Source organism: Salmo salar, unplaced genomic scaffold, assembly GCF_905237065.1.
Source record: "Salmo salar unplaced genomic scaffold, Ssal_v3.1, whole genome shotgun sequence".
NCBI classification, from domain to species: Eukaryota; Metazoa; Chordata; class Actinopteri; order Salmoniformes; family Salmonidae; genus Salmo; species Salmo salar.
The window spans coordinates 1-68,161 of NW_025549287.1; the positions used below are offsets into that span (position 1 = coordinate 1).

Sequence of the window (68,161 nt, forward strand, 5' to 3'; positions counted from 1 at the left end):
ACCTGTTAGGGCTACCCCCACTTCTCTTAATTTCCGCCTAAAGACATACCCAAATCTAACTGTCTGTAGCTCAGGCCCAGTAGCAAGGATATGCATGTTCTTGGTTTCATTTGAAAGGAAACACTCTGAAGTTTGTGGAAATGTGAATTGAATGTAGGAGAATATAACACAATAGATCTGGTAGAAGAAAATACAAGGAAACAAACATACGTTTTCTGTTTTTTATTGTTGCTGTATCATCTTTCAAATAAAGAAGAACAGACAAACATACAGATGGGATGCTGGGGATGGTTTGATTGCAGAAAATAAGATGGCAACAATAGCTGAGCAAAGTTTTGGAAAATTAACTCCAAAAATGAGCGAGCCACATGCCATTGATCATGAGGTCCCCAGGTGTCCCACACCAATGTACCCAAATGTACCCAAGTGGCCAAATTGGTACAGTGATACATATTGAAAGAAACAACTATATACAAAATACAAATGTCATTCTAACACTCCCCCCCCCCAAAAAAAGTAAAAAATCAACATTGGGAACTATTTACACTTTATATTTACAATACTGTGAAGACCCTCAGTCCACAATATTGTGCTGATGGTGCCATGGCACATAGCAGTTTCTTTCTGCAGTAAAGCAGAGGCTTACTGCGCAGGTGGTGCAGGTGATGGCACATTTTCTGTGACAAAGGGCACAGCGACGTCTCCCCACTGTGGCCTTTTTGCCCGGAGGCACATCCATGCCTGCAGAGATGTATCTGGGCAGGTGAACACCACAGTTTGGAGCAGAAGAGACAGAGGTAGAGGGGACAGAAGGTGCTTCAGTGGACTTGCTATAGGCAGCAAGCTCCTGGATGAGCACCTCTCTGAATGCAAGCTGAGAGATGGGGGGCTGTCCACAGCTCTTGGCCATTTCCTTCTGTAGAATGAAAGAATTAACCACACCAATATCAATAAAATGATAAAAAATGTTTTGTACCATTTCATGGTCTTGTGTAGCACATTGTAGTACCCTATCAGTGCATCTGACAGGTCCACACCCCCCATGCTCTTGTTGTAGTCTTTGACAGCTATTGGAATGGGGAAATTTTTGGTGTTCCATGCCCCGCTACCGTCCTTGACACGCCTGATGACCTGATCTCCACTGAAGGACTTGTGGATAGTGGAGCACATGACCACCTCCCTGGTATCCATCCACTTCACAAACAGCAGGCCATCTTCACGGATCCATCGCATGGTACCCCGCTCAGCCCGCTTAGGCATGTCGTTTTCCTTGGTTTTCGGAAAGCCCACCCTGTTGGTCCGAATGGTCCCACAAGCCCACACATCACGCTGCCTCAGGTCTCTGAACAGGGTAGGGCTTGTGTAGAAGTTGTCTACAAATAGTTTGTAGCCCTTCCCCAGCAGTTGAAAATCCAGTAATTCCATAACGGAATCATAACTCAGTCCATTACCGGTTGCAAAACTGCTCTTCCCCTCATAAACAAAAAAATTACAGGTGTAGGCACACACAGAATCAGCCAAAACAAACAGTTTGTAACCCCACTTGGTCGGCTTGTTACGCATGTATTGTTTTAGGCTGATTCGGGCCTTTGAGGCTACCATCCTCTCATCAATGGACAGGTTCTGGGCAGGCTGAAAATAGGTCTTGCAGGCCTCAACGATGTTGGGGTAGAGAGGTTTGATCTTACATAGTCTATCAAACCTTGGTGTGCCTCTCTGCTTGTCATTCTCCCCATCAACTTCTGGGTCACTGATGTGAAGTGCCCGTGAGATAGACAGAAACCGTTTGCAAGACATCACAGTCGAGGGGAAAGGCAGTTGGTAGAGGGCTGACGTCTTCCAGTAGTCCTTCAGAGTTTTCAACTTCACCAGCCCCATGTAAATGACCAGTGAAAGAAAGCAGAAAAGGTCTGAAATGGAAATGGGCTTCCATGCCTCTTTCTTTCCTGACTGCTTCTTAGCCCCATACTTATTGGTGTTTGACACCAGGGAATCTACAACTGACGAGGTGAAAAACAGTTGGAAAAGTTGAAGGGGGCTATACTTTGCAGTCATGTCAAGTTGAGGTCCTGGCTGCCTTTTGGGTCTGAAAACTGGTGGAATTGGTTCCACATCTTCTTCTGACACAGAGTGCCAACGACCCTCTGTCCCTTTGTTTGAAGGTTTCTCTCTGCCCCACCTCCGTTTCTTTGTCACTGACTTCACACCTCTAGATGGCCGGGTAGGTGTGGAGCCAGAGACAGCAGGGGTCCCGTCTGGATGAACCAGCTTCAGAGGGGGATGGGCACCTAGCCACTGGTGGCTCATTATCAGAATCACTCCCACTGTGAATGAAAGGCAAAACTCAGTAAGAATACTTTCACATATGAGCCCTGTATCAACATGTAAAATAAACATATGTGTATTATATAGAGTACAGGGAACATTATGGTGAATTGCTGTTCCATTCCACGTTTATGTAAATTCAATTAAAAAATATATATATATATATATAAACACACAGTACAGCCAAGGTGTACTTTATACATTTACATTTTAGTCATTTAGCAGATGCGCTTATCCAGAAGCGACGTACAGTAGTGAATGTATACATTTCACGCATTATTATTTTTTTTTGTATTGGTCCCCCGTGAGAATTGAACCCATAGCCATGGCATTATACACACCATGCGCTACCGACTGAGCCACAGGGAAGACATTGCGTTACTGATGGAATTTTTATATATTGCAAATAAAATAAAAAAATCTCAATAAAAAAATAATTATATTTCATATTATTCATTTCAAACAATAACATGACCACTTACTTATCCAGCACGGCGTCTTCACCATGTAGAAACATATCTTCAGTCCTGGAGTCAAAGCTATCTTCACTGAAAGAATCATCTTCCTCTAGAAATTCTGTCTCGCTTTCTCTATCAATTTCGTCTAAAATCTCGGTCAAATCTGTATACCTAGACTTTGTTTTAGACTTTCCTGATTTATTCGCCATAATTTCACTAAATAAACTTGCTGAAAACGCTATTGATTATGTACCGCTATGCGTAACACTCGTGGCTCCGTCAAGTAGAATTCGCAATGACTGGAGAACCTCTTTTACGCCAGAGTTTACGACGAAGGCTGGTCTTCAAACCTATAACCATTATACACCGTCATTTACCTTAGCTCATTGGCTATCTTCCAAGCTAGATTTCAAGATGATCAGTGGTCATTGGGCCAAAATACAGTCAATCAACGATAGACCGCTCCTTCCACTGGTGCGTAAAGCTGTCATTGATCGCTGTCTTCAAATCGGCTTCTTTCGGTCAATACGTCCCAGGAAAAAAACCATCAAGGTTGATGTGTCACTAACAATCAGAGGATTGCATTGAAGCCAACCTTGACTAGATACACGTTTGTTTTGTGAGTGTAATTACCACGAATGTCACGTCCAAAGTTGAAGGAGACGGAAATCACGACGCAAGCGGTTTACAAATGTTTCGTGTTAGGCTATAAAAATGGATTTGATCAAACATAATTGACATTCACTAAGTAGTTAGGACACTTGGCATTGCCACCAGAAGAAGATCTTCAAAGGTAATTGATTATTTTATTGCCATTTCTGACTTTAGTGACGCTAATGCTTGGTTGGAAAATGCCAGTAATGCTTGTGTGTGCGGGAGCTGTCCTCGGATTATTATAATGTATGCTTTCGCCGCAAAACATTTTTGATATCTGACATACTGGCTGGATTAACAAGATGTTAAGCTTTTAAAAACTGTAACCTACATGTATTTACATAAATGTTTAATATAACGATAGTGGATTTAGAATTGTGAAGCTATGCATTTTCACCGGATGTTAGCCAAGTGGGACGAAATCGTCCCACCTAGCCCAGACAGGTTAACGGAGCTTGCTCAGCCGGTACTACACCCGTCCGGTTACCTCCTGCGGGTGTTCTTCTCGTATCAGGCGAGAAGCGTAATGGTGTGGTCTAACACGGGTCCTCGGGCGGAACAGCTGCCGTGGCACTTTGGCCATGCGGCCAAGTGGCTGCGTGCGCACCCCGAGGTTGAAGTCGCCCGAGTAGGTTTAGATCACAGGCACCTGTACGAGGAGGTTAGACGGGCAGTAAGTCCGGCACCTGTAGTGGGCATCCCGGCGGCGGTCTGGGAGGGAGTGCAGGCGCGGGGCCTGGACAACAGGCTCAAGGACCTGAATTGGTTGAGCCTCCACAAGTGTTTGCCGGTACGCTCCACCATGTACCGGCATAGCTTGGCGCGATCCCCCACCTGCCCAAGACCTTCTTGTGGCAGGGGGAGACTGTGCGCCATGTCTTTTGGGACTGTGCCATTGCCGGAGTAGTATGGGCAAAGGCACGGGTGTTGTTAGGAAGGGTTAGAGGTGATTTTGTTTTGACGTGGGCTAGGTTAGAGAGAGGTGTAGGGAGAGCGAGGGGCACGGATAGGGATAGGTTTCTGCTCTGGCTTCTCATGAGCCTCTTTAAGCGAGGGCTGTGGGAAGCCAGGCAGAACATGGTCAAGACAGGGAGAGATTGGGGGGTGGAAGGAATAGTGAGGAGGGTGGAAGCAGATTTGAGGGGGAGGATGAAGAGGGAGGAGACGAAGTGGGGGCAGCACGCTGCACGGGAGAGATGGAAGGGGGGATTAGGGCTGGGGTTATTTTAGAATAGGGACGGGGAGATAGGGAAAGGTAGTGTGTAGGATGACGGGGAGGGACGATGCTCCCCTGAGTTTTGTTTTGGGGTTTTTGGTTTGTTTTGTTTTGTAAATTAAAATGCCATTCTATTGATTTTGTATGAAAGGTATGATTTTGTATTGAATGAATGGCATAGAACGTAATAAATTATTTTTTCTAAAAAAAAAAAAATCTGTTCTTATCAGTTTAATATCTGATACGTCCCCCATCGGGGGACTACATATTAAATGGATTTTTCGAACAGGGAGTCGGAAATGGGGCTTGCTCCGTCCGCTCCACGCATCGACCCGGTATTGCAGTACCTCCGGGAACGGTGCAACACTTTTCTCCCATTGTCAAGGAAAAGAAATACACCAAGCTATGTAAAACAGCTAGCAGAAGAAGAGAAGGAATGAAAAAGAAGAATCATCCAAACTGAAACAAGTGCGAAGCCCCTTCATGGGGTCCCCGTTTTCCGCCATTTTACTTAAAAAAAAACATTGGCCAGGAGTGTGTGTGTGTGTGTGTTTTGAGCCCCCCCAAAAAAATACAATCACTTCACCAGGATTGTGTGTGTGTGTGTGTGTGTGTTTTGAGCCCCCCCAAAAAAAATACAATCACTTCACCAGGATTGTGTGTGTGTGTGTGTGTGTGTTTTTGAGCCCCCCCCAAAAATACAATCACTTCACCAGGATTGTCTGTCTGTCTGTCTGTCTGTGACTTTTTACCCACAGCCCTCGAAAACTTGGAAGAGTGGGTTCGGGGACCACCCGCGGGGACCCGGCCTAGAGTGCACCGTGTGTGTCTCGGGCCCCGACCTCTGACTTCCATACGACTCTGGTTTCTCTTCATTACGCACAAGCCTTTCGCCTTTTACTAAAGACTTCCGTGGAGAGGAACACTTACGAGTTCAACGTATTTTTGGAAGGGCTTTGCTTCTGGCAGAGCCCGGTATCTTGTTTCAAGAGAAATTGACAGAGATGACGCCGAGACTTTTTGCTCAGGCGTTTGACTTGAAGCCGGCTGACCGACCGGCGTATTTTTTCCACTCAAAGTAGTCGCTCGGGCAATTGAGTTCAAGCCCGACGATGACTGGTGTATTTGCCGGGCATTGAACAAATAGTCGCACTAGGATTAAAGAGCTAGTGACCTAACGACGCATTAGCGACTTTTAAAAAAAAACACACCCGCCTGTCACCAGGGAAGCGTTGGGTGAGGAGGAGCCAACTTTTGCCAAACCGATGAGGTCTGCCGAGGCCCCGGGGCCCGGGCGGGTGCAGGGGTCAATTTGTGGGTTATCGCTTCTCGGCCTTTTGGCTCAGATCAAGCTTGGTACCGAGGTGCCCCAGAGCTCGCTGAGTCAAAAGGTCGGAGATAGGAGGGCGGTATTTTTTGTTTTTGAAGGATTTGGATTTCCACTATTTCCTTTTCTTTAACTAGTAGCTTCTTTTTTGTTGGAAGAGAGCTTTATACTGGACAAGATGGCGGAAAGTAGACCAAGAAGATCGGTTCCAGGGATTGGGCTTGCAAACACGGTGAGGTTTTCATGGAGCAACAAGGAAATGGAGCCAATCGGGAGAGAAAGTTTTGGGAGATCTGTTTTAATGGGGATCCTGAAGCTAATGGTGAAAGACGTGTTATGCCTTCAGGCTAACCCAATTGAAAAAGCCTATGATGTAACTTTCTATACAGAGGCAATGCATGATGATATCATGAAGAAGGCGAAGGCTGTGGGAGGTGTGAGGCCCATGAGTAATTATGAGGTCTCAAGTTTGGCAAAGAACAATTTCAGAGTTGTGACGGTGAATATCTATAACCCGCATGTAAAGGACGAGGAGGTAAGGGCATTTTTGGGGAGGTTTATGGACAACGTTTCATCAGCAAGGCTCCTCAGGGACTCCCTGGGGTTCTGGAACGGAAGGAGAGGGTTCCAGGCACTCCTCAGGGAGGACCCTGAGGGACTGGGTGGATTCCTCCATCCTCCTGCGATGTTCTCCCTGGGGGCTGACAGGGGGACGTTGTACTATGCACGTCAGCCCCCTTTCTGCAGGCGCTGTATGGCCTACGGCCACATCCTCGCCTCGTGCAGCACAAGAAAGTGCAGATTTTGTGGATCTGGAAAGCACGAGGCGAAGGATTGTGACGAGCCGAAGGCATGCCACGGGTGCGGTTCGTCAGCGCACCTGTGGCGGGAATGCCCGGCTCGTAAGGGGTCATACGCGTCTGCAGCTGGAGGGGGAGCAGGAGCGGGGGATGGGGGAAGAAGAGGAAGGGGAGAAGAACAGGGGAAAGAAGGGAACACAGGCCCTGAGAAGACGGCCGAACGAAAGGAGGAGGAGGAAGAGGTGGCATCAGGAGGCAAAGGAAACAGAGAAGGAACGGAAGAAGAAGGACCGGAAGGAGAAGGAGGAAAAGAGGTGGAAGGAAGAAAAGAAGTGGGGGAGCGAGAGAGAACGACAGTGGAGGGGGTGCCGGTGGCAGGGACTGTGGATGGGGAGGAGGGGGTGAGGGAGTGGGGGGACAGTGTGGCGAGTGCCCTCATTGAAGAGATGAGGGAAATGGTGCAAGAGATAGCAGGGAGGGGGGGTGATGTCTCTCCGTTACATACAACACCAAAGAAGAAAGGGAAGAGGAGGAGCGGCTCGGCGGGCTGTGGGGGGGAGGAGGGGGGCAAGCGAGTGATGGGGGGAGGGAAGAACGCCCTTGTCCTCGCTGTTCTCCTCAGCCCCTCAACATCTGGTGGAGGAAGACTCCCAGGGCGTGGCGCTGGGCTGGGTGTCTGAGGGGGATCTCAACTCCTGCTTGGGGAGTTGGGGTCCCCTGCTCTCGACCTCAGTCCAGAAGCCTCCAGGGAGAGAGGAACGGAGGGTGTTGGTGGGGAACCCAGGATGCAGGGCACTCCAAGGCCTAACACCATGCCTGCATCCTGGGTTGGAGAGATGGAGGAGGGACGGGGGGACGTCAGGAGAGAAGGCGTTCCCGCCGGATAGGCTGAAGCAGGGGAGCATCGGGTGAGTCTCCTGTTTTTGTTAATTTTGTTTTGAAGTTATTTTGTTGAAATTAGGGTTAGGATTTAATTTATAAATAAACTGTCTGTTAATATTTTTAGTTTAAATGTAAGGGGTTTGAGGGATTTTGTTAAGAGGAGGGCGGTTTTAGTTTTTTGGAAGGGGTGGGTTTTGATGTTTGTTTTGTACAGGAGGTTCACCTGAGGATGGAGGGATGTCATCAGGTTTAGTAGGGAGTGGGATAAGGGGGAGTCAATTTGGGGTATAGGTGGGGTTCACTCTACGGGGGTGGGTATTTTGTTTGGGAATAGGGAGGTTAGAGTAGAGAGCACTTTTGTTGTAATGCAGGGGAGGGTGTTGGGGGTGGATGTCACTTTTAGGGATAGTAGATATAGGTTAGTGGTGGTGTATGGGCCACAGGTGGCGGCAGACAGGAGGGAGATGGTGGACTGTCTGGCGCCCCTGTGTGTCACAAATAGGCACTTGGTGATAGGTGGGGATTTTAACATAGATTTAGGGTTAGCGGGGGATAGTAGTGCAGGCGCCATCAACGGGCTTATGGCTTGCCATGGTCTGGTTGATGGAGGCCTGCACACTACTCCGACAATGGCGGGTCCCACATGGCGTAACTCTCGGGGGTTGCGGAGGCTCGACTATATTTTTCTATCTAGGTCTTTGGGCCAGTTGTCTGGGCGGCTGTTGCCTGTGTTCTTCTCAGATCACGACGGGGTGCTCCTGCAGGTGGGGCCGCCAGTCTGCCTCTTCGGTAGGGGGGTACTGGAAATTAGATCGGGATGTGCTGGAGGAGCAAGCTTTCGTTGACACCTTTTTTGGTTTCTTTCGGGGGCTTGAAGGCCTCCGGTCCATGTGCGAGGGGGTGTTGGAGTGGTGGGATTTAGTTAAGGTAAGGATTAGGGCTTTTATAATAGGATATTGTAAGAGGAAAAAAAGGGAGGAAAGGAGGGAGGTGGATCGTATCCAAAGGTTGCTCGAACTCGAGTACGAGGCAGGCAACCTCGGCGGGTCGATTGACTGGGAGAGATCCACTGACCTGAAGGCGCAGCTCAGGGAGCTGCAGGAGCGGAAGGCTCGAGCTTTCCTGGAGCGTGCGCATAATGGCTTTCTAGAACATAATGAGACTTGTTCCGCTATGTTCTTTAAGTCGGTTAGGGGCAGACAGAGTAGGAAGATAATGCATGGGGTGAGGAAAGAAGATGGTAGCATAGTTAGAAAACCGGAGGAAATGGTCAGGGTAACAACTGATCATTTCCGAGGTTTATTTAAAGAGAGGGTAATAGATGTAGAGCAGGGAAATGTGTTTTTAGAACACTTGTCCCGGAGATGTGATGGAGGCTCAGATCTCCCTTGAGGAGGTTGAGAGCGCTCTCAGGAGGATGGGAAAAGGGAAGGTGCCTGGGATGGATGGGCTGCCGGCCGAGTTTTACCTCAAGTTTTGGGGTATACTTGGACCAGTGGTTCTCGAAGTCTTGAAGGCCATCCTTGAGACGGGGGTCCGGGGGATCAATGGCGGTCGGTGTGCTGTCACTTCTTTATAAGAAGGGGGAAGCAACTGACCTTGGCAACTGGCGGCCGTTGACCATGCTGTGCGTAGATTACAAGCTACTTGCAAAGGTTTTAGCGGACCGGTTGCGCACAGCCCTTCCCTACGTCGTCCATGAGGATCAGGCGTGCGGGGTAGAGGGTCGCTCGATCAGATGGAACCTACAGTTGATCAGGGACTCCATCGCTTGGGTAGAAGATAGGGGGCTGCCTTTAATGGTAGCAGCGCTAGATCAGGCGAAAGCCTTTGATCGCGTGAATAGATCCTTTCTATTCAGGGTGTTAGGTAGATTAGGATTTGGGGAGAAGTTTATAGGATGGATCCGTACATTATATGTCGGAGCAGGGTGCCGAGTTAGTGTAAACAGTCACTTAGGTGACGTTTTTGACCTCTCGTCTGGGGTCAGGCAGGGATGCCCGCTCTCGGCTCTCCTCTTCGTTCTGTACATGGAGCCTCTGGGGGCTGCCATTAGGGCAGACACAGGGGTGGAGGGCTTGCTGATCCCCTGGAAGTGGCGGTCTCCGTGTCAAGTTGACACAGTACGCCCGACGACACATCCTTGCTGCTTTGCAAGGACTCGTGCCTGACAAGGTCCCTTGCCATTATTGGGGACTTCACCCGAGCGTCGGGGCGGTTCTTAACCACGCGAAGTCTTCCGTTAAGTTTTTCGGAAGATGGAGTGGTAGGACGGATGTGCCCGGAGGGTTATCTCTCTGTAACGGGGCCCTGAGGATACTCGGGGTCCATTTTGAGACCTCCGGCTCAGCGACGCTGAACTGGAACATGGGCATCGCAGTGGTACAGAAGAAGCTAGCGATGTGGAGGGCTAGGTCTTTGTCCTTTTTAGGCAAGGTCCTGGTTCTCAAGGTGGATGTATTGCCATCTCTATTGTATTTGGCGTACATCTACCCATTGCCGGCTAGTCTGAGGAGGCCTCTAGTGAGGCTGGTGTTTCAGTTCATGTGGGGTGGCAGGTGCAGTGGGTCGCCAGGGCACGCATGATCTGTCCCATCGGGGAGGGAGGTAGGGGGGTACCACATCTCCCCCCTCAAGCTGGACGCAATTTTTGTTTCATTTCTGTTGACGGAGCTTGCTCAGCCAGTACTACACCCGTCCGGTTACCTCCTGCGGGTGTTCTTCTCGTATCAGGCGAGAAGCGTAATGGTGTGGTCTAACAAGGGTCCTCGGGCGGAACAGCTGCCGTGGCACTTTGGCCATGCGGCCAAGTGGCTGCGTGCGCACCCCGAGGTTGAAGTCACCCGAGTAGGTTTAGATCACAGGCACCTGTACGAGGAGGTTAGACGGGCAGTAAGTCCGGCACCTGTGGTGGGCATCCCGGCGGCGGTCTGGGAAGGAGTGCAGTCGCGGGGCCTGGACAACAGGCTCAAGGACCTGAATTGGTTGAGCCTCCACAAGTGTTTGCCGGTACGCTCCACCATGTACCGGCATAGCTTGGCGCGATCCCCCACCTGCCCAAGACCTTCTTGTGGCAGGGAGGAGACTGTGCGCCATGTCTTTTGGGACTGTGCCATTGCCGGAGTAGTATGGGCGAAGGCACGGGTGTTGTTAGGAAGGGTTAGAGGTGATTTTGTATTGACGTGGGCTAGGCTAGAGAGAGGTGTAGGGAGAGCGAGGGGCACGGATAGGGATAGGTTTCTGCTCTGGCTTCTCATGAGCCTCTTTAAGCGGGGGCTGTGGGAAGCCAGGCAGAACATGGTCAAGACAGGGAGAGATTGGGGGGTGGAAGGAATAGTGAGGAGGGTGGAAGGTGATTTGAGGGGAGGATGAAGAGGGAGGAGAGGAAGTGGGGGCAGCATGCTGCACGGGAGAGATGGAAGGGGGGATTAGGGCTGGGGTTATTCTAGAATAGGGATGGGGAGATAGGGAAAGGTAGTGTGTAGGATGACGGGGAGGGATGATGCTCCCCTGAGTTTTTGTTTTGGGTTTTTCTTTGTTTTGTGAATTAAAAATACCATGATGGATTTACTTTGAATGAAAATTTTGATTTGTATGGTATGAATGGTATGGATTGTAATAAATTATTTTTTCAAAAAAAAAAATCTGTTCTTATCAGTTTAATATCTGATACGTCCCCCATCGGGGGACTACATATTAAATGGATTTTTCGAACAGGGAGTCGGAAATGGGGCTTGCTCCGTCCGCTCCACGCATCGACCCGGCATTGCAGTACCTCCGGGAACGGTGCAACACTTTTCTCCCATTGTCAAGGAAAAGAAATACACCAAGCTATGTAAAACAGCTAGCAGAAGAAGAGAAGGAATGAAAAAGAAGAATCATCCAAACTGAAACAAGTGCGAAGCCCCCTTCATGGGGGTCCCCCGTTTTCCCGCCATTTTACTTAAAAAAATAAATAAAAAAAAAAAAAAAACATTGGCCAGGAGTGTGTGTGTGTGTGTGTGTGTGTGTGTGTGTTTTGAGCCCCCCCAAAAATACAATCACTTCACCAGGATTGTGTGTGTGTGTGTGTGTGTGTGTTTTGAGCCCCCCAAAAAATACAATCACTTCACCAGGATTGTGTGTGTGTGTGTGTGTGTGTGTTTTTGAGCCCCCCCCAAAAATACAATCACTTCACCAGGATTGTCTGTCTGTCTGTCTGTCTGTCTGTCTGTGACTTTTTACCCACAGCCCTCGAAAACTTGGAAGAGTGGGTTCGGGGACCACCCGCGGGGACCCGGCCTAGAGTGCACCGTGTGTGTCTCGGGCCCCGACCTCTGACTTCCATACGACTCTGGTTTCTCTTCATTACGCACAAGCCTTTCGCCTTTTACTAAAGACTTCCGTGGAGAGGAACACTTACGAGTTCAACGTATTTTTGGAAGGGCTTTGCTTCTGGCAGAGCCCGGTATCTTGTTTCAAGAGAAATTGACAGAGATGACGCCGAGACTTTTTGCTCAGGCGTTTGACTTGAAGCTCGGCTGACCGACCGGCGTATTTTTCCACTCAAAGTAGTCGCTCGGGCAATTGAGTTCAAGCCCGACGATGACTGGTGTATTTGCCGGGCATTGAACAAATAGTCGCACTAGGATTAAAGAGCTAGTGACCTAACGACGCATTAGCGACTTTTAAAAAAAACACACCCGCCTGTCACCAGGGAAGCGTTGGGTGAGGAGGAGCCAACTTTTGCCAAACCGATGAGGTCTGCCGAGGCCCCGGGAACCGAGCGGGTGCAGGGTCAATTTGTGGGTTATCGCTTCTCGGCCTTTTGGCTCAGATCAAGCTTGGTACCGAGGTGCCCCAGAGCTCGCTGAGTCAAAAGGTCGGGAGATAGGAGGGCGGTAGTTTTTTTGGTTTTGAGAGGAAAATAGTTTTTGTTTTCCAGTTTTTTTGGCTTCTTTTGAAAGAGAGTTGGTTTGGTATTAAGAAGCGTGTCATTAGCCTGGACGGAAATGGCACGCTACAAGGGGGTGCCAGGAATAGGCATGGCAAACACGGTGCGTTTTGCTTGGAAGGATAAAGATATGGAGCAGTTCGGGAGAGAGACCTTTGGGAGGACAATTCTCATGGGGACCCTGGAACTTGAGGTAAAGGACGTGCTATGCCTCCAAGAGAATTTGATGGAGGGTGCCTATGATGTGACGTTTCACAAGGAGGATATGTACGAGAAGGTAATGAGGAGGGTGAGAGAGGTGGAGAAGGAGAGGCCCCTGTGCCATTACCAGGTGACCAGCCTGGTGAAGAACAACTACAGGGTGGTCACAGTGACCATGTTTAATCCACATGTTAAGGATGAGGACGTGAGGGCCTTTTTGGGGCGCTATATGGACAATGTCTCAATGGCAAGGCTCCTCAGGGACTCCCTGGGGTTCTGGAATGGCAGGCGGGGTTTCCAGGCACTCCTCAGGGAGGACCCTGGGGGGTTGGGGGGTTACCTCCATCCGCCGGCGATGTTCTCCCTGGGGGCTGACAGGGGGACGTTGTACTATGCACGTCAGCCCCCGTTCTGCAGGCGCTGTATGGCCTATGGTCATATCCTCGCCTCGTGCGGCACAAAGAAGTGCAGGTATTGTGGATCTGCGGAGCACGAGGCGAGGGACTGTGACGCGCCGAAGGCATGTCACGGGTGTGGTATGTTAACGCACCTGTGGCGTGAATGCCCGGCGCGTCAGAGGTCATACGCGTCTGCAGCTGGGGGGGGAGCGAGAGCCGGGGATGGGGGTAGGAGGGACCAAGAACCAAGTACTGGAACAGAGGGAGCGGACACACGGGTGGAAGAGGAGGAGAAAACGGAAGCGGGAGGAGAAAAAGAAGACAACAGCATAGTGGAAACGGAAGGGCAGGAGGCTGAAGGAGAGCAGGAGGAGGAAGGAGACAGGAGAGTGAAGGGGCCAGAGAAGACGGCTGGGGAGAGGAAGGAGACGGAGAAGGCAACAGAGAGGGAGGAGACTGGGAAGACGGCGGTGGAGAAGAAAGAGACAGAAAGGAAGGAGACAGGGAAGATGGCGGTGGAGAAGAAAGAGAAAGAAAGGGAGGAGACTGGGAAGACGGCGGTGGAGAAGAAAGAGACAGAAAGGAAGGAGACAGGGAAGAAGGTGGTGGAGAAGAAAGAGACAGAAAGGAAGGAGACAGGGAAGAAGGTGGTGGAGAAGGAAAAGACAGAAAGGGAGGAGACAGAGAAGGTAGTGGTGGCGGGACCAGTAGGAGAAGGAGTGAAGGAGTGGGGGGACAGTAAAGAGGTGAAATCACGGGTGGAGGTGGAGAAGGAGGCAAGCTATGAAAACATTTTGCCTTTTACTCCACCACACAAGAGGTCGAAAAGAGGGGAGCGCTCAAGGAGGACGGGTGGTAAAAGAGGGAGGGGGGCAGATCAGGGTGGAGGGGAGGGTGAGGTTGCAGGGCCCTCTTGGGTTCCCTCTTCATTCACCTTTACACCCCTGTCTGAGCTTGACCTTACAGGCATGGCACAGGATTGGGCGATGGAGGGAGGCTTAAGCTCCCTGTTTGGGCTCGTGGGGTCCCCGGGCCGGAGTCAGGAGGAGGGCAGGGTGGTAGACCTAAGTGTGGGGTACGGGACGCAGGGTGAGCGAGTGTCGGGCGCTGTTACCGCAACCAGGGGAGAGGGATGGCGGCCGACGGGGAGCGTCAGGAGTGGAGAAGGCGTCCCCGTCGGTCGGGATGGGGTGAGTTTTTCTTTGATTTTTGGTGTGGGTTTTGGTTTGTAGATGGGAAGGGGAGGAAAATGCTCCCATGACTTTTGGTTTTTGGGTTTGGTTATTATTGAATAGTTTTGAAATGTTTAATGGAATTTGTGTTTGAATTGATTGATTTGTATAAGATTTTTGTTGGGTTTTGAACGTAATAAATATATTTTATAAAAAAAAAAAAAATCTGTTCTTATCAGTTTAATATCTGATACGTCCCCATCGGGGGGACTACATATTAAATGGATTTTTCGAACAGGGAGTCGGAAATGGGGCTTGCTCCGTCCGCTCCACGCATCGACCCGGTATTGCAGTACCTCCGGGAACGGTGCAACACTTTTCTCCCATTGTCAAGGAAAAGAAATACACCAAGCTATGTAAAACAGCTAGCAGAAGAAGAGAAGGAATGAAAAAGAAGAATCATCCAAACTGAAACAAGTGCGAAGCCCCCTTCATGGGGGTCCCCCGTTTTCCCGCCATTTTACTTAAAAAAAAAACATTGGCCAGGAGAGGTGTGTGTGTGTGTGTGTGTGTGTGTGTGTGTGTGTGTGTGTGTGTGTGTGTGTGTTTTGAGCCCCCCCAAAAATACAATCACTTCACCAGGATTGTGTGTGTGTGTGTGTGTGTGTGTTTTTGAGCCCCCCCCAAAAATACAATCACTTCACCAGGATTGTGTGTGTGTGTGTGTGTGTGTGTGTGTGTGTGTGTGTTTTTGAGCCCCCCCCAAAAATACAATCACTTCACCAGGATTGTCTGTCTGTCTGTCTGTCTGTCTGTCTGTCTGTCTGTCTGTCTGTGACTTTTTACCCACAGCCCTCGAAAACTTGGAAGAGTGGGTTCGGGGACCACCCGCGGGGACCCGGCCTAGAGTGCACCGTGTGTGTCTCGGGCCCCGACCTCTGACTTCCATACGACTCTGGTTTCTCTTCATTACGCACAAGCCTTTCGCCTTTTACTAAAGACTTCCGTGGAGAGGAACACTTACGAGTTCAACGTATTTTTGGAAGGGCTTTGCTTCTGGCAGAGCCCGGTATCTTGTTTCAAGAGAAATTGACAGAGATGACGCCGAGACTTTTTGCTCAGGCGTTTGACTTGAAGCCGGCTGACCGACCGGCGTATTTTTCCACTCAAAGTAGTCGCTCGGGCAATTGAGTTCAAGCCCGACGATGACTGGTGTATTTGCCGGGCATTGAACAAATAGTCGCACTAGGATTAAAGAGCTAGTGACCTAACGACGCATTAGCGACTTTTAAAAAAAAACACACCCGCCTGTCACCAGGGAAGCGTTGGGTGAGGAGGAGCCAACTTTTGCCAAACCGATGAGGTCTGCCGAGGCCCCCGGGGGCCCGGCGGGTGCAGGGGTCAATTTGTGGGTTATCGCTTCTCGGCCTTTTGGCTCAGATCAAGCTTGGTACCGAGGTGCCCCAAAGCCCGCTGAGTCAAAAGGTCGAAGGTAGGAAAGCGTAGGGAGTTTTTTGTTTTTTTTTGAGTGAAGAATAGTTATTTTTCTTTTTTCAGCGTTTTTTCTCCCACAAGTGGCTTCTGTTAGAGAGAGAGCTTTTTTTCAAGAAAGTGTGTCATTCTTCTGTTTAGAATGGCACGAAACTCAGCAACCAAAATGCCAGCTATTGGAATAGCGAACACGTTGAGATTCGCTTGGAGGAACAAGGAGTTGGAGCCGTTCGGGAGAGAGACTTTTGGGAGAACCATTTTGATTGGGAGCATGAAGTTGACAGTGAAAGATGTTCTGTGCCTCCAAGCGAATCCAACGGAGGAGGCCTATGATGTGACTTTCCATAGTGAGGAAAAACACGAAGAAGTGCTGAAGAGGGCAAGAGAGGTGGGCAAGGAAAAGCCGATGTGCCATTATGAGGTGACCAGCTTGGCAAAGAACAATTTTAGGGTGGTCACCGTGAATATGTATAACCCCACGTCAAAGATGAAGAGGTGAGGGGCTTTCTGGGGAGGTACATGGACAATATCTCCTCAGCAAGGCTCCTCAGGGACTCCCTGGGTTTCTGGAACGGGAGGAGAGGGTTCCAGGCTTTACTCAGGGAGGACCCAAAGGGCGTGGGGGGCTACCTCCATCCCCCTGCGATGTTCTCCCTGGGGGCTGACAGGGGAACTTTGTATTATGCCCGTCAGCCTCCTTTCTGCAGGCGTTGTATGGCCTACGGTCATGTCTTGGCCTCGTGCAATACAAGGAAGTGCAGATTCTGTGGGTCGGGTGAGCACGAGGCCAAGGACTGTGACGAGCCGAAGGCATGCCACGGGTGTGGATCATCAGTGCACCTGTGGCGTGATTGCCCGGCTCGTCAGAGGTCATACGCGTCTGCAGCTGGAGGTGGAGCAGGGGATGGGGGGTAGAAGAGGAGGAAGGGGCCGGATACCGGATTGAGCCCAGAGGGAAAGACCACACGGGAGGAGGAGGTGGTGACAGAGGCACCAAGAGAAGAGGAGAAAAGGAGCAAGAAGGACGGAGCAGAAGGAGAGGAAGAGCAGGAAGCGGAAGGAGACAAGGGAGTGGAGAGGCAGGAGACGGCGACAGAAGAAAGAGAGAAGGTGGAGAAGGGCGCGGTGACAGGAACAGGGGGAGCGGTGGAGACGGAAGTGGGGGTGAAGGAGTGGGGGGATAGTGACACATCGAGCGCACTGGTGGAGGAAATGAGGGGGATGGTGGAGGAGCTGGCGGGGAAGGTGGGTAGTGTTCCCCCTTTGCCGCCATCCCCGAAGAAGAGGGGAGGAGGAGGGGGCTTCCGATGGAAAGCAGGAGGGAGAGGGGTGGTGAGGGGGAGGCCAAGCGCGCGATGGGCGAGGGAGAAAAGTTGGGGTCGGAGTTGGTGTCTCCCTCGCCCCCACTCCTGGTGGGTTTAGAACCCCCAGGCACGGTTAAGGATTGGGCAAACGAGGGGGGATCTTGTTACCTGCTTGGGGACATGGGATCCCACATCCTGAGCCTGACAAATGAAAGGAAGGAGGAGTTGGGTAGCCAATCCAGGATGCCGGGCACTCGGGTGCCCAATACCATTCCTGCATCCTGGATTGGGGAGATGGAGGAAGAGGGGGGGGGGCGTCAGGGGAGGGGGAAGACGTCCCTGCCAGAGGAGATGGAGCAGGGGAGCATCGGGTGAGTCTCCTGTTTTTGTTTTGGGTGTTTTGAGATTTAGCAGTTGGGTGGTATGTTTTTGTTTTTATTTTATTTAATTATGAAATCAAGTGTAACTTTTGTTACTTTAAATGTTAGGGGTTTGAGAGATATTGTCAAAAGAAGGGCAGTTTTTAGTTATTTAGAGGGTGTGGGGTTTGATTTTTGTTTTTTACAGGAGGTTCACCTGAGGGATGGTGGGGATGTTTGTAGATTTAGGAGGGAGTGGGTTAAGGGAGAATCGATTTGGGGTATAGGAGGGGTGCACTCAACAGGGGTAGGGATTTTGTGTGGGAATAGGGAGATTAAGGTAGAGAGCACTTTTGTTATAATGCAGGGGAGGGTTTTAGGGGTAGATGTAACTTATAGGGAGGGTAGATATAGGTTAATTGGGGTGTACGGGCCACAGGTGGCGGCAGACAGGAGGGAGATGGTGGACTGTCTGGCGCCCCTGTGTGTCACAAATAGGCACTTGATGATAGGAGGGGATTTTAATATAGATTTAGGATTAGTGGGGATAGCAGTGCAGGCGCCATCACCGGACTAATGGCTTGCCATGGTCTGGTTGATGGAGGCCTGCACACTACTCCGACAATGGCTGGTCCCACATGGCGCAACTCCAGGGGGGTTGCGCGGAGGCTCGACTACATTTTTCTAGCCAGGTCTTTGGGTCGGTTGTCTGGGCGGCTGTTGCCTGTGTTCTTTTCGGACCACGACGGGGTGCTCCTGCAGGTGGGGCAGCCAGTCTGCCTCTTCGGTAGGGGGGTACTGGAAATTAGACCGGGATGTGCTGGAGGAGCAAGCTTTCGTTGACGCCTTTTTGGTTTCTTTCGGGGGCTTGAAGGCCTCCGGTCCATGTGCGAGGGGTGTTAGAGTGGTGGGATTTAGTTAAGGTAAGGATTAGGGCTTTTATAATAGGATATTGTAGGAGGACAAAAAGGGAGGAAAGGAGGGAGGTGGATCGTATCCAAAGGTTGATTGAACTCGAGTACGAGGCAGGCAACCTCGGCGGGTCAATTGACTGGGAGAGATACACAGCCCTGAAGGCGCAGCTCAGGGAGCTGCAGGAGCGGAAGGCTCGAGTTTTCCTGGAGCGTGCACATGATGGCTTTCTAGAACATAATGAGACTTGTTCCGCTATGTTCTTTAAGTCGGTTAGGGCCAGACAGAGTAGGGAAGATAATGCATGGGGTGAGGGAAGAAGATGGTAGTATAGTGAGAAAACCGGAGGAAATGGTCAGGGTGACAACTGATCATTTCCGAGGTTTTTAAGGAAAGGGAAATAGATGTAGAGCAGGGAAATGTGTTTTAGAACACTTGTCCCGGCGATTGCCGGAGGACATTAGAGGTGTGATGGAGGCTCAGATCTCCCTCGAAGAGGTTGAGAGCGCTCTCAGGAGGATGGGAAAAGGGAAGGTGCCTGGGATGGATGGGCTGCCGGCCGAGTTTTACCTCAAGTTTTGGGGTATACTTGGACCAGTGGTCCTCGAAGTCTTGAAGGCCATCCTTGAGACGGGGGTCCCGGGGGGATCAATGGCGGTCGGTGTGCTGTCACTTCTTTATAAGAAGGGGGAAGCAACTGACCTTGGCAACTGGCGGCCGTTGACCATGCTGTGCGTAGATTACAAGCTACTTGCAAAGGTTTTAGCAGACAGGTTACGCACAGCCCTTCCCTACGTCGTCCATGAGGATCAGACGTGCGGGGTAGAGGGTCGCTCGATCAGATGGAACCTACAGTTGATCAGGGACTCCATCGCTTGGGTAGAAGATAGGGGGCTGCCTTTAATGGTAGCAGCGCTAGATCAGGCGAAAGCCTTTGATCGCGTGAATAGATCCTTTCTATTCAGGGTGTTAGGTAGATTAGGATTTGGGGAGAAGTTTATAGGATGGATCCGTACATTTTATGTCGGGGCAGGGTGCCGAGTTAGCGTAAACAGTCACTTAGGTGACGTTTTTGACCTCTCGTCTGGGGTCAGGCAGGGATGCCCGCTCTCGGCTCTCCTCTTCGTTCTGTACATGGAGCCTCTGGGGGCTGCCATTAGGGCGGACACAGGGGTGGAGGGCTTGCTGATCCCTGGAAGTGGCGGTCTCCGTGTCAAGTTGACACAGTATGCCGACGACACATCCTTGCTGCTTTGCAAGGACTCGTGCCTGACAAGGTCCCTTGCCATTATTGGGGATTTCACCCGAGCGTCGGGGGCGGTTCTTAACCACGTGAAGTCTTCCGTTAAGTTTTTCGGAAGATGGAGTGGTAGGACGGATGTGCCCGGAGGGTTATCTCTCTGTAACGGGGCCCTGAGGATACTCGGGGTCCATTTTGAGACCTCAGGCTCAGCGACGCTGAACTGGAACATGGGCATCGCAGTGGTACAGAGGAAGCTAGCGATGTGGAGGGCTAGGTCGTTGTCCTTTTTAGGCAAGGTCCTGGTTCTCAAGGTGGATGTATTGCCATCTCTATTGTACTTGGCGTACATCTACCCATTGCCGGCTAGTCTGAGGAGGCCTCTAGTGAGGCTGGTGTTTCAGTTCATGTGGGGTGGCAGGTACGAGTGGGTCGCCAGGGCACGCATGATCTGTCCCATCGGGGAGGGAGGTAGGGGGGTACCACATCTCCCCCTCAAGCTGGACGCAATTTTTGTTTCATTTCTGTTGACGGAGCTTGCTCAGCCAGTGCTACACCCGTCCGGTTACCTCCTGCGGGTGTTCTTCTCGTATCAGGCGAGAAGCGTAATGGTGTGGTCTAACACGGGTCCTCGGGCGGAACAGCTGCCGTGGCACTTTGGCCATGCGGCCAAGTGGCTGCGTGCGCACCCGAGGTTGAAGTCGCCCGAGTAGGTTTAGATCACAGGCACCTGTACGAGGAGGTTAGACGGGCAGTAAGTCCGGCACCTGTAGTGGGCATCCCGGCGGCGGTCTGGGAGGGAGTGCAGGCGCGGGGCCTGGACAACAGGCTCAAAGACCTGAATTGGTTGAGCCTCCACAAGTGTTTGCCGGTACGCTCCACCATGTACCGGCATAGCTTGGCGCGATCCCCCACCTGCCCAAGACCTTCTTGTGGCAGGGAGGAGACTGTGCGCCATGTCTTTTGGGACTGTGCCATTGCTGGAGTAGTATGGGCAAAGGCACGGGTGTTGTTAGGAAGGGTTAGAGGTGATTTTGTGTTGACGTGGGCTAGGTTAGAGAGAGGTGTAGGGAGAGCGAGGGGCACGGATAGGGATAGGTTTCTGCTCTGGCTTCTCATGAGCGTCTTTAAGCGAGGGCTGTGGGAAGCCAGGCAGAACATGGTCAAGACAGGGAGAGATTGGGGGGTGGAAGGAATAGTGAGGAGGGTGGAAGCAGATTTGAGGGGGAGGATGAAGAGGGAGGAGACGAAGTGGGGGCAGCACGCTGCACGGGAGAGATGGAAGGGGGGATTAGGGCTGGGGTTATTTTAGAATAGGGACGGGGAGATAGGGAAAGGTAGTGTGTAGGATGACGGGGAGGGACGATGCTCCCCTGAGTTTTGTTTTGGGGTTTTTGGTTTGTTTTGTTTTGTAAATTAAAATGCCATTCTATTGATTTTGTATGAAAGGTATGATTTTGTATTGAATGAATGGCATAGAACGTAATAAATTATTTTTTCTAAAAAATCTGTTCTTATCAGTTTAATATCTGATACGTCCCCCATCGGGGGACTACATATTAAATGGATTTTTCGAACAGGGAGTCGGAAATGGGGCTTGCTCCGTCCGCTCCACGCATCGACCCGGTATTGCAGTACCTCCGGGAACGGTGCAACACTTTTCTCCCATTGTCAAGGAAAAAGAAATACACCAAGCTATGTAAAACAGCTAGCAGAAGAAGAGAAGGAATGAAAAAGAAGAATCATCCAAACTGAAACAAGTGCGAAGCCCCCTTCATGGGGGTCCCCCGTTTTCCCGCCATTTTACTTAAAAAAAAAAAAACATTGGCCAGGAGAGTGTGTGTGTGTGTGTGTGTGTGTGTGTGTGTTTTGAGCCCCCCCCCAAAAAATACAATCACTTCACCAGGATTGTGTGTGTGTGTGTGTGTGTGTGTGTGTTTTTGAGCCCCCCCCCAAAAAAATACAATCACTTCACCAGGATTGTCTGTCTGTCTGTCTGTCTGTCTGTCTGTCTGTCTGTGACTTTTTACCCACAGCCCTCGAAAACTTGGAAGAGTGGGTTCGGGGACCACCCGCGGGGACCCGGCCTAGAGTGCACCGTGTGTGTCTCGGGCCCCGACCTCTGACTTCCATACGACTCTGGTTTCTCTTCATTACGCACAAGCCTTTCGCCTTTTACTAAAGACTTCCGTGGAGAGGAACACTTACGAGTTCAACGTATTTTTGGAAGGGCTTTGCTTCTGGCAGAGCCCGGTATCTTGTTTCAAGAGAAATTGACAGAGATGACGCCGAGACTTTTTGCTCAGGCGTTTGACTTGAAGCCGGCTGACCGACCGGCGTATTTTTTCCACTCAAAGTAGTCGCTCGGGCAATTGAGTTCAAGCCCGACGATGACTGGTGTATTTGCCGGGCATTGAACAAATAGTCGCACTAGGATTAAAGAGCTAGTGACCTAACGACGCATTAGCGACTTTTAAAAAAAACACACCCGCCTGTCACCAGGGGAAGCGTTGGGTGAGGAGGAGCCAACTTTTGCCAAACCGATGAGGTCTGCCGAGGCCCCGGGGCCCGGCGGGTGCAGGGGTCAATTTGTGGGTTATCGCTTCTCGGCCTTTTGGCTCAGATCAAGCTTGGTACCGAGGTGCCCCAGAGCTCGCTGAGTCAAAAGGTCGGAGGTAGGAGGGCGGTAATTTTTTTTGTGAGGATTTGGTTTTTCACCAAGCGGCTTCTTTTTTATTGGAAGAGAGCTTTACCGGACAAGATGGCAGAAAATGTTCCAAAAAGATCGGTTCCTGGGATTGGACTTGTAAACACGGTGAGGTTTGCATGGAGCAGCAAAGACATGGAGCCAATCGGGAGAGAAACATTTGGGAGATCTGTCTTGATGGGGATCCTGAATCTGACGGTTAAAGACGTTTTATGCCTTCAGGGTAACCCAATAGAGAAAGCCTATGATGTCACCTTTTACACCGAGGCAATGCATGACGAAATCATGAAGAAGGTGAAGGCTGTGGGAGATACGAGGCCTTTGAGTTACTACAAGGTCTCAAGTATGGCGAAGAATAACTTTAGGGTGGTAACTGTTAATATATACAACCCGCACGTCAAGGACGAGGAGGTAAGGGCATTCCTGGGGAGGTTTATGGACAACGTATCATCGGCGAGACTCCTCAGGGACTCCCTGGGGTTCTGGAATGGCAGGCGGGGTTTCCAGGCACTCCTCAGGGAGGACCCTACGGGATTGGGTGGATACCTCCATCCTCCTGCGATGTTCTCCCTGGGGGCTGACAGGGGGACGTTGTTTTACGCACGTCAGCCCCCCGTTCTGCAGGCGTTGTATGGCCTACGGTCATATCCTCGCCTCGTGCAGCACAAAAAAGTGCAGAATTTGTGGATCTGCGGAGCACGAGGCGAGGGACTGCGACGAGCCTAAGGCGTGCCACGGGTGTGGCTCGTCAGCACACCTGTGGCGGGAGTGCCCGGCTCGTCAGAGGTCATACGCGTCTGCAGCTGGGGGGGGAGCAGGAGCGGGGGATGGGGGAAGAAGAGGGGAAGGAAGGACATCACAGGAAAAGGACAAGAGAAAAGAACGGAAAGAAGAGGAGCAAGGAGCGACAGCAGGAGGGCAGGGGGAGAAAGAAGACACGGGAGCAGAAAAAGGAGAAGATTTGAAAGGAAGAAAGGGAGTGGAGGAGCGAGAGACACCGACAAGGGAGGGAGAGGTGGTGGAGGGGGTGCCGGTGGCGGGGGCTGGGGAGGAGGAGGAGGGAAGGGGGGTGAGGGAGTGGGGGGGACAGCATGTCGAGCGCCCTAGTGGAGGAGTTGAGGGGAATGGTGGAGGAGCTGGCGGAGAGGGGGAGTGGTGTCTCTCCGCTGCCTCCAAAGCAGAAGAAGAAAGGGAAGAGGGGGAGCTCGGCATGCTGTGAGAGGGAGGGGGTGAGGGGGGGAGGGGGTGGCCAAGCGTGTGATGGGGAGGGAAGAACGCCTTTGGCATCGCTGTTTGCCTCAGCCCCCAACAGCTGGTGGAGGGAGACTCCCAGGGCGTGGCGCTGGGCTGGGTGTCGGAGGGGGGATCTCAACTCCTGCTTGGGGAGGTGGGATCTCCTGCTCTCGACCTCAGTCCAGCTGCCTTTAGGGAGAGAGGAGAGGAGGGTGTTGGTGGGGAACCCAGGATGCAGGGAACTCCAAGGCCTAACACCATACCTGCATCCTGGGTTGGAGAGATGGAGGAGGACGGGGGGACGTCAGGAGAGGAGAAGACGTCCCCGCCGGATGAGACGAAGCAGGGGAGCATCGGGTGAGTCTCCTGTTTTTTGTTATTTTTTGGCTTAATTATGTTGATGTAGAATTTTATTTTTAAATGACATTTTCTGTTAATATTTTTAGTATAAATGTAAGGGGTTTGAGGGATTTTGTTAAGAGGAGGGCGGTTTTTAGTTTTTTGGAAGGGGTGGGTTTTGATGTTTGTTTTTTACAGGAGGTTCACCTGAGGGATGGAGGGGATGTCATCAGGTTTAGTAGGGAGTGGGATAAGGGGGAGTCAGTTTGGTGTATAGGTGGGGTTCATTCTACAGGGGTGGGGATTTTGTTTGGGAATAGGGAGGTGAAGGTGGAGGGCACGTTTGTTGTGATGCAAGGAAGGGTTATGGGGGTGGATGTCACTTTTAGGGATAGTAGGTATAGGTTAGTGGTGGTGTATGGGCCGCAGGTGGCGGCAGACAGGAGGGAGATGGTGGACTGTCTGACGCCCCTGTGTGTTACAAATAGGCACTTAGTGATAGGGGGGATTTTAATATAGATTTAGGCGTAGGGGAGAGAGTAGTGCAGGCGCCATCACCGGGCTAATGGCGTGCCATGGTCTGGTTGATGGAGGCCTGCACTCTACTCCGACAATGGCTGGTCCCACATGGCGCAACTCCCGGGGGGTTGCGCGGAGGCTCGACTACATTTTCCTATCTAGGTCTTTGGGTCAGTTGTCTGGGCGGCTGTTGCCTGTGTTCTTCTCGGATCACGACGGGGTGCTCCTGCAGGTGGGGTCGCCAGTCTGCCTCTTCGGTAGGGGGTACTGGAAATTAGATCGGGATGTGCTGGAGGAGCAAGCTTTCGTTGACACCTTTTTTGGTTTCTTTCGGGGGCTTGAAGGCCTCCGGTCCATGTGCGAGGGGGTGTTAGAGTGGTGGGATTTAGTTAAGGTAAGGATTAGGGCTTTTATAATAGGATATTGTAGGAGGACAAAAAGGGAGGAAAGGAGGGAGGTGGATCGTATCCAAAGGTTGATTGAACTCGAGTACGAGGCAGGCAACCTCGGCGGGTCAATTGACTGGGAGAGATCCACTGACCTGAAGGCGCAGCTCAGGGAGCTGCAGGAGCGGAAGGCTCGAGCTTTCCTGGAGCGTGCGCATAATGGCTTTTTAGAACATAATGAGACTTGTTCCGCTATGTTCTTTAAGTCAGTTAGGGGTAGGCAGAGTAGGAAGGTAATGCATAGGGTTAGGGAAGAAAATGGCAGTATAGTTAGAAAGCCGGAGGAGATGGTCAGGGTGACAACTGATCATTTCCGAGGTTTATTTAAGGAGAGGGAAATAGATGTAGAGCAGGGAAATGTGTTTTTAGAACACCTGTCCCGGCGATTGCCGGAGGACATTAGAGATGCGATGGAGGCTCAGATCTCCCTCGAGGAGGTTGAGAGTGCTCTCAGGAGGATGGGAAAAGGGAAGGTGCCTGGGATGGATGGGTTGCCGGCCGAGTTTTACCTCAAGTTTTGGGGTATACTTGGACCAGTGGTCCTCGAAGTCTTGAAGGCCATCCTCGAGACGGGGCTCCCAGGGGGATCAATGGCTGTCGGTGTGCTGTCACTTCTTTATAAGAAGGGGGAAGCAACTGACCTGGGCAACTGGAGGCCATTGACCATGCTGTGTGTAGACTATAAGCTCTTAGCAAAGGTCTTAGCGGACCGGTTGCGCACAGCCCTTCCCTACGTCGTCCATGAGGATCAGACGTGCGGGGTAGAGGGACGCTCTATTAGGTGGAACCTACAGTTGATCAGGGACTCCATTGCTTGGGTAGAAGACAGAGGGCTGCCTTTAATGGTAGCAGCGCTTGATCAGGCGAAAGCCTTTGATCGCGTGAATAGATCCTTTCTATTCAGGGTGTTAGGTAGATTAGGATTTGGGGAAAAGTTTATAGGATGGATCCGTACTTTATATGTCGGAGCGGGGTGCCGGGTTAGCGTAAACAGTCACTTAGGTGATGTTTTTGACCTCTCGTCTGGGGTCAGGCAGGGATGCCCGCTCTCGGCACTCCTCTTCGTTCTGTACATGGAGCCTCTGGGGGCTGCCATTAGGGCGGACACAGGGGTGGAAGGCTTGCTGATTCCTGGAAGTGGCGGTCTCCGTGTAAAGTTGACACAGTACGCCGACGACACCTCCTTGCTGCTTTGCAAGGACTCGTGCCTGACAAGGTCCCTTGCCATCATTGGGGACTTCACCCGAGCGTCGGGGGCGGTTCTTAACCACGCAAAGTCTTCCGTTAAGTTTTTCGGAAGATGGAGTGGTAGGACGGATGTGCCCGGAGGGTTATCTCTCTGTAACGGGGCCCTGAGGATACTCGGGGTCCATTTTGAGACCTCCGGCTCAGCGACGCTGAACTGGAACATGGGCATCGCAGTGGTACAGAAGAAGCTAGCAATGTGGAGGGCTAGGTCGTTGTCCTTTTTGGGCAAGGTCCTGGTTCTCAAGGTGGATGTATTGCCATCTCTATTGTACTTGGCGTACATCTACCCATTGCCGGCTTGTCTGAGGAGGCATCTAGTGAGGCTGGTGTTTCAGTTCATGTGGGGTGGCAGGTACGAGTGGGTCGCCAGGGCACGCATGATCTGTCCCATCGGGGAGGGAGGTAGGGGGGTACCACATCTCCCCCTCAAGCTGGACGCAATTTTTGTTTCCTTTCTGTTGACGGAGCTTGCTCAGCCAGTACTACACCCGTCCGGTTACCTCCTGCGGGTGTTCTTCTCGTATCAGGCGAGAAGCGTAATGGTGTGGTCTAACACGGGTCCTCGGGCGGAACAGCTGCCGTGGCACTTTGGTCATGCGGCCAAGTGGCTGCGTGCACATCCCGAGGTTGAAGTCGCCCGAGTAGGTTTAGACCACAGGCACCTGTACGAGGAGGTCAGACGGGCAGTAAGTCCGGCACCTGTAGTGGGCATCCCGGCGGTGGTCTGGGAAGGAGTGCAGGCGCGGGGTCTAGACAACAGGCTCAAGGACCTGAATTGGTTGAGCCTCCACAAGTGTTTGCCGGTACGCTCCACCATGTACCGGCATAGCTTGGCGCGATCCCCCACCTGCCCAAGGCTTTCTTGTGGCGGGGAGGAGACTGTGCGCCATGTCTTTTGGGACTTTGCCATTGCCGGAGTAGTATGGGCAAAGGCACGGGTGTTGTTAGGAAGGGTTAGAGGGGATTTTGTTTTGACTTGGGCTAGGCTAGAGAGAGGTGTAGGGAGAGCGAGGGGGACGGATAGGGATAGGTTTCTGCTCTGGCTTCTCATGAGCCTCTTTAAGCCGGGGGCTGTGGGAAGCCAGGCAGAACATGGTTAAGACAGGGAAAGATGGGGGGTGGAAGGAATAGTGAGGAGGGTGGAAGGAGATTTGAGAGGGAGGATGAAGAGGGAGGAGAGGAAGTGGGGCAGCATGCTGCCCGGGGAGAGATGGAAGGGGGGATTAGGGCTGGGGTTATTTTAGATTAGGGACGGGAAGATAGGGAAAGTTAGTGTTTAGGATGACGGGGAGGGATGATGCTCCCCTGAGTTTTTGTTTTGGGTTTTCGTTTGGTTTTTGAATTAAAAATGCCATTATTATTTGTGTTTGGATGGAATGTATGAGTTTGTATTGTTTTGTATTGTATGAATGGCATTGAATGTAATAAATTATTTTTTTCTATAAAAAAATCTGTTCTTATCAGTTTAATATCTGATACGTCCCCCATCGGGGGACTACATATTAAATGGATTTTTCGAACAGGGAGTCGGAAATGGGGCTTGCTCCGTCCGCTCCACGCATCGACCCGGTATTGCAGTACCTCCGGGAACGGTGCAACACTTTTCTCCCATTGTCAAGGAAAAAGAAATACACCAAGTATGTAAAACAGCTAGCAGAAGAAGAGAAGGAATGAAAAAGAAGAATCATCCAAACTGAAACAAGTGCGAAGCCCCCTTCATGGGGGTCCCCCGTTTTCCCGCCATTTTACTTAAAAAAAAAAAAAAAAACCTTGGCCAGGAGTGTGTGTGTGTGTGTGTGTGTGTGTGTGTGTGTGTGTGTTTTTGAGCCCCCCCCCAAAAATACAATCACTTCACCAGGATTGTCTATCTGTCTATCTGTCTATCTGTCTGTCTGTCTGTCTGTCTGTCTGTCTGTCTGTCTGTCTGTGACTTTTTACCCACAGCCCTCGAAAACTTGGAAGAGTGGGTTCGGGGACCACCCGCGGGGACCCGGCCTAGAGTGCACCGTGTGTGTCTCGGGCCCCGACCTCTGACTTCCATACGACTCTGGTTTCTCTTCATTACGCACAAGCCTTTCGCCTTTTACTAAAGACTTCCGTGGAGAGGAACACTTACGAGTTCAACGTATTTTTGGAAGGGCTTTGCTTCTGGCAGAGCCCGGTATCTTGTTTCAAGAGAAATTGACAGAGATGACGCCGAGACTTTTTGCTCAGGCGTTTGACTTGAAGCCGGCTGACCGACCGGCGTATTTTTTCCACTCAAAGTAGTCGCTCGGGCAATTGAGTTCAAGCCCGACGATGACTGGTGTATTTGCCGGGCATTGAACAAATAGTCGCACTAGGATTAAAGAGCTAGTGACCTAACGACGCATTAGCGACTTTTAAAAAAAAACACACCCGCCTGTCACCAGGGAAGCGTTGGGTGAGGAGGAGCCAACTTTTGCCAAACCGATGAGGTCTGCCGAGGCCCCCGGGGGCCCGGCGGGTGCAGGGGTCAATTTGTGGGTTATCGCTTCTCGGCCTTTTGGCTCAGATCAAGCTTGGTACCGAGGTGCCCCAGAGCTCGCTGAGTCAGAAGGTCGAAGGTGGTAGGGAGGAGAGTTTTCTTGGGTTGGAAACTTCTTTAATTTTCCCTCCAAATTTTTTTTGGAGCTCATTTATCAAGAAAAATGGCGCGGATTTCAAGCAGCAGATCGGTTCCTGGTATGGGTCTAGCAAACACGGTACGGTTTGCATGGAGGGATAAGGAGTTGGAGCCAGCCGGGAGAGAAACCTTTGGGAGGACGATCCTGATGGGGGTATTGAAGCTGGCGGTTAAAGACGTTTTTTGCCTCCAGGGGAATCCCACAGAAGCCGCTTATGATGTGACTTTTTACAATGAGGAAAAACATGATGAGATCATGCAGAAGGTGAGAGAAGTTGGAGCTGGAAGGCCGATGTGCCATTACGAGGTCACAAGCTTGGCGAGGAATAATTTCAGGGTGGTAACCGTAAACATCTATAACCCCCATGTCAAGGACGAAGAGGTGAGGGCCTTTCTGGGGAGGTATATGGACAAGGTATCCTCAGCAAGGCTCCTCAGGGACTCCCTGGGGTTTTGGAATGGGAGGAGAGGGTTCCAGGCCCTACTCAGGGAGGACCCAAAGGGACAGGGTGGCTACCTCCATCCCCCCGCTATGTTCTCCCTGGGGCTGACAGGGGGACGTTGTTTTATGCACGTCAGCCCCGTTTTGCAGGCGTTGTATGGCCTACGGCCATACCCTCGCCTCGTGCAGTACAAAAAGTGCAGATTTTGTGGATCTGGAGAGCACGAGGCGAGGGACTGCGACGTGCCGAGGCGTGCCACGGGTGTGGCTCGTCTGCACACCTGTGGCGGGAGTGCCCGGCTCGCCAGAGGTCATACGCGTCTGCAGCTGGGGGGGAGCAGGAGCGGGGGATGGGGGAAGAAGAGGAGGGGATGGAAGGCCGGCTCAGGACGTGAGCACAGGCCCCGAGGGGAAGGCCACAAGGAAGGAGGAGGAACAAGGAGCGGCAACAGGAGTGGAGGCAGACAAGGAAGGAACGGGAGCAAAAGAACTGGGAAGAGAGGAGGAGGAGGAATGCAAGAGAGTGGAGGAGCCTGAGAGAGAAGAGCGCGAGGGGGGGTGGTGGCGAAGGAGACGGTGGAAGGACCAGTGGAGGAGGAGGAGGAGGGGGGGAGGCGGGAGTGGGGGGAAAGTGCCCTGGTGGAAGAGATGAGGGGTATGGTGGAGGAGCTGGCGGGGACAGAGGGGGGTATCTCTCCTCTACCACCATCACCAAAGAAGAGGGCGAAGAGGAGGGTGCGTTTGGCTGACAGTGAGAGGGAGGCCAAGAGACCGATGGGGGCGGGAGAGACCTCTGGGTTGCCGCTGGATTCCCCAAACCCTCAACTTCTGGTGGGGGGGGGACCCACCTAACAAGGCCCAGGGCTGGGTGGATGAGGAGGTGGGGAGTTTTTTGTTTGGGGACTCCGTCTCCCCTATTCTCTTTCAGACCAGCTATAGCGCTGGGGAGGGGGAGGAGTGTGCGGGTAGACCCAGGATGCAGGGCACCCCGGTGCCAAACACCATTCCTGCATCCTGGGTTGGTGAAATGGAGGACACGTCGGGTGTACGGACGGCGCTCCCGCCGGTAGACATGGAGCAGGGGAGCATCGGGTGAGTCTCCTGTTTTTTGTTTTTCTGTTGGGGTTTAGTTTTTTTCTTGAGTAAAGGTTGATTTGTTTTATTTATTATAATTATTCATGGGGTTAAATTTTACGTTTGTTAGTTTAAACGTAAGGGGATTAAGGGATTTTGTTAAGAGGAGGGTGGTTTTTAGTTATTTGGAAGGTGTGGGTTTTGATTTTTGTTTTTTGCAGGAGGTTCACCTGAGGGATGGAGGGGATATCAGTAGGTTTAGGAGGGAGTGGGACAAGGGGGAGTCGGTTTGGAGTATAGGGGGGTGCACTCATCGGGGGTAGGGATTTTGTGTGGGCATAGGGAGGTAAAGGTGGAGGGTTATTTTGTGGTTATGCAGGGGAGGGTGTTGGGGTGGATGTCACTGTAAGAGATTGTAAATTTAGATTAGTGGTGGTGTACGGGCCACAGGTGGCGGCAGACAGAAGGGAGATGGTGGACTGTCTGGCGCCCCTGTGTGTTACAAATAGGCACTTAGTGATAGGAGGGGATTTTAATATAGATTTAGGGGTAGGGGGGGATAGTAGTGCAGGCTCCATCACTGGGCTAATGGCTTGCCATGGTCTGGTTGATGGAGGCCTGCACACTACTCCGACAATGGCTGGTCCCACATGGCGCAACTCCCGGGGGTTGCGCGGAGGCTCGACTATATTTTTCTATCAAGGTCTTTGGGTCGGTTGTCTGGGCGGCTGTTGCCTGTGTTCTTCTCAGACCACGACGGGGTGCTCCTGCAGGTGGGGTCGCCAGTCTGCCTCTTCGGTAGGGGGTACTGGAAGTTAGATCGGGAGGTGCTGGAGGAGCAAGCTTTCGTCAACGCTTTTTTTGGTTTCTTTCGGAGGCTTGAAGGCCTCCGGTCCATGTGCGAGGGGGTGTTAGAGTGGTGGGATTTAGTTAAGGTAAGGATTAGGGCTTTTATAATAGGGTATTGCAGGAGGAAAAAAGGGAGGAAAGGAGGGAGGTGGATCATATCCAAAGGTTGATTGAACTCGAGTATGAGGCAGGCAACCTCGGCGGGTCGATTGACTGGGAGAGATCCACAGCCCTGAAGGCGCAGCTCAGGGAGCTGCAGGAGCGGAAGGCTCGAGCTTTCCTGGAGCGTGCGCATAATGGCTTTTTAGAACACAATGAGACTTGTTCCGCTATGTTCTTTAAGTCAGTTAGGGGCAGGCAGAGTAGGAAGGTAATGCATGGGGTTAGGGAAGAAAATGGCAGTATAGTTAGAAAGCCGGAGGAGATGGTCAGGGTGACAACTGATCATTTCCGAGGTTTATTTAAAGAGAGGGTAATAGATGTAGAGCAGGGAAATGTGTTTTTAGAACACTTGTCCCGGCGTTTGCCGGAGGACATTAGAGACGTGATGGAGGCTCAGATCTCCCTCGAGGAGGTTGAGAGCGCTCTCAGGAGGATGGGAAAAGGGAAGGTGCCTGGGATGGATGGGCTGCCGGCCGAGTTTTACCTCAAGTTTTGGGGTATACTTGGACCAGTGGTCCTTGAAGTCTTGAAGGCCATCCTTGAGACGGGGGTCCCGGGGGGATCAATGGCTGTCGGTGTGCTGTCACTTCTTTACAAGAAGGGGGGAAGTAACAGACCTTAGCAACTGGCGGCCGTTGACCATGCTGTGCGTAGACTATAAGTTGTTAGCAAAGGTCTTAGCGGACCGGTTGCGCACAGCCCTTCCCTACGTCGTCCATGAGGATCAGACGTGCGGGGTAGAGGGCCGCTCTATTAGGTGGAACCTACAGTTGATCAGGGACTCCATCGCGTGGGTAGAAGACAGAGGGCTGCCTTTAATGGTAGCAGCGCTAGATCAGGCGAAAGCCTTTGATCGCGTGAATAGATCCTTTCTATTCAGGGTGTTAGGTAGATTAGGATTTGGGGAAAAGTTTATAGGATGGATCCGTACTTTATATGTCGGAGCGGGGTGCCGAGTTAGCGTAAACAGTCACTTAGGTGACGTTTTTGACCTCTCGTCTGGGGTCAGGCAGGGATGCCCGCTCTCGGCTCTCCTCTTCGTTCTGTACATGGAGCCTCTGGGGGCTGCCATTAGGGCAGACACAGGGGTGGAGGGATTGCTGATCCCTGGAAGTGGCGGTCACCGTGTCAAGTTGACGCAGTACGCCGACGACACCTCCTTGCTGCTTTGCAAGGACTCGTGCCTGACAAGGTCCCTTGCCATCATTGGGGACTTCACCCAAGCGTCGGGAGCGGTTCTTAACCACGTGAAGTCTTCCGGAAGATGGAGTGGTAGGACGGATGTGCCCGGAGGGTTATCTCTCTGTAACGGGGCCCTGAGGATTCTCGGGGTCCATTTTGAGACCTCCGGCTCAGCGACGCTGAACTGGAACATGCGCATCGCAGTGGTACAGAGGAAGCTAGCGATGTGGAGGGCTAGGTCTTTGTCTTTTTTAGGCAAGGTCCTGGTTCTAAAGGTGGATGTATTGCCATCTCTATTGTACTTGGCGTACATCTACCCATTGCCGGCTTGTCTGAGGAGGCCTCTAGTGAGGCTGGTGTTTCAGTTCATGTGGGGTGGCAGGTACGAGTGGGTCGCCAGGGCACGCATGATCTGTCCCATCGGGGAGGGAGGTAGGGGGGGTACCACATCTCCCCCTCAAGCTGGACGCAATTTTTGTTTATTTTCTGTTGGCGGAGCTTGCTCAGCCAGTACTACACCCGTCCGGTTACCGCCTGCGGGTGTTCTTCTCGTATCAGGCGAGAAGCATAATAGTGTGGTCTAACACGGGTCCTCGGCCGGAACAGCTGCCGTGGCACTTTGGCCATGCGGCCAAGTGGCTGCGTGCGCACCCCGAGGTTGAAGTCGCCCGAGTAGGTTTAGATCACAGGCACCTGTACGAGGAGGTTAGACGGGCAGTAAGTCCGGCACCTGTAGTGGGCATCCCGGCGGCGGTCTGGGAGGGAGTGCAGGCGCGGGGCCTGGACAACAGGCTCAAGGACCTGAATTGGTTGAGCCTCCACAAGTGTTTGCCGGTACGCTCCACCATGTACCGGCATAGCTTGGCGCGATCCCCCACCTGTCCAAGACTTTCTTGTGGCAGGGAGGAGACTGTGCGCCATGTCTTTTGGGACTGTGCCATTGCCGGAGTAGTATGGGCAAAGGCACGGGTGTTGTTAGGAAGGGTTAGAGGTGATTTTGTATTGACGTGGGCTAGGTTAGAGAGAGGTGTAGGGAGAGCGAGGGGGACGGATAGGGATAGGTTTCTGCTCTGGCTTCTCATGAGCCTCTTTAAGCGGGGGCTGTGGGAAGCCAGGCAGAACATGGTTAAGACAGGGAAAGATTGGGGGGTGGAAGGGATAGTGAGGAGGGTGGAAGGAGATTTGAGAGGGAGGATGAAGAGGGAGGAGAGGAAGTGGGGGCAGCATGCTGCCCGGGAGAGATGGAAGGGGGGATTAGGGCTGGGGTTATTTTAGATTAGGGACGGGAAGATAGGGAAAGTTAGTGTTTAGGATGACGGGGAGGGATGATGCTCCCCTGAGTTTTTGTTTTGGGTTTTCGTTTGGTTGTGAATTTAAAAATGCCATTATTATTTGTGTTTGGATGGAATGTATGAGTTTGTATTGTTTTGTATTGTATGAATGGCATTGATTGTAATAAATTATTTTTTCAAAAAAAAAATCTGTTCTTATCAGTTTAATATCCGATACGTCCCCATCGGGGGACTACATATTAAATGGATTTTTCGAACAGGGAGTCGGAAATGGGGCTTGCTCCGTCCGCTCCACGCATCGACCCGGTATTGCAGTACCTCCGGGAACGGTGCAACACTTTTCTCCCATTGTCAAGGAAAAAGAAATACACCAAGCTATGTAAAACAGCTAGCAGAAGAAGAGAAGGAATGAAAAAAGAAGAATCATCCAAACTGAAACAAGTGCGAAGCCCCCTTCATGGGGGTCCCCCGTTTTCCCGCCATTTTACTTAAAAAAAAAAAAAAAAAAATACATTGGCCAGGAGTGTGTGTGTGTTTTTGAGCCCCCCCCAAAAAATACAATCACTTCACCAGGATTGTGTGTGTGTGTGTGTGTGTGTGTGTGTGTGTGTGTGTGTGTGTGTGTTTTGAGCCCCCAAAAATACAATCACTTCACCAGGATTGTGTGTGTGTGTGTGTGTGTTTTTGAGCCCCCCCCCAAAATACAATCACTTCACCAGGATTGTCTATCTGTCTGTCTGTCTGTCTGTCTGTGACTTTTTACCCACAGCCCTCGAAAACTTGGAAGAGTGGGTTCGGGGACCACCCGCGGGGACCCGGCCTAGAGTGCACCGTGTGTGTCTCGGGCCCCGACCTCTGACTTCCATACGACTCTGGTTTCTCTTCATTACGCACAAGCCTTTCGCCTTTTACTAAAGACTTCCGTGGAGAGGAACACTTACGAGTTCAACGTATTTTTGGAAGGGCTTTGCTTCTGGCAGAGCCCGGTATCTTGTTTCAAGAGAAATTGACAGAGATGACGCCGAGACTTTTTGCTCAGGCGTTTGACTTGAAGCCAGCTGACCGACCTGCGTATTTTTTCCACTCAAAGTAGTCGCTCGGGCAATTGAGTTCAAGCCCGACGATGACTGGTGTATTTGCCGGGCATTGAACTAATAGTCGCACTAGGATTAAAGAGCTAGTGACCTAACGATGCATTAGCGACTTTAAAAAAAAACACACCCGCCTGTCACCAGGGAAGCGTTGGGTGAGGAGGAGCCAACTTTTGCCAAACCGATGAGGTCTGCCGAGGCCCCGGGGCCCGGCGGGTGCAGGGGTCAATTTGTGGGTTATCGCTTCTCGGCCTTTTGGCTCAGATCAAGCTTGGTACCGAGGTGCCCCAAAGCCCGCTGAGCCAATAGGTCGAAGGAAGGCAGGAGGGAGGAAAGTTTTTTGTTTTGGAATTTTTTTCCCAACAATATTTTTTTCGAGAACACAAGTATCCAAGAGAAAATGGCGCCAAATGTATCGAGCAGATCAGTCCCTGGGATGGGATTGGCAAATACTGTGCGTTTTGCTTGGAGAGATAAGGAGAAGGAGCCGTCTGGGAGAGAGACCTTCGGGAGGACCATCCTAATGGGAGTGCTGAAGCTGGAAGTAAAGGACGTTTTTTGCCTCCAGGGGAACCCAATGGAAGGAGCATTCGACGTGACCTTCTACACGGAGGTGCAACATGACGAGGTCTTGAAGAAGGTGAGAGAAGTGGGAGGAGATAAGCCGATGGGCCATTATGAAGTCTCAAGCCTTGCAAGGAGCAATTTTAGGGTGGTGACAGTGAACCTGTACAACCCGCATGTGAAAGACGAGGAGGTGAGGGCATTCCTCGGGAGGTATATGGACAATGTATCAACAGCAAGGCTCCTAAGGGACTCCCTGGGCTTCTGGAATGGGAGGAGGGGATTCCAGGCTTTGCTCAGGGAGGACCCTAAGGGTTTGGGTGGTTACCTCCATCCTCCTGCAATGTTCTCCCTGGGGGCTGACAGGGGGACGTTATTTTACGCCCGTCAGCCTCCATTCTGCAGGCGTTGTATGGCCTACGGTCATACCGTGGCCTCGTGCAGCACTAGGAAGTGCAGATTCTGCGGATCGGGTGAGCACGAGGCCAGGGACTGTGACGAGCCCAAGGCGTGCCACGGGTGTGGCTCGTCTGCGCACCTGTGGCGGGACTGCCCGGCTCGTCACAGGTCATACGCGTCTGCAGCTGGAGGGAGAGCAGGGGATGGGGGTAGAGGAGGAAAAGAGGACCAGGACACCGGAGCGGGCCTGGATGGACAGACACCAAGGGAGGAGACGGCGGTCCCGAGAGGAGAGAGGCAGAGGAGAGAGAAGGTCAGAGAAGATGGGGAGAAGGGGAAGGAAGAGGACGGAGTCAAGGGAGCGGCGAGGAAGGAGACGGCGACAGCAGTGGGAGAGGAGGTGGAGAAGGACAAGAAGGAAGGCCCAGAGGGGGATTTGGAGAGGGGGAAGGAGGAAAGGAGTGGGGGGACAGTGACATGTCGAGTGCCCTGGTGGAGGAGATGAGGGGCATGGTGGAGATGCTGGCGGGGAGGGGGGGACGATGTCTCCCCTTTGACGCCCACACCAAAGAGGAAAGCGAAGAGGAGGGGGAGCTACAGGGAAGGCAAGAAGGAGAGTGGTGGGGGGGAGGAGGGGGAGGCCAAGAGAGCAATGGGGGAAAAGGGGAGTAAGGCCGGAGATGCCTCAGCAACCTCATTGGCTCCCCGGACTCTGATCTGCTGGGGGAACTGGATCACCCAGGTGGGGCTCAGGAGAGGGCGCTTGGGGGTCGCAGCCCCCTTTTTGTGATACAGGGCCCTTTTTTCTGCCCAGAAAGCAGTGGGGAGGGGGAAATGGAGGAGCTGGGAGACCAATCCAGGGTGCAGGGCACTCGGGTGCCCAACACCATTCCCGCATCCTGGATTGGGAAGATGGAGGAAGAGGGGCGGCGTCAGGAGAGGAGAGGACGTCCCCGCTGGATGAGATGGAGCAGGGGAGCATCGGGTGAGCCTCCTCTTTTATTTTGTGTGTTTTGTGGGTGAGGGTTTCTTTGTTTTATTTTATAATGAATATTTCTGTTACTTTTCTTAGTTTAAATGTAAGGGGTTTAAGGGATTTTGTTAAAAGGAGGGCGGTTTTTAGTTATTTAGAGGGTGTGGGGTTTGATTTCTGTTTTTACAGGAGGTTCACCTGAGGGATGGAGGGGACGTAAATAGATTTAGGAGGGAGTGGGATAAGGGAGAATCATATTGGGGTATAGGAGGGGTGCACTCAACAGGAGTAGGGATTTTGTGTGGGAATAGGGAGGTTAAAATAGAAAGCACTTTTTGTATAATGCAGGGGAGGGTGTTGGGGGTAGATGTAACATATAGGGAGGGTAGATATAGGTTAATTGGGGTGTATGGGCCACAGGTGGCGGCAGACAGGAGGGAGATGGTGGACTGTCTGGCGCCCCTGTGTGTCACAAATAGGCACTTGGTGATAGGAGGGGATTTCAATATAGATTTAGGGTTAGTGGGTGATAGTAGTGCAGGCGCCATCACCGGGCTAATGGCTTGCCATGGTCTGGTTGATGGAGGCCTGCACTCTACTCCGACAATGGCTGGTCCCACATGGCGCAACTCCCGGGGGTTGCGCGGAGGCTCGACTACATTTTCCTATCTAGGTCTTTGGGTCAGTTGTCTGGGCGGCTGTTGCCTGTGTTCTTCTCAGATCACGACGGGGTGCTCCTGCAGGTGGGGTCGCCAGTCTGCCTCTTCGGTAGGGGGTACTGGAAATTAGATCGGGATGTGCTGGAGGAGCAAGCTTTCGTCGACACCTTTTTGGTTTCTTTCGGGGCTTGAAGGCCTCCGGTCCATGTGCGAGGGGTGTTAGAGTGGTGGGATTTAGTTAAGGTAAGGATTAGGGCCTTTATAATAGGATATTGTAAGAGGAAAAAAAGGGAGGAAAGGAGGGAGGCGGATCGTATCCAAAGGTTGATTGAACTCTAGTACGAGGCAGGCAACCTCGGCGGGTCGATTGACTGGGAGAGATCCACAGCCCTGAAGGCGCAGCTCAGGGAGCTGCAGGAGCGGAAGGCTCGAGCTTTCCTGGAGCGTGCGCATAATGGCTTTTTAGAACATAATGAGACTTGTTCCTCTATGTTCTTTAAGTCGGTTAGGGCCAGACAGAGTAGGAAGATAATGCATGGGGTGAGGAAAGAAGATGGTAGCATAGTTAGAAAACCGGAGGAAATGGTCAGGGTAACAACTGATCATTTCCAAGGTTTATTTAAAGAGAGGGTAATAGATGTAGAGCAGGGAAATGTGTTTTTAGAACACTTGTCCCGGCGATTGCCGGAGGACATTAGAAATGTGATGGAGGCTCAGATCTCCCTCGAGGAGGTTGAGAGTGCTCTCAGGAGGATGGGAAAAGGGAAGGTGCCTGGGATGGATGGGCTGCCGGCTGAGTTTTACCTCAAGTTTTGGGGTATGCTTGGACCGGTGGTCCTCGAAGTCCTGACGGCCGTTCTCGAGACTGGAGTCCCGGGCAGGTCGATGGCTGTAGGTGTGCTGTCCCTCCTCTACAAGAGGGGGGACGCCGCCGACCTTAGCAACTGGCGGCCGTTGACCATGCTGTGCGTAGATTACAAGATACTAGCTAAGGTCATGGCAGACCGTTTGCGCACAGCCCTTCCCTACGTTGTCCATGAGGATCAAACGTGTGGGGTGGAAGGCCGTTCCATTAGGTGGAACCTCCAACTGATCAGGGACTCCATCGCCTGGGTTGAGGATAGAAGTCTACCTCTGATGGTAGCGGCGCTTGATCAGGCCAAGGCTTTTGATCGCGTCAGTAGGGCTTTTCTTTTCAGAGTATTAGGTAGGTTAGGGTTTAGTGATCGCTTTATAAAGTGGATCAAGATTTTGTATGTGGGAGCGGGGTGCCGGGTGAGCATAAACAGCCATCTGGGTGACGTGTTTGGCCTCTCATCAGGGGTCAGGCAGGGATGCCCGCTCTCGGCACTCCTTTTCGTGCTCTATATGGAGCCCCTGGCAGCTGCCATTAGGGCTGACGCAGGGGTGGAGGGCTTGCTGGTCCCTGGAAGCGGCGGTTTGCATGTTAAGATGACACAGTACGCAGATGACACCACCTTGCTTTTGTGCAAGGACTCATGCCTGCTAAGGTCTCTGGCCATAATTGGAGACTTTACCCGCGCGTCGGGAGCGGTCCTTAACCTCGCCAAGTCGTCTGTTAAGTATTTCGGCAGATGGCGGGGCAGGACGGACGTGCCCGGGGGACTATCTCTCTGTAATGGGGCCCTGAGGATTCTTGGGGTCCTTTTTGAGACCTCCGGCTCCGCGACACTGAACTGGAACATGAGAGTTGCTGTGGTACAGAGGAAGATGGCAATGTGGAAGGCCAGATCCTTGTCTTTCTTGGGCAAGGTCCTGGTCCTGAAAGTGGATGTACTGCCTTCCCTTCTGTACTTGGCATACATCTATCCTTTGCCAGCGAGCATGAGGAGGGGGCTAGTAAGGCTTGTGTTTCAGTTCATGTGGGGGGGGCAGGTATGAGTATGTCGCCAGGGCTCGCATGCTCTCAACCATCGGGGAGGGAGGGAGAGGAGTTCCACACTTCCCACTCAAGCTGGACTCGATTTTTGTTTCGTTTTTATTGAATGAGCTCGCTAATCCAGTGATTCATCCCTCCGGTTATTTCCTGCGGGTGTTTTTCTCGTACCAGGCGAGAAGCATAATGGTGTGGTCCAACACGGGTCCTCGGGCTGAACAGCTGCCGTGGCACTTCAGCCATGCGGCAAAGTGGCTACGTGCGCATCCCGAGGTTGAAGTCGCCCGAGTAGGTTTGGACCACAGACGCCTGTACGAAGAGGTCAGACGGACCGTTTGTGCGCCCCTGTGGTGGGTACCCCTGCTGTGGTCTGGGAGACCATACAGGCGCGGGGCCTAGACAATCGTCTTAAGGATCTAAATTGGTTAAGCCTCCACAAGTGCTTGCCGGTAAGATCCATCATGTACCGGCATAGCTTGGCACGGTCCCCCCAGTGCCCGAGACCAACTTGTGGTGGGGAGGAGACAATACGCCACATGTACTGGGACTGTGCTTTCGCAGGAGTAGTGTGGGCCAGGGCTCAGGGGTTGCTAGGGAGAGTGAAGGAGGGTTTTGTTTTAACATGGGTGAGGGTGGAGAGAGGGGTGGGGAGAGCAGGGGGGTAGGTAGGGATCGTTTTCAGTTGTGGCTGCTTATCAGTCTTTTTAAGAAAGGGCTGTGGGATGCCAGGCAGGGCCTGGTTAAGTCAGGAGCAGACTGGGGGGTGGAGGGAATAGTGAGGAGAGTGGAGGGAGATTTGAGAGGGAGGATAAGAAGGGAGGAGAGGAAGTGGGGTCACCATGCTGCCTTAGAGCGGTGGAAAGGGGGGTTGGGGCTGGTCAGGTAGTTAAGGTTTAGAAGGCAGGTTGGTAGGTTTTTGGGGTTTTGGATTACTTATGTTTATTGATGGCTTGTGTTTGTATTTGATTTTTTGCTGCAGCCCCCTAGAAAAGTTGTGGGAGGGTGTTGGTTGCCCATCTCTTCCAAGAGAGAGAGGGTTTCAGAGTTTTTGAAAAACTGATGGGTTGTTTTTTGTTACTAGTTTTGTTTGGATAGGGGCAACTAAAAGGTTAAAAGACATATGAATTGTTCACTGTGTAAATGCTTGAAAAGTTAGAATAAAAGCTTTGAATCATCATCTGTTCTTATCAGTTTAATATCTGATACGTCCCCCATCGGGGGACTACATATTAAATGGATTTTTCGAACAGGGAGTCGGAAATGGGGCTTGCTCCGTCCGCTCCACGCATCGACCCGGTATTGCAGTACCTCCGGGAACGGTGCAACACTTTTCTCCCATTGTCAAGGAAAAAGAAATACACCAAGCTATGTAAAACAGCTAGCAGAAGAAGAGAAGGAATGAAAAAAGAAGAATCATCCAAACTGAAACAAGTGCGAAGCCCCCTTCATGGGGGTCCCCTGTTTTCCCGCCATTTTACTTAAAAAATTTAAAAAAAAAAAAAAAAAAAAAACATTGGCCAGGAGTGAGTGTGTGTGTGTGTGTGTGTGTGTTTTTGAGCCCCCCCCAAAAAATACAATCACTTCACCAGGATTGTGTGTGTGTGTGTGTGTGTGTGTGTGTGTGTGTGTGTGTTTTGAGCCCCCCAAAAATACAATCACTTCACCAGGATTGTGTGTGTGTGTGTGTGTGTGTGTGTGTGTGTGTGTTTTTGAGCCCCCCAAAAAAATACAATCACTTCACCAGGATTGTGTGTGTGTGTGTGTGTGTGTGTGTGTGTGTGTGTGTGTGTGTGTGTGTGTGTGTGTGTGTGTGTGTGTTTGGGCCCCCCAAAAATACAATCACTTCACCAGGATTGTCTATCTGTCTGTCTGTCTGTCTGTGACTTTTTACCCACAGCCCTCGAAAACTTGGAAGAGTGGGTTCGGGGACCACCCGGGGACCCGGCCTAGAGTGCACCGTGTGTGTCTCGGGTCCCGACCTCTGACTTCCATACGACTCTGGTTTCTCTTCATTACGCACAAGCCTTTCGCCTTTTACTAAAGACTTCCGTGGAGAGGAACACTTACGAGTTCAACGTATTTTTGGAAGGGCTTTGCTTCTGGCAGAGCCCGGTATCTTGTTTCAAGAGAAATTGACAGAGATGACGCCGAGACTTTTTGCTCAGGCGTTTGACTTGAAGCCGGCTGACCGACCGGCGTATTTTTTCCACTCAAAGTAGTCGCTCGGGCAATTGAGTTCAAGCCCGACGATGACTGGTGTATTTGCTGGGCATTGAACAAATAGTCGCACTAGGATTAAAGAGCTAGTGACCTAACGACGCATTAGCGACTTTTTAAAAAAAACACACCCGTCTGTCACCAGGGAAGCGTTGGGTGAGGAGGAGCCAACTTTTGCCAAACCGATGAGGTCTGCCGAGGCCCCCGGGGGCCCGGCGGGTGCAGGGGTCAATTTGTGGGTTATCGCTTCTCGGCCTTTTGGCTCAGATACAAGCTCGGTACTGCGGTGCCTCAAAGCTCGCTGGGTCAAAAGCCGAAGGCCGGAGGGCGTAAGAGAGAATCCAGTTCTATTGTTGCGGTGAGAACGTGGATTTACGGCCATTTTTCCGTGAGGATATGGCCACTAATAGCAGCGCAGGGTCGGTCCCCAGGACTGGACTGAAGAATACGATCTGATTTGCGTGGAAGAAGGAAGAGGAAATGAGAATGCCAAGGGATTCGTTTGGAAGAACCGTGCTGATGGGGGCCCTGAAGCTAAGAGTGTCTGAAGTGATGTGCCTGCAGGGAAACGCAATGGAGGAGGCCTACGACGTTACTTTACACACAGAAGGTATGTGTGACGTCGTAATGGATAGAGTCAAGGTGGCGGCTGAGGAGAGGCCATTGTCCTTTTTTAACATAACATGCCTGGCAAAGACAAACTTCAGGACAATCAATGTACACATGTACAATCCGCATGTTGCGGACATAGCAATAGGGGCTTTCCTGAGTAGGTTTTGTGACGTGACGTCTGGGGCGAGGTACGTGAAGGACTCGTTGGGGTTCTGGAATGGTCGCCGCCAGTTCCAGGTTCTGCTGAGGCCAGATAAAGGAGGTTTAGACGGATTCCTCCATCCCCCGGCGGTCTTTTCACTGGGCTCAGACAGGGGGATGCTTTTCTACACACGTCAACCCCTTTTTGTAAGAAGTGTAGGGAGTATGGACACGTCACGGCTGCCTGCAGTACGGGGAAATGCCGTTTTTGTAAATCGGGGGAGCATGAGGCAAAGGACTGTAGGGAGCCGAAGGAGTGCCACGGGTGTGGTAGTAGGCTGCACCTGTTCCGAGACTGCCCGTCCCGTCGGCAGTCATATGCCGAGGCGGCGGCGGGGAGGAAGGAAGGAGGGGATTCTGCGGAGGAACAACTGGAGAAAAAGGACCCTGGGTCTAGGGAGAAAGACTCAGAGAGGAAGGAGCAGGAGAGAATGTCCTCACCAACGCCCACTCCACGAGCCAGGGCCAGGAAAGAGGTGGCATCAGGGCCGTCAGTGGAAGGAGGTGAGGGGTCCGCTATCAAGCAGCCGGAGGTGGAGGCGGGTGGCGGAATGGAGGAGATGGGCTCATCACTTGATGGGGTGGAGGGGCTTGGGGCCCTGGTAGAAATGGTTGAAAACCTTCCTGTGTTGGGGTCAAGGGCAGGGGAGTGGGCCTCAGACTCTGGGGTGCTGCTGGAGCTCAGGCAGGATGGGAAGGAACCATCAGTAGGGAGGGTGATCCCGGAGCTGGAGCAGGAACCCTACATCGGCAAAAAGAAGAGGACGAAGCGAAAGGGTGATGTGCAGAAAGAGGTGGGAGGCTTAGGGGAAGGGACAGGCAAGCGTGCGATGGGGGTTAAAGACAGTGCCGCTGAAGTGGCCCCCCTGTCCTCACAGGGCTCATCCCTCCCTTTACCCCTAGAGGAAATGGACATGACGGCCTCTACTCTCTCTCTGCATCCTGGGGATGGAGGGTCGCAAGGCTGTTCAGAGAAGCCGGAAACCTCCATCCCCAACCCTTTCCCGGCTTCGTGGGCAGATGACTTGGGGGTCTTAGAGGAAGGGGGAAACGGAGTGTCCCAAGTTGTGTGCGAGCAGGTGGTCTCATCTGAGGAGGACCTGTATCCTTCGGACGAGGGGAGCATTTTTGTTTCCCTGTCGGAGGAGATGGAGCAGGGGAGCATCGGGTGAGCCTCTTGTTTTGTTTTTGTTATTAGTAGGTTGTTGTTAATGTTTTCATTATGGATAAAATTACTTTTGTTAGTTTAAATGTAAGGGGTTTGAGGGATAGGATAAAAAGAAGGGCGGTTTTTAGTTATTTAGAGGGTGTGGGATTTGATTTTTGTTTTTTACAGGAGGTTCACCTAAGGGATGGGGGGGATGTTGTGAGGTTTAAGAGGGAGTGGGATAAAGGGGAATCAGTTTGGGGTATAGGGGGGGTTCACTCTTCGGGGGTAGGGATCTTGTTTGGGAATAGGGAGGTAAAGGTTGAGGATACTTTTGTTGTTATGCAGGGGAGGGTTTTGGGGGTGGATGTCACATTAAGAGATTGTAGGTATAGATTAGTTGGGGTGTACGGACCACAGGTGGCGGCAGACAGGAGGGAGATGGTGGACTGTCTGACGCCCCTGTGTGTCACAAATAGGCAGTTGGTGATAGGGGGGGACTTTAATATAGATTTAGGGGTAGGGGGGGACAGCAGTGCAGGCGCCATCACCGGGCTAATGGCTTGCCATGGTCTGGTTGATGGTGGCCTGCACACTGCTCCGAAAATGGCCGGTCCCACATGGCGCAACTGCAGGGGGGTTGCGCGGAGGCTTGACTATATTTTTCTATCCAGGTCCTTGGGTCAGTTGTCTGGTCGGCTGTTGCCTGTGTTCTTTTCAGATCACGACGGGGTGCTCCTGCAGGTGAGTTCTCCAGTCTGCCTCTTCGGTAGGGGGTTTTGGAAGTTAGATCGGGAGGTGCTGGATGAGCAAGCCTTTGTTAATGCCTTTATTGGTGTGTTTCGGGGGCTTGAGGGCCTCCGGTCCATGTGCGAGGGGGTATTGGAGTGGTGGGACTTAGTCAAGGTAAGGATTAGGATCTTTATTATAGGATATTAAGAGGAGAAAAAGGGAGGAAAGGAGGGAGGTGGATCATATCCATAGGTTGCTCGAACTCGAGTACGAGGCAGGCAACCTCGGCGGGTCGGTCGACTGGGAGAGATCCACTGCCCTGAAGGCGCAACTCAGGGAGCTGCAGGAGCGGAAGGCTCGAGCTTTCCTGGAGCGTGCGCATAGCGGCTTTTTAGAACATAACGAGACTTGTTCCACAATGTTCTTTAAGTCGGTTAGGGATAGACAGAGTAGAAAGGTAATGTACGGGGTTAGGAAAGAAGATGGTAGTGTAGCTAGAGAGCCGGAGGAGATGGTCAGAGTAACAACTGATCATTTCCGAAGTTTCTTTAAGGAGAGGGAAGTAGATGTAGAGCAGGGAAATGTGTTTTTAGAACACTTGTCCCGGCGATTGCCGGAGGACATTAGAGAAGCGATGGAGGCTCAGATCTCCCTAGAAGAGGTTGAGAGCGCCCTTAGGAGGATGGGAAAAGGGAAGGTACCTGGGATGGATGGGCTGCCGGCCGAGTTTTACCTCAAGTTTTGGGGGATACTCGGACCGGTGGTCCTCGAAGTCTTGAAGGCCATTCTCGAGACGGGGTTCCCAGGGGGATCAATGACCGTCGGTGTGCTGTCACTTCTTCACAAGAAGGGGGACGCCACAGACCTTGGCAACTGGCGGCCATTGACCATGCTGTGTGTAGACTACAAGATACTTGCAAAGGTCCTAGCGGATCTGTTGCGCACAGCCCTTCCCTACGTCGTTCATGAGGATCAGACGTGCGGGGTAGAGGGCCGCTCTATCAGGTGGAACCTGCAGTTGATTAGGGACTCCATCGCTTGGGTAGAAGATAGAGGTCTGCCTTTAATGGTAGCAGCGCTTGATCAGGCGAAAGCCTTTGATCGCGTGAATAGATCTTTTCTTTTCAGAGTATTAGGTAGATTAGGATTTGGGGAAAAGTTCATAGGATGGATCCGTACTTTATATGTCGGAGCGGGGTGCCGGGTTAGCGTAAACGGTCACATGGGTGACGTTTTGACCTCTCGTCAGGGGTCAGGCAGGGGTGCCCGCTCTCGGCTCTCCTCTTCGTACTGTACATGGAGCCTCTGGGGGCTGCCATTAGGGCAGACACAGGGGTGGAAGGCTTGTTAATCCCTGGAAGTGGCGGTCTGCGCGTTAAGGTGACGCAGTACGCCGACGACACTTCCTTGCTGCTTTGCAAGGACTCGTGCTTGACAAGGTCCCTTGCCATTATTGGGGACTTCACCCGAGCGTCGGGAGCGGTTCTTAACCACGCAAAGTCTTCCGTTAAGTTTTTCGGAAGATGGCGTGGTAGGACGGATGTGCCCGGGGGGTTATCTCTCTGTAACGGGGCCCTGAAGATTCTCGGGGTTCATTTTGAGACCTCCGGCTCAGCGACGCTGAACTGGAACATGGGCATCGCAGTGGTACAGAGGAAGCTAGCGATGTGGAGGGCTAGGTCGTTGTCTTTTGTAGGCAAGGTCCTGGTCCTCAAGGTGGATGTATTGCCGTCTCTTTTATATTTGGCGTACATCTACCCATTGCCGGCTTGTCTGAGGAGGCCTCTAGTGAGGCTAGTGTTTCAGTTCATGTGGGGTGGCAGGTACGAGTGGGTCGCCAGGGCACGCATGCTTTGCCCCATCGGGGAGGGAGGTAGGGGGTACCACACTTCCCCCTCAAGCTGGACTCAATTTTTGTTTCTTTTTGTTGACAGAGCTTGCTCATCCGGTAGTACATCCGTCCGGTTACCTCCTGCGGGTGTTCTTCTCATACCAGGCGAGAAGCGTAATGGTGTGGTCTAACACGGGTCCTCGGGCGGAACAGCTGCCGTGGCACTTTGGTCACGCGGCCAAGTGGTTACGTGCGCACCCCGAGGTTGAAGTTGCCCGAGTAGGTTTAGACCACAAGCACCTGTACGAGGAGGTCAGACAGGGAGGGTGTCCGACACCTGTGGTGGGTATCCCGGAAGTGGTCTGGGAGGGAGTGCAGGCGCGGGGTCTGGACAACAGGCTCAAGGACCTGAATTGGTTGAGCCTCCATAAGTGTTTGCCGGTGCGTTCCATTATGTACCGGCATAGCTTGGCGCGATCCCCCACCTGCCCAAGACCATCTTGTGGCGGGGAGGAGACAGTGCGCCATGCCTTTTGGGACTGTGCCTTTGCCGGAGTAGTGTGGGCTAGGGCACGGGTGTTGTTAGGTAAGGTAAGAGGGGATTTTATTTTGTCGTGGGCTCGGGTAGAGAGAGGAGTAGGGAGAGCGAGGGGGACGGAAAGGGACAGATTTCTACTATGGCTTCTCATAAGCCTCTTTAAACGGGGGCTGTGGGAAGCCAGACAGAACATGGTAAAGACAGGGAGAGATTGGGGAGTGGAGGGGATAGTGAGGAGGGTGGAAGAAAATGTGAGGGGGAGGATGAAGAGGGAGGAGAGGGAAGTGGGGGCAGCATGCAGCCCGGGAGAGGTGGAAGGGGGTTTAGGACTGTGGTAAAGGGAATAGGGAAACGGAATAAGATAGGTATGGGGAGATAGGGAAATATAGAGATTTAGGAATCTAGTTTATGTCGGTGTTGAGGGGGGAGGGAAGATGCTCCCCTGATTTGTAATTTGGGTTTCATTTGTTTTGAAATTTCAAATGCCTTGTGTTGAGTTTAATGGAAGTGATGATTATGATTGTTGATGGTTTGTTTATTATGCTTATGTTTTTGAACAGTAATAAAATCTTTTAATCATCATCTGTTCTTATCAGTTTAATATCTGATACGTCCCCCATCGGGGGGACTACATATTAAATGGATTTTTCGAACAGGGAGTCGGAAATGGGGCTTGCTCCGTCCGCTCCACGCATCGACCCGGTATTGCAGTACCTCCGGGAACGGTGCAACACTTTTCTCCCATTGTCAAGGAAAAAGAAATACACCAAGCTATGTAAAACAGCTAGCAGAAGAAGAGAAGGAATGAAAAAAGAAGAATCATCCAAACTGAAACAAGTGCGAAGCCCCCTTCATGGGGGTCCCCCGTTTTCCCGCCATTTTACTTTAAAAAAAAAAATAAAAAAAAAAATACATTGGCCAGGAGTGTGTGTGTGTGTGTGTGTGTGTGTGTGTGTGTTTTGAGCCCCCCAAAAAATACAATCACTTCACCAGGATTGTGTGTGTGTGTGTGTGTGTGTGTGTGTTTTTGAGCCCCCCCAAAAATACAATCACTTCACCAGGATTGTGTGTGTGTGTGTGTGTGTGTGTGTGTGTTTTGAGCCCCCCAAAAATACAATCACTTCACCAGGATTGTGTGTGTGTGTGTGTGTGTGTGTGTGTGTGTGTTTTTGAGCCCCCCCCAAAAATACAATCACTTCACCAGGATTGTGTGTGTGTGTGTGTGTGTGTGTGTGTTTTGAGCCCCCAAAAATACAATCACTTCACCAGGATTGTGTGTGTGTGTGTGTGTGTGTTTTGAGCCCCCCAAAAATACAATCACTTCACCAGGATTGTCTATCTGTCTGTCTGTCTGTGACTTTTTACCCACAGCCCTCGAAAACTTGGAAGAGTGGGTTCGGGGACCACCCGCGGGGACCCGGCCTAGAGTGCACCGTGTGTGTCTCGGGCCCCGACCTCTGACTTCCATACGACTCTGGTTTCTCTTCATTACGCACAAGCCTTTCGCCTTTTACTAAAGACTTCCGTGGAGAGGAACACTTACGAGTTCAACGTATTTTTGGAAGGGCTTTGCTTCTGGCAGAGCCCGGTATCTTGTTTCAAGAGAAATTGACAGAGATGACGCCGAGACTTTTGCTCAGGCGTTTGACTTGAAGCCGGCTGACCGACCTGCGTATTTTTCCACTCAAAGTAGTCGCTCGGGCAATTGAGTTCAAGCCCGACGATGACTGGTGTATTTGCCGGGCATTGAACTAATAGTCGCACTAGGATTAAAGAGCTAGTGACCTAACGATGCATTAGCGACTTTAAAAAAAAACACACCCGCCTGTCACCAGGGAAGCGTTGGGTGAGGAGGAGCCAACTTTTGCCAAACCGATGAGGTCTGCCGAGGCCCCGGGGCCGAGCGGGTGCAGGGGTCAATTTGTGGGTTATCGCTTCTCGGCCTTTTGGCTCAGATCAAGTGTAGTTACCTTGTCAGTGCTGCACTTGATCAGAGAAGCGATCGTAGGCCGGAGGGCGCCCGGGAAATTGTGTTATTTATTTTTGTCAAATCATTATTTATTGTCATTATTGTTGTTTTTTTTGTCTCACCCTTGTTTATTCTTTGTCCTGGGTTAGGTGGTGGTTTTGGTGGTGGACTACAGGTGCACCAGCACCTGTAGGGTGAGTTTAAAGGCCCTCTGGTCTTTTTTCCTTAGTTATTTAATTTATTTGTGTTTTTCCCCTGCTTGTCCTGTTTTGCATCTCTCCTCCCCTGTGTATCCTATAGTCCCCTCCTTAGCTCCTCCCATTGTCTTCAGTTGTGTGTTGTCTGCTAGCTGGGGTGGCTTTCTGGCTTGTCGGCCTGCTAGCTTTAGCTTGGCCTGCTAGCCTCCCGGCCCCTTAGGCGTGGCAGGCATTGTTTGACTGTTTTTTTTTCTTTACCCCCATCCCCTTTGTATCCTTAGTTTTTTTCTGTTTCTTGTTATTTGTGTTGCCAACTGAGGGACCTTTTGCTGGCTAGCCTGCTAGCTGGTTAGCATAGCCTGGCCTGCTGGTGAGGCCTGCTAGCCTTCGTGTCCCTCAAGTTTGGGCAGGTGTTTGTTAGTCAGTGTGTCCTTTTTTCTCCCTTACCCCCCTTGTTCCCCTTTTACTTTAATTAATTTGTTTTGTTAGTCTTGTGCATTGTTAGTCTTACCCCCTAGTTTGTCTTCCCTTTTGGTTGGTGTGCCGTGTTTGTTTTTGTTGTAAGGCCTCTTGGCTGGTGGGCCTGCCAGCTGGTAGGCTTAGCCTGGCCTGCTGGCGGGGCCTGCTAGCTTTCTAGCCTTAGTTTGGTTGTGTGGTTTATTTTTTGTCTCTCCCTTTTGTGCCTCCCCCTCTTGTGGAAAATATAAAACAAAAAATTCCCCTCCTAGTGTTCCTTCCCATTGTTAATAAGATTAGTTTGGTGCTGTGCTAGATAGGTTGTTGTGTGTCCCGTGGTGCTGGTAGGCCCGGTTAGCTTAGTCTGGCCGAGCCCGCCAGCTTTCTCGGGTGTCTTACACCCCTTTCCTTCTTCCCAACCCCCACTCCCAACCCCCTCCCCCCCCCTTCCTTTCCCTCCCTTTTTCCCTTCCCCTCCCCCCCTTTTTTACCGGTGTTGGGCTGTAAAGGGAGTGGGCCTCCATCATGTCAGCAGCACAGGTTGGCATGAGGAGGCACCATGCAGTGCGCCTCCTCTTAAAGGAGAAGGGAGGGAAAATAATGGAGTTATCCCGATTGGATTTCTCCAGAAAATTCCTCGCAGGTAAATTGCATCTTAGCCCTTCCCTATGGGAAGGGCTTCGATGTCAGTTTTGCCAACGCCAGCTTCCTGCGGGAGTTCTGGGGGCAACTCCAGAACTCCCTGAACATCCAGGGGTCCCTCACAGCCATGTTTGAGGTGACCAAGCTGACGGATAATAGCATTAAAACCGTTATTATCCGTATGTACAATGAAACCGTACAGCCGGAGGACGTTGCAGTATGGCTGGGCAGGTACTGCAACGTGAAGGGGCCCTTGGTCCAGGTGAAGGATCCCGATGGGATCTGGACAGGGGCCTGGAGGGTGACTGTCCAGCAGAGGGAGGACCCTGGGGGCTATGGTGGGTTGAAAGCCATCCCATCCACCATAGTCCTCGGAGAGAATAGAGGCCATGTTCACTACCAGGACCAGCCCAAGCTGTGCCGTAAGTGTGGTGAACATGGCCACCTGGCAGAGGCCTGTAAAAGGTCGTCTGCATGAAGTGCCGGGAGGTGGGCCACCGCTATGAGGAGTGCACGAACGGAAGGTCGTGCAACCTCTGTGGCGAGCGGTCCCACCTCATCCGCGGCTGCCCCTTCTCCTGGGCCAATAAGGTCAGGGCCGAAAGGAGGGAGAGGGAGACGGCGGCCGCGGACCGGACTTCTGAGCGCCAAGGGGAGGAACGGCAGTTGCCGAGGAGGTGGTGGTGGAGCCGGTGGTGGTTGAGAATGTAGTGGTGGAGCTGGTGGTAGTGGAGGGCGCGGAAGGTGCAGTGGTGGAAAAAGTGGGAGGAGAGGACAACCCCCCCCCCAATCCCCCTGCCCCAGATTAATGTGACCCCTGAAGGAGAAAGGGCCGAGAAAGACGGCCCCGGAGAGATCTTGAGTGAGAACTCCCCAAGTGGGTCAGACAGTATGGAGACTGTGTCGGAAAGAGATATGGGAGAGGGGGTGGAGATTCTGGAGGAACACCTCCCCCACGAAAAAGAAATGCGGAGGAGCTCTCCGACCCCGAACAAGGCGATGAGAAAAAGGGCAAGGTGGAATGGGAGAGCTCCCAGGGGGAGGAAGAACACAGAACCTTCCCCCCAACTCCCCCAACACAATCTCCTTTTTAAGTCCGGTTTTAACCTCCTCTCCCTGCCATCCCCCGTTACCCCGGCGGAGAGAGAGGAAGTACCAGAAAAATATCCTCCTTTCAACTGTTTAAATGCCTTTTCATTTAGCATTGTTTTTACTCACCCTTTTATGGCTTTTAACATCACCACTATAAATGTGAGAAGTATAAAAACAGAAATAAGAGCACAGTCGGTTTTATCCTTTTTAGAAAGGTTTAATTCAGATGTGTTTTTATTACAGGAGTGTGGTCTACCCTTTTATCCTCTTATAGGAAATGGGAGGACAAGTGGCAGCATGGGCCCTCCATTTGGAGTGGCTCAAATTTTAATAAAAATGACGGTGTTGCCATTTTAATCAAGACCCCACATGTGGTGGTGAGGGGGAGCACGGTGGTGGTAGGTTGGCGCGCTCTTTTAGCCAATTGTACTTTTATGGGGAGGGATTTTAACATGCTAAATGTGTATGGTTTTAACGATAAACATGACCGGTGCGCACTTTTAGAAGACTTGCAGTCCCACATGCTAGGGAGGGATCCTCTAGTGGTGGGGGGGGATTTTAATTGTGTTTTAAATAGAGCAGACAGGAGAGGGGCGGGAGAGGATTTTAAGGTAGATAGGTCAAGTGTTTTATTGCAAGGGCTGTGCAGGGATTTTAAACTGACTGACTGTTTTAAAACCCTGCATCCAAGAGAGGAGGGCTTCACCTGGACCAGTGGTGACGGCACCAGAGCCTCTCGCATTGACTATCTGTTTACCCGGGACTGCCCCCCAACTGATGCTAGAATAACCCCTGCCTTTTTCTCAGATCACGTAATGCTGACGTGCACCCTTTCACTAACTTCGGGTGTGACTGTGGGAAGAGGGCCCTGGAAATTGAACTGTTCCCTTTTAGAAGATGATAGAGTAGTTAGCCAGTACAGGGAGCAGTTCAGCCAGTGGCAGACGCTACAGGACTTCTTTGACACACGAGCACAATGGTGGGAAATGGTGAAGGGTAGGACGAGGACTTTCTTTAGAGAGATAGGAAAGAAGAAAAGCAAAGAAAAGATAGACGCATGGTGGGACTGCAAAAGCGACTGGAAAGATATTTTAACCTTGGCCAACAGGGCTTTGATTTTAACTATGAAATTAAAGAAGTAAAAAAGGAAATGGCACTTTTAGCTGAACAGAAAAGTAAGGGGGTTATTTTAAGAAGTAAGGAGAGGGAATTAGAAGAGGGGGAGAAGTGTACAAGGTACTTTTTTAAGAAAATAGTTAGTAAGGGTAGGACAATGACAGGTTTAAAAAATAAAGATGGGTTTTTAAAAACAGACACAGAGGGAATGAAAGAAGTAGTCGAGGATTTTTATGGGGAACTGTTTGGGGAAAAAGTTGTATGTGAGGAAACCATGGGGGACGTTTTAACATACATTGACAAGATTTTACCCAACACAGACGACCTGACAAAAGACTTGACGAGGACAGAAATTGACCAAGGACTGAAACATTTTAAGAGGGGTAAATCACCGGGGAGGACGGCCTCCCTTTGGAGTTTTATCTGACCTTTTGGGATGTTTTAGCCGATGAACTTCTGACTGTTTTTACTGACTTTGAATACCTCGACAGACTACCTGACAGTTTTAGAGTGGGGATCGTGACTCTTTTATATAAGAAAAACGACAGGACGGACCTGAAGAACTGGAGACCGATAACCCTTTTAAATTTTGATTGTAAACTTTTTACCAAGGTTTTAACACTCAGAATGTCTTCTGTCTTAGGGGAGGTGATCCACCCGGATCAAACCTGTGCCATTCCCGGAAGGAAGATCACGGACAGCCTGATACTGATCCGAGATGCCATCTGTTATGCGAGAGACAGAAACATGCGGCTTGTAGTCCTAAATTTAGATTTTGAAAAAGCCTTTGATCGGGTCTCGCACCAGTACCTCTTTAAGGTACTGCAAAAATGGGTTTCCCGGACAGGTTTTTAGCTTGGGTGGGACTGCTGTACGGGGATATCACCAGCAAAATCCTTGTAAATGGGCATCTGTCAAAAGCAGTGGGAGTACACTGCGGCGTCCGTCAGGGCTGTCCGTTATCTCCCCTTCTGTTTGTGGCCGGCATTGAACCACTGGCACAGGTCTTGAGAAGGGACCAACGGATCAGTGGGGTGGGTATCCCGGGGAGTGGGGGGATGACCGCCAAGTGCGTTTTTTACATGGACGACGTCAACATTTTATGCACCGACCTTTTATCCGTCGACAGGACCCTGGACAGGACTGACTGGTACGGACGAGCCTCTGGGGCGAGACTGAACAGAGACAAGACAGAGGCCCAATTTTTCGGACCGTGGGCAGACCCAGACTTGACCAGACTACCACTGACTGTGAAAACGACGGACATAAGGGTACTCGGGGTAAAGTTTGACAGGGAGGGAGGAGGGAGAGGTAATTGGAGTGGGATCCTGGGGACAGTAAGACAGAGACTGGGATTTTGGGGACTACGACAGCTGACTTTTGAGGGCAAGGTTTTAATCATTAAAGCAGTGATTTTACCTGTGCTTTTATTAATCAGTTCTGTTTTTATCCCCCCTAGGAGAACTCTTTTAGCCCTGGAGCGGATGCTGTTTTACTTCTTGTGGGGGAGCAAGTGGGAGAGGCTGAGGAGGGAGGTGGTCAAGAGGCCCAGGTCCAAGGGGGGGAAAGGCTTGCCTGACCTCTACTTGTTCCTGGGCAGCCGCTACACAGCGTTACATCTTACTCTTGCCACCTCCCCGGCCACCAATAAGACCCAGGCCCTCGCAAGGTTCTGGCTGGGATCTTACCTCAGGTCTCTGAGGCTGATCCCAGTCGACCTGCGAGCCCCAGTCTCTTTCCTGCTTCCCACACACTACGCCCAGCTCCAGAAGTTTTTAAGACATTTTAAATTGGAAAAAGAAGCAGTCACAGTTTTAACTAAACATCGCTCTCTTCTCTCTCTTGTGCAGGATCGGGAACCAGTGTGTCCAGTGCGCGGGCTTGCTATAGGCGAGCCCACAATGGTTTGGCGTAATGTGGCCCATCCTGCTCTCCTGAATCAGCACCGGGACCTGTCCTGGATGGTCGCCCATGAGATCCTCCCCGGTCAGGGCCGTCATGCACTCCCGGGGCATGGCGAGGACATCCGCGTGCCCCCGTACAGGCTGTGGCCAAGAGGAGTCGGTGAGGCCGAAGGCCTATTCCACCAAAGGCCTTCACCAAGCTCTGGCCCACCCTCACGTGTCTGAAGGCAGCACTGTGGTCCTCCCGCAATCTGCTGGTAGCGAAACAGGTCAACACCACCCCCAGGCAGTGGCCATGGTAGCCACAGAAGCCCTGGGGTGGTACAGAAGGAAGGGGGCCTCGACCCCAGGCGAAGGGTCCCCCACAACACCCAAGGTCCCTGCGGCCACGGCCTGACAGCGCTGCGGCGCCTAGGGCGATGCACCTAGGGGAGGTATCTCCTCTGGGCCCCGAAGGACGGGACGGTGATCGATTCGGAAGAGCAGGAGGAGGCAAGTTTGATAAGGACTCACCCCGCTCCTGTACAAGGGACCGAAGACAGCTTTTTAACAAGTGACTTTTTAAATACATTTTTATGTCTTAAAAATGTTTTTCTTTTTAAATCATTTGTACACATTTTAAATGGCTTTTACAGATTTGATGTTTTATACAACGAAAAGTACTTTCATTAATGGTTGTTTTTATTGGTGTAAACAACATGTACTTTTTAACAAATTCAAATGTAATTCAAATGCTGTGTTTTATGCCTCCATGCTGTTTGTTTGTGTATAAATGATGTAAAAATATAAATATGAGCTGTTTTTAAAGGAACTGTGACAATAAAACTTTTCCAAAAGAAAAAATCTGTTCTTATCAGTTTAATATCTGATACGTCCCCCATCGGGGACTACATATTAAATGGATTTTTCGAACAGGGGAGTCGGAAATGGGGCTTGCTCCGTCCGCTCCACGCATCGACCGGTATTGCAGTACCTCCGGGAACGGTGCAACACTTTTCTCCCATTGTCAAGGAAAAAGAAATACACCAAGCTATGTAAAACAGCTAGCAGAAGAAGAGAAGGAATGAAAAAGAAGAATCATCCAAACTGAAACAAGTGCGAAGCCCCCTTCATGGGGGTCCCCCGTTTTCCGCCATTTTACTTAAAAAAAATAAATAACATTGGCCAGGAGTGTGTGTGTGTGTGTTTTGAGCCCCCCCCAAAAATACAATCACTTCACCAGGATTGTGTGTGTGTGTGTGTGTGTGTGTGTGTGTGTGTGTGTTTGAGCCCCCCAAAAAATACAATCACTTCACCAGGATTGTGTGTGTGTGTGTGTGTGTTTTGAGCCCCCCAAAAATACAATCACTTCACCAGGATTGTCTGTCTGTCTGTCTGTCTGTGACTTTTTACCCACAGCCCTCGAAAACTTGGAAGAGTGGGTTCGGGGACCACCGCGGGGACCCGGCCTAGAGTGCACCGTGTGTGTCTCGGGCCCCGACCTCTGACTTCCATACGACTCTGGTTTCTCTTCATTACGCACAAGCCTTTCGCCTTTTACTAAAGACTTCCGTGGAGAGGAACACTTACGAGTTCAACGTATTTTTGGAAGGGCTTTGCTTCTGGCAGAGCCCGGTATCTTGTTTCAAGAGAAATTGACAGAGATGACGCCGAGACTTTTGCTCAGGCGTTTGACTTGAAGCCGGCTGACCGACCTGCGTATTTTTCCACTCAAAGTAGTCGCTCGGGCAATTGAGTTCAAGCCCGACGATGACTGGTGTATTTGCCGGGCATTGAACTAATAGTCGCACTAGGATTAAAGAGCTAGTGACCTAACGATGCATTAGCGACTTTAAAAAAAAAAACACACCCGCCTGTCACCAGGGAAGCGTTGGGTGAGGAGGAGCCAACTTTTGCCAAACCGATGAGGTCTGCCGAGGCCCCCGGGGCCCGGCGGGTGCAGGGGTCAATTTGTGGGTTATCGCTTCTCGGCCTTTTGGCTCAGATCAAGTGTAGTTACCTTGTCAGTGCTGCACTTGATCAGAGAAGCGATCGTAGGCCGGAGGGCGCCCGGGAAATTGTGTTATTTATTTTTGTCAAATCATTATTTATTGTCATTATTGTTGTTTTTTTGTCTCACCCTTGTTTATTCTTTGTCCTGGGTTAGGTGGTGGTTTTGGTGGTGGACTACAGGTGCACCAGCACCTGTAGGGTGAGTTTAAAGGCCCTCTGGTCTTTTTCCTTAGTTATTTAATTTATTTGTGTTTTTCCCCTGCTTGTCCTGTTTTGCATCTCTCCTCCCCTGTGTATCCTATAGTCCCCTCCTTAGCTCCTCCCATTGTCTTCAGTTGTGTGTTGTCTGCTAGCTGGGGTGGCTTTCTGGCTTGTCGGCCTGCTAGCTTTAGCTTGGCCTGCTAGCCTCCCGGCCCCTTAGGCGTGGCAGGCATTGTTTGACTGTTTTTTTTTTCTTTACCCCCATCCCCTTTGTATCCTTAGTTTTTTCTGTTTCTTGTTATTTGTGTTGCCAACTGAGGGACCTTTTGCTGGCTAGCCTGCTAGCTGGTTAGCATAGCCTGGCCTGCTGGTGAGGCCTGCTAGCCTTCGTGTCCCTCAAGTTTGGGCAGGTGTTTGTTAGTCAGTGTGTCCTTTTTCTCCCTTACCCCCTTGTTCCCCTTTTACTTTAATTAATTTGTTTTGTTAGTCTTGTGCATTGTTAGTCTTACCCCCTAGTTTGTCTTCCCTTTTGGTTGGTGTGCCGTGTTTGTTTTTGTTGTAAGGCCTCTTGGCTGGTGGGCCTGCCAGCTGGTAGGCTTAGCCTGGCCTGCTGGCGGAGCCTGCTAGCTTTCTAGCCTTAGTTTGGTTGTGTGGTTTATTTTTGTCTCTCCCTTTGTGCCTCCCCCTCTTGTGGAAAATATAAAACAAAAATTCCCCTCCTAGTGTTCCTTCCCATTGTTAATAAGATTAGTTTGGTGCTGTGCTAGATAGGTTGTTGTGTGTCCCGTGGTGCTGGTAGGCCCGGTTAGCTTAGTCTGGCCGAGCCCGCCAGCTTTCTCGGGTGTCTTACACCCCTTTCCTTCTTCCCAACCCCACTCCCAACCCCTCCCCCCCTTTCCTTTCCCTCCCTTTTTTCCCTTCCCCTCCCCCTTTTTACCGGTGTTGGGCTGTAAAGTGAGTGGGCCTCCATCATGTCAGCAGCACAGGTTGGCATGAGGAGGCACCATGCAGTGCGCCTCCTCTTAAAGGAGAAGGGAGGGAAAATAATGGAGTAATCCCGATTGGATTTCTCCAGAAAATTCCTCCAGAAAGAGCTCGGTTTCCATCCCACGCAGGTAAACTGCATCTTAGCCCTTCCCTATGGGAAGGGCTTCGATGTCAGTTTTGCCAACGCCAGCTTCCTGCGGGAGTTCTGGGGGCAACTCCAGAACTCCCTGAACATCCAGGGGTCCCTCACAGCCATGTTTGAGGTGACCAAGCTGACGGATAATAGCATTAAAACCGTTATTATCCGTATGTACAATGAAACCGTACAGCCGGAGGACGTTGCAGTATGGCTGGGCAGGTACTGCAACGTGAAGGGGCCCTTGGTCCAGGTGAAGGATCCCGATGGGATCTGGACAGGGGCCTGGAGGGTGACTGTCCAGCAGAGGGAGGACCCTGGGGGCTATGGTGGGTTGAAAGCCATCCCATCCACCATAGTCCTCGGAGAGAATAGAGGCCATGTTCACTACCAGGACCAGCCCAAGCTGTGCCGTAAGTGTGGTGAACATGGCCACCTGGCAGAGGCCTGTAAAAGGTCGTCTGCATGAAGTGCCGGGAGGTGGGCCACCGCTATGAGGAGTGCACGAACGGAAGGTCGTGCAACCTCTGTGGCGAGCGGTCCCACCTCATCCGCGGCTGCCCCTTCTCCTGGGCCAATAAGGTCAGGGCCGAAAGGAGGGAGAGGGAGACGGCGGCCGCGGACCGGACTTCTGAGCGCCAAGGGGGAGGGAACGGCAGTTGCCGAGGAGGTGGTGGTGGAGCCGGTGGTGGTAGAGAATGTAGTGGTGGAGCCGGTGGTAGTGGAGGGCGTGGAAGGTGCGGTGGTGGAAAAAGTGGGAGGAGAGGACAACCCCCCCCCCCAATCCCCCTGCCCCAGATTAATGTGACCCCTGAAGGAGAAAGGGCCGAGAAAGACGGCCCCGGAGAGATCTTGAGTGAGAACTCCCCAAGTGGGTCAGACAGTATGGAGACTGTGTCGGAAAGAGATATGGGAGAGGGGGTGGAGATTCTGGAGGAACACCTCCCCCACGAAAAAGAAATGCGGAGGAGCTCTCCGACCCCGAACAAGGCGATGAGAAAAAGGGCAAGGTGGAATGGGAGAGCTCCCAGGGGAGGAAGAACCCAGAACCTTCCCCCCAACACAATCTCCTTTTAAGTCCGGTTTTAACCTCCTCTCCCTGCCATCCCCCGTTACCCCGGCGGGAGAGAGAGGAAGTACCAGAAAAATAACCTCCTTTCAACTGTTTAAATGCCTTTTCATTTAGCATTGTTTTTACTCACCCTTTTATGGCTTTTAACATCACCACTATAAATGTGAGAAGTATAAAAACAGAAATAAGAGCACAGTCGGTTTTATCCTTTTTAGAAAGGTTTAATTCAGATGTGTTTTTATTACAGGAGTGTGGTCTACCCTTTTTATCCTCTTATAGGAAATGGGAGGACAAGTGGCAGCATGGGCCCTCCATTTGGAGTGGCTCAAATTTTAATAAAAATGACGGTGTTGCCATTTTAATCAAGACCCCACATGTGGTGGTGAGGGGGAGCACGGTGGTGGTAGGTTGGCGCGCTCTTTTAGCCAATTGTACTTTTATGGGGAGGGATTTTAACATGCTAAATGTGTATGGTTTTAACGATAAACATGACCGGTGCGCACTTTTAGAAGACTTGCAGTCCCACATGCTAGGGAGGGATCCTCTAGTGGTGGGGGGGGATTTTAATTGTGTTTTAAATAGAGCAGACAGGAGAGGGGCGGGAGAGGATTTTAAGGTAGATAGGTCAAGTGTTTTATTGCAAGGGCTGTGCAGGGATTTTAAACTGACTGACTGTTTTAAAACCCTGCATCCAAGAGAGGAGGGCTTCACCTGGACCAGTGGTGACGGCACCAGAGCCTCTCGCATTGACTATCTGTTTACCCGGACTGCCCCCAACTGATGCTAGAATAACCCCTGCCTTTTTCTCAGATCACGTAATGCTGACGTGCACCCTTTCACTAACTTCGGGTGTGACTGTGGGAAGAGGGCCCTGGAAATTGAACTGTTCCCTTTTAGAAGATGATAGAGTAGTTAGCCAGTACAGGGAGCAGTTCAGCCAGTGGCAGACGCTACAGGACTTCTTTGACACACGAGCACAATGGTGGGAAATGGTGAAGGGTAGGACGAGGACTTTCTTTAGAGAGATAGGAAAGAAGAAAAGCAAAGAAAAAGATAGACGCATGGTGGGACTGCAAAAGCGACTGGAAAGATATTTTAACCTTGGCCAACAGGGCTTTGATTTTAACTATGAAATTAAAGAAGTAAAAAGGAAATGGCACTTTTAGCTGAACAGAAAAGTAAGGGGGTTATTTTAAGAAGTAAGGAGAGGGAATTAGAAGAGGGGGAGAAGTGTACAAGGTACTTTTTAAGAAAATAGTTAGTAAGGGTAGGACAATGACAGGTTTAAAAAATAAAGATGGGTTTTTAAAAACAGACACAGAGGGAATGAAAGAAGTAGTCGAGGATTTTTATGGGGAACTGTTTGGGGAAAAAGTTGTATGTGAGGAAACCATGGGGGACGTTTTAACATACATTGACAAGATTTTACCCAACACAGACGACCTGACAAAAGACTTGACGAGGACAGAAATTGACCAAGGACTGAAACATTTTAAGAGGGGTAAATCACCGGGGAGGACGGCCTCCCTTTGGAGTTTTATCTGACCTTTTGGGATGTTTTAGCCGATGAACTTCTGACTGTTTTTACTGACTTTGAATACCTCGACAGACTACCTGACAGTTTTAGAGTGGGGATCGTGACTCTTTTATATAAGAAAAACGACAGGACGGACCTGAAGAACTGGAGACCGATAACCCTTTTAAATTTTGATTGTAAACTTTTTACCAAGGTTTTAACACTCAGAATGTCTTCTGTCTTAGGGGAGGTGATCCACCCGGATCAAACCTGTGCCATTCCCGGAAGGAAGATCACGGACAGCCTGATACTGATCCGAGATGCCATCTGTTATGCGAGAGACAGAAACATGCGGCTTGTAGTCCTAAATTTAGATTTTGAAAAAGCCTTTGATCGGGTCTCGCACCAGTACCTCTTTAAGGTACTGCAAAAATGGGTTTCCCGGACAGGTTTTTAGCTTGGGTGGGACTGCTGTACGGGGATATCACCAGCAAAATCCTTGTAAATGGGCATCTGTCAAAAGCAGTGGGAGTACACTGCGGCGTCCGTCAGGGCTGTCCGTTATCTCCCCTTCTGTTTGTGGCCGGCATTGAACCACTGGCACAGGTCTTGAGAAGGGACCAACGGATCAGTGGGGTGGGTATCCCGGGGAGTGGGGGGGGATGACCGCCAAGTGCGTTTTTACATGGACGACGTCAACATTTTATGCACCGACCTTTTATCCGTCGACAGGACCCTGGACAGGACTGACTGGTACGGACGAGCCTCTGGGGCGAGACTGAACAGAGACAAGACAGAGGCCCAATTTTTCGGACCGTGGGCAGACCCAGACTTGACCAGACTACCACTGACTGTGAAAACGACGGACATAAGGGTACTCGGGGTAAAGTTTGACAGGGAGGGAGGAGGGAGAGGTAATTGGAGTGGGATCCTGGGGACAGTAAGACAGAGACTGGGATTTTGGGGACTACGACAGCTGACTTTTGAGGGCAAGGTTTTAATCATTAAAGCAGTGATTTTACCTGTGCTTTTATTAATCAGTTCTGTTTTTATCCCCCCTAGGAGAACTCTTTTAGCCCTGGAGCGGATGCTGTTTTACTTCTTGTGGGGGAGCAAGTGGGAGAGGCTGAGGAGGGAGGTGGTCAAGAGGCCCAGGTCCAAGGGGGGGAAAGGCTTGCCTGACCTCTACTTGTTCCTGGGCAGCCGCTACACAGCGTTACATCTTACTCTTGCCACCTCCCCGGCCACCAATAAGACCCAGGCCCTCGCAAGGTTCTGGCTGGGATCTTACCTCAGGTCTCTGAGGCTGATCCCAGTCGACCTGCGAGCCCCAGTCTCTTTCCTGCTTCCCACACACTACGCCCAGCTCCAGAAGTTTTTAAGACATTTTAAATTGGAAAAAGAAGCAGTCACAGTTTTAACTAAACATCGCTCTCTTCTCTCTCTTGTGCAGGATCGGGAACCAGTGTGTCCAGTGCGCGGGCTTGCTATAGGCGAGCCCACAATGGTTTGGCGTAATGTGGCCCATCCTGCTCTCCTGAATCAGCACCGGGACCTGTCCTGGATGGTCGCCCATGAGATCCTCCCGGTCAGGGCCGTCATGCACTCCCGGGGCATGGCGAGGACATCCGCGTGCCCCCGTACAGGCTGTGGCCAAGAGGAGTCGGTGAGGCCGAAGGCCTATTCCACCAAAGGCCTTCACCAAGCTCTGGCCCACCCTCACGTGTCTGAAGGCAGCACTGTGGTCCTCCCGCAATCTGCTGGTAGCGAAACAGGTCAACACCACCCCCCAGGCAGTGGCCATGGTAGCCACAGAAGCCCTGGGGTGGTACAGAAGGAAGGGGGCCTCGACCCCAGGCGAAGGGTCCCCCACAACACCCAAGGTCCCTGCGGCCACGGCCTGACAGCGCTGCGGCGCCTAGGGCGATGCACCTAGGGGAGGTATCTCCTCTGGGCCCCGAAGGACGGGACGGTGATCGATTCGGAAGAGCAGGAGGAGGCAAGTTTGATAAGGACTCACCCCGCTCCTGTACAAGGGACCGAAGACAGCTTTTTAACAAGTGACTTTTTAAATACATTTTTATGTCTTAAAAATGTTTTTCTTTTTAAATCATTTGTACACATTTTAAATGGCTTTTACAGATTTGATGTTTTATACAACGAAAAGTACTTTCATTAATGGTTGTTTTTATTGGTGTAAACAACATGTACTTTTTAACAAATTCAAATGTAATTCAAATGCTGTGTTTTATGCCTCCATGCTGTTTGTTTGTGTATAAATGATGTAAAAATATAAATATGAGCTGTTTTTAAAGGAACTGTGACAATAAAACTTTTCCAAAAGAAAAAAATCTGTTCTTATCAGTTTAATATCTGATACGTCCCCATCGGGGGACTACATATTAAATGGATTTTTCGAACAGGGAGTCGGAAATGGGGCTTGCTCCGTCCGCTCCACGCATCGACCCGGTATTGCAGTACCTCCGGGAACGGTGCAACACTTTTCTCCCATTGTCAAGGAAAAAGAAATACACCAAGCTATGTAAAACAGCTAGCAGAAGAAGAGAAGGAATGAAAAAGAAGAATCATCCAAACTGAAACAAGTGCGAAGCCCCCTTCATGGGGGTCCCCGTTTTCCCGCCATTTTACTTAAAAAAAAAAAACATTGGCCAGGAGTGTGTGTGTGTGTGTGTGTTTTTGAGCCCCCACCAAAAAATACAATCACTTCACCAGGATTGTGTGTGTGTGTGTGTGTGTGTGTGTGTGTGTGTGTGTGTGTGTGTTTTGAGCCCCCCAAAAATACAATCACTTCACCAGGATTGTGTGTGTGTGTGTGTTTTTGAGCCCCCCCAAAATACAATCACTTCACCAGGATTGTTCTGTCTGTCTGTCTGTCTGTCTGTGACTTTTTACCCACAGCCCTCGAAAACTTGGAAGAGTGGGTTCGGGGACCACCCGCGGGGACCCGGCCTAGAGTGCACCGTGTGTGTCTCGGGCCCCGACCTCTGACTTCCATACGACTCTGGTTTCTCTTCATTACGCACAAGCCTTTCGCCTTTTACTAAAGACTTCCGTGGAGAGGAACACTTACGAGTTCAACGTATTTTTGGAAGGGCTTTGCTTCTGGCAGAGCCCGGTATCTTGTTTTAAGAGAAATTGACAGAGATGACGCCGAGACTTTTTGCTCAGGCGTTTGACTTGAAGCCGGCTGACCGACCTGCGTATTTTTTCCACTCAAAGTAGTCGCTCGGGCAATTGAGTTCAAGCCCGACGATGACTGGTGTATTTGCCGGGCATTGAACTAATAGTCGCACTAGGATTAAAGAGCTAGTGACCTAACGATGCATTAGCGACTTTAAAAAAAAACACACCCGCCTGTCACCAGGGAAGCGTTGGGTGAGGAGGAGCCAACTTTTGCCAAACCGATGAGGTCTGCCGAGGCCCCGGGGCCCGGCGGGTGCAGGGGTCAATTTGTGGGTTATCGCTTGTCGGCCTTTTGGCTAAGTTCAAGTTTGGTACTGCGGTGCCGTAACCCCTTAGTCAAAAGCCGAAGGCTGGTGGGCGGTAAGTTTTGTTTGGAAACTTTTCCAACAAATTCTTTTGAGCGCCATTGTCGAGGAGGAGATGGCGCGCAATCCAGCCAGCAGGTCAGTCCCAGGGATGGGACTGGCAAATACGATTCGGTTTGCGTGGAGGAATAAGGAGCAGGAGCCAGCCGGGAGAGAAACCTTCGGAAGGACTGTACTGATGGGAGCATTGAAGCTGGCCGTGAAAGACGTTTTCTGCCTCCAGGGGAACCCGATGGAGGGAGCTTTTGACGTGACCTTCTACACTGAGCTAAGACACGACGAGGTTTTGAAAAAAGTGAAAGAGTTGGGAGGAGATCATCCGATGTGCCATTACGAAGTATCAAGCCTGGCAAGGAACAACTTCAGGGTGGTGACTGTTAACCTCTACAACCCGCATGTCAAGGACGAAGAGGTGAGGGCCTTTCTGGGGAGATATATGGACAGTGTATCCTCAGCAAGGCTCTTCAGGGACTCCCTGGGCTTCTGGAATGGGAGGAGAGGATTCCAGGCCTTGCTCAGGGAGGACCCTAAGGGTTTGGGAGGCTACCTCCATCCCCCTGCAATGTTCTCCCTGGGGGCTGACAGGGGACGTTATTTTATGCCCGTCAGCCTCCATTCTGCAGGCGTTGTATGGCCTACGGTCATACCGTGGCCTCGTGCAGCACTAGGAAGTGCAGATTCTGCGGATCAGCTGAGCATGAGGCCAAGGACTGTGACGAGCCTAAGGCTTGCCACGGGTGTGGCTCGTCGGCACACCTGTGGCGGGATTGCCCGGCTCGTCATAGGTCATACGCGTCTGCAGCTGGAGGGAGAGCAGGGGATGGGGGTAGAGAGGACAAGGACGACGGAGCGGGCCAGGATGGAGAGACAGCACGGGAGGAGAAGGTGGCCCCTAGAGAAGAGGGGCAAAGGAGCGAGAAGGCCGGAGCAGATGGGGAGGAGGGTCACAAAGAGGAAGTAGGCCAGAGAGTGGAGAGGCAGGAGACGAAGACAACGGTGAGAGAGGAGGTGGAGAAGGACACGGAGACAGGCCCAGAGGGGGATTTGGAGGGGGGGGTGGAGGGAAGGAGTGGGGAGACAGTGATATGTCAAGTGCCCTGGTGGAGGAGATGAGGGGCATGGTGGAGAAGCTGGGGGGAGGGGGCGATGTCTCCCCTTTGCCACCCACACCGAAGAAGAAAGGGAAGAGGCGTGCCATGGAAGACAAGAAGGAGAGCACTGGGGGGGGGGAAGGGGAGGCCAAGAGAGCAATGGGAAAAAAAGGAGGGAAGGAGGGGGAAACCTCAGCTTCCTCATTGGATTTCACTGTCACTGGACCGCTGGGGGAACTGGATCTCCCGGGAGGGGCTCAGGAGCTGCGGACTGGGGTGCTGTGGTCCCTTTTTGGTGATGAAGGGTCCCCTTTTTTCTGCCCAGCCAGCGGGGAGGCAGGGGAAATGGAGGATTTGGGTGGCCAACACCATTCCTGCATCCTGGATTGGGGAGATGGAGGAAGACGGGGGCGTCAGGAAAGGAGAGGACGTCCCCGCTGGATGAGATGGAGCAGGGGAGCATCGGGTGAGCCTCCTTTTTATTTTTGTGTGTTTTGGGGGTGAGGGTTTCTTTGTTTTATTTATAAATAAATCTTTCTGTTACTTTTCTTAGTTTAAATGTAAGGGGATTAAGGGATTTTGTTAAGAGGAGGGCGGTTTTTAGTTATTTAGAGGGTGTGGGGTTTGATTTCTGTTTTTTACAGGAGGTTCACCTGAGGGATGGAGGGGATGTAAATAGATTTAGGAGGGAGTGGGATAAGGGAGATTCGTATTGGGGTATAGGAGGGGTGCACTCAACAGGGGTAGGAATTTTGTGTGGGAATAGGGAAATTAAAATTGAGAGCACTTTTGTCATAATGCAGGGGAGGGTTTTAGGGATAGATGTAACATTTAGGGAGGGTAGATATAGGTTAATTGGGGTGTATGGGCCACAGGTGGCGGCAGACAGGAGGGAGATGGTGGACTGTCTGGCGCCCCTGTGTGTCACAAATAGGCACTTGGTGATAGGAGGGGATTTCAACATAGATTTAGGGTTAGTGGGTGATAGTAGTGCAGGCGCCATCACCGGGCTAATGGCTTGCCATGGTCTGGTTGATGGAGGCCTGCACTCTACTCCGACAATGGCTGGTCCCACATGGCGCAACTCCCGGGGGTTGCGCGGAGGCTCGACTATATTTTTCTATCTAGGTCTTTGGGTCAGTTGTCTGGGCGGCTGCTGCCTGTGTTCTTCTCAGATCACGACGGGGTGCTCCTGCAGGTGGGGTCGCCAGTCTGCCTCTTCGGTAGGGGGTACTGGAAGTTAGATCGGGATGTGCTGGAGGAGCAAGCTTTCGTCGACGCCTTTTTTGGTTTCTTTCGGGGGCTTGAAGGCCTCCGGTCCATGTGCGAGGGGGTGTTAGAGTGGTGGGATTTAGTTAAGGTAAGGATTAAGGCCTTTATAATAGGATATTGCAAGAGGGAAAAAAGGGAGGAAAGGAGGGAGGTGGATCGTATCCAAAGGTTGATTGAACTTGAGTATGAGGCAGGCAACCTCGGTGGGTCGATTGACTGGGAGAGATCCACAGCCCTGAAGGCGCAGCTCAGGGAGCTGCAGGAGCGGAAGGCTCGAGCTTTCCTGGAGCGTGCGCATAATGGCTTTTTAGAACACAATGAGACTTGTTCCGCTATGTTCTTTAAGTCAGTTAGGGGCAGACAGAGTAGGAAGGTAATGCATGGGGTTAGGGAAGAAAATGGCAGTATAGTAAGAAAGCCGGAGGAGATGGTCAGGGTGACAACTGATCATTTCCGAGGTTTATTTAAGGAGAGGGTAATAGATGTAGAGCAGGGAAATGTGTTTTTAGAACACCTGTCCCGGCGATTGCCGGAGGACATTAGAGATGTGATGGAGGCTCAGATCTCCCTCGAAGAGGTTGAGAGCGCTCTCAGGAGGATGGGAAAAGGGAAGGTGCCTGGGATGGATGGGCTGCCGTCCGAGTTTTACCTCAAGTTTTGGGGTATACTTGGACCAGTGGTCCTCGAAGTCTTGAAGGCCATCCTTGAGACGGGGGTCCCGGGGGGATCAATGGCTGTTGGTGTGCTGTCACTTCTTTACAAGAAGGGGGAAGTAACAGACCTTAGCAACTGGCGGCCGTTGACCATGCTGTGCGTAGACTATAAGTTGTTAGCAAAGGTCTTAGCGGACCGGTTGCGCACTGCCCTTCCCTACGTCGTCCACGAGGATCAGACGTGCGGGGTAGAGGGCCGCTCTATTAGGTGGAACCTACAGTTGATCAGGGACTCCATCGCTTGGGTAGAAGACAGAGGGCTGCCTTTAATGGTAGCAGCGCTGGATCAGGCGAAAGCCTTTGATCGCGTGAATAGATCCTTTCTATTCAGGGTGTTAGGTAGATTAGGATTTGGGGAGAAGTTTATAGGGTGGATCCGTACATTATATGTCGGAGCGGGGTGCCTGGTTAGCGTAAATAGTCACTTAGGTGACGTTTTTGACCTCTCGTCTGTGGTCAGGCAGGGATGCCCGCTCTCGGCTCTCCTCTTCGTTCTGTACATGGAGCCTCTGGGGCTGTCATTAGGGCAGACACAGGGGTGGAGGGCTTGCTTATACCTGGAAGTGGCGGTCACCGTGTCAAGTTGACGCAGTACGCCGACGACACATCCTTGCTGCTTTGCAAAGACTCGTGCCTGACAAGGTCCCTTGCCATCATTGGGGACTTCACCAGAGCGTCCGGGGCGGTTGTTAACCATGCGAAGTCTTCCGTTAAGTTTTTCGGAAGATGGAGTGGTAGGACGGATGTGCCCGGAGGGTTGTCTCTCTGTAACGGGCCCTGAGGATTCTCGGGGTCCATTTTGAGACCTCCGGCTCAGCGACGCTGAACTGGAACATGCGTATCGCAGTGGTACAGAGGAAGCTAGCGATGTGGAAGGCTAGGTCTTTGTCCTTTTTGGGCAAGGTCCTGGTTCTCAAGGTGGATGTATTGCCATCTCTATTGTACTTGGCGTACATCTACCCATTGCCGGCTTGTCTGAGGAGGCCTCTAGTGAGGCTGGTGTTTCAGTTCATGTGGGGTGGCAGGTACGAGTGGGTCGCCAGGGCACGCATGATCTGTCCCATCGGGGAGGGAGGTAGGGGGGTACCACATCTCCCCCTCAAGCTGGACGCAATTTTTGTTTCTTTTCTGTTGACGGAGCTTGCTCAGCCAGTACTACACCCGTCCGGTTACCTCCTGCGAGTGTTCTTCTCGTATCAGGCGAGAAGCGTAATGGTGTGGTCTAACACGGGTCCTCGGGCGGAACAGCTGCCGTGGCACTTTGGCCATGCGGCCAAGTGGTTGCGTGCACACCCCGAGGTTGAAGTCGCCCGAGTAGGTTTAGATCACAGGCACCTGTACGAGGAGGTCAGACGGGCAGTAAGTCCGGCACCTGTGGTGGGCATCCCGGCGGTGGTCTTGGAAGGAGTCCAGGCGTGGGGTCTAGACAACAGGCTCAAGGACCTGAATTGGTTGAGCCTCCACAAGTGTTTGCCGGTGCGCTCCACCATGTACCGGCATGGCTTGGCGCGATCCCCCCCACCTGCCCAAGACCTTCTTGTGGCAGGGAGGAGACTGTGCGCCATG

The 68,161-nt window shown here is 51.5% G+C and overlaps 10 non-coding genes and 10 pseudogenes across 10 annotated transcripts; all 20 read left to right on the top strand.

Moving 5' to 3' along the window:
* Positions 1-4,844: 4,844 nt before the first annotated feature.
* Positions 4,845-5,022, top strand: LOC123736311 (uncharacterized; annotated as a pseudogene).
* A 487-nt stretch (positions 5,023-5,509) lies between these two features.
* On the top strand, positions 5,510-5,626 carry LOC123736307 (U5 spliceosomal RNA). The gene has a single exon (XR_006766044.1). It is a non-coding gene; the product is annotated as a U5 spliceosomal RNA (small nuclear RNA).
* A 5,658-nt stretch (positions 5,627-11,284) lies between these two features.
* On the top strand, positions 11,285-11,459 carry LOC123736321 (uncharacterized; annotated as a pseudogene).
* A 531-nt stretch (positions 11,460-11,990) lies between these two features.
* LOC123736308 (U5 spliceosomal RNA) lies at positions 11,991-12,107 on the top strand. Its single transcript, XR_006766045.1, has one exon. It is a non-coding gene; the product is annotated as a U5 spliceosomal RNA (small nuclear RNA).
* A 2,459-nt stretch (positions 12,108-14,566) lies between these two features.
* LOC123736302 (uncharacterized) lies at positions 14,567-14,744 on the top strand (annotated as a pseudogene).
* A 572-nt stretch (positions 14,745-15,316) lies between these two features.
* On the top strand, positions 15,317-15,433 carry LOC123736309 (U5 spliceosomal RNA). The gene has a single exon (XR_006766046.1). It is a non-coding gene; the product is annotated as a U5 spliceosomal RNA (small nuclear RNA).
* Positions 15,434-21,161: 5,728 nt separating this feature from the next.
* On the top strand, positions 21,162-21,332 carry LOC123736320 (uncharacterized; annotated as a pseudogene).
* Positions 21,333-21,806: 474 nt separating this feature from the next.
* LOC123736310 (U5 spliceosomal RNA) lies at positions 21,807-21,923 on the top strand. Its single transcript, XR_006766047.1, has one exon. It is a non-coding gene; the product is annotated as a U5 spliceosomal RNA (small nuclear RNA).
* A 5,665-nt stretch (positions 21,924-27,588) lies between these two features.
* LOC123736300 (uncharacterized) lies at positions 27,589-27,767 on the top strand (annotated as a pseudogene).
* Positions 27,768-28,206: 439 nt separating this feature from the next.
* Positions 28,207-28,323, top strand: LOC123736312 (U5 spliceosomal RNA). The gene has a single exon (XR_006766048.1). It is a non-coding gene; the product is annotated as a U5 spliceosomal RNA (small nuclear RNA).
* A 5,649-nt stretch (positions 28,324-33,972) lies between these two features.
* LOC123736305 (uncharacterized) lies at positions 33,973-34,149 on the top strand (annotated as a pseudogene).
* A 527-nt stretch (positions 34,150-34,676) lies between these two features.
* Positions 34,677-34,793, top strand: LOC123736313 (U5 spliceosomal RNA). Its single transcript, XR_006766049.1, has one exon. It is a non-coding gene; the product is annotated as a U5 spliceosomal RNA (small nuclear RNA).
* Positions 34,794-40,552: 5,759 nt separating this feature from the next.
* On the top strand, positions 40,553-40,722 carry LOC123736319 (uncharacterized; annotated as a pseudogene).
* A 663-nt stretch (positions 40,723-41,385) lies between these two features.
* Positions 41,386-41,502, top strand: LOC123736314 (U5 spliceosomal RNA). Its single transcript, XR_006766050.1, has one exon. It is a non-coding gene; the product is annotated as a U5 spliceosomal RNA (small nuclear RNA).
* A 5,735-nt stretch (positions 41,503-47,237) lies between these two features.
* Positions 47,238-47,406, top strand: LOC123736301 (uncharacterized; annotated as a pseudogene).
* Positions 47,407-48,139: 733 nt separating this feature from the next.
* LOC123736315 (U5 spliceosomal RNA) lies at positions 48,140-48,256 on the top strand. The gene has a single exon (XR_006766051.1). It is a non-coding gene; the product is annotated as a U5 spliceosomal RNA (small nuclear RNA).
* Positions 48,257-54,867: 6,611 nt separating this feature from the next.
* Positions 54,868-55,041, top strand: LOC123736306 (uncharacterized; annotated as a pseudogene).
* Positions 55,042-55,541: 500 nt separating this feature from the next.
* Positions 55,542-55,658, top strand: LOC123736316 (U5 spliceosomal RNA). The gene has a single exon (XR_006766052.1). It is a non-coding gene; the product is annotated as a U5 spliceosomal RNA (small nuclear RNA).
* A 6,620-nt stretch (positions 55,659-62,278) lies between these two features.
* LOC123736303 (uncharacterized) lies at positions 62,279-62,453 on the top strand (annotated as a pseudogene).
* Positions 62,454-62,967: 514 nt separating this feature from the next.
* LOC123736317 (U5 spliceosomal RNA) lies at positions 62,968-63,084 on the top strand. Its single transcript, XR_006766053.1, has one exon. It is a non-coding gene; the product is annotated as a U5 spliceosomal RNA (small nuclear RNA).
* The last annotated feature ends 5,077 nt before the right edge of the window (positions 63,085-68,161 follow it).